The sequence below is a fragment of the Leptodactylus fuscus genome, chromosome 5 (genome assembly GCF_031893055.1).
Source record: "Leptodactylus fuscus isolate aLepFus1 chromosome 5, aLepFus1.hap2, whole genome shotgun sequence".
Taxonomy (NCBI): Eukaryota; Metazoa; Chordata; class Amphibia; order Anura; family Leptodactylidae; genus Leptodactylus; species Leptodactylus fuscus.
The window spans coordinates 63,866,321-63,938,409 of NC_134269.1; the positions used below are offsets into that span (position 1 = coordinate 63,866,321).

General features: G+C 43.1%; 1 protein-coding gene across 1 annotated transcript; it reads right to left on the reverse strand.

Annotated features, from left to right (window-relative positions):
* Positions 1 to 26,646: 26,646 nt before the first annotated feature.
* Positions 26,647 to 50,883, reverse strand: TICRR (TOPBP1 interacting checkpoint and replication regulator). Its single transcript, XM_075273294.1, has 22 exons — positions 50,163 to 50,883; positions 48,355 to 48,604; positions 46,779 to 47,017; positions 43,507 to 43,738; positions 42,291 to 42,420; positions 39,784 to 39,917; positions 38,841 to 39,026; positions 38,031 to 38,182; positions 37,852 to 37,949; positions 37,670 to 37,763; positions 37,033 to 37,112; positions 35,571 to 35,804; positions 35,393 to 35,480; positions 34,982 to 35,063; positions 34,066 to 34,206; positions 33,654 to 33,744; positions 31,624 to 31,685; positions 30,462 to 30,596; positions 30,246 to 30,373; positions 27,947 to 30,017; positions 27,740 to 27,859; positions 26,647 to 26,862 (listed from the first exon to the last, which is right to left on the reverse strand). Exons 1-22 carry the CDS (start codon positions 50,817 to 50,819, stop codon positions 26,723 to 26,725), a joined length of 5,544 nt encoding a protein of 1,847 aa, XP_075129395.1. The 5' UTR covers positions 50,820 to 50,883; the 3' UTR covers positions 26,647 to 26,722.
* Between the last annotated feature and the right edge of the window lie 21,206 nt (positions 50,884 to 72,089).

A 72,089-nucleotide genomic window follows, 5' to 3' on the forward strand; every position in this document is an offset into this window, starting at 1 on the left:
CGACGATTGTCCTGTGTTTGCTCTCTCCCACTGAACCCAGTGCTTGGATTCCAAATGATGGCACAAGGAAGTGGTCAAAACATTGTTCTTCTCAGAGCCCCTACTCAGTTTCGAGTGGCAAATTGTGAAAACCGCACTATATTTGTCCTCCGCGCATTACTTGAAAAATCTCCACACCGTCAAGGAACGTGCCTTCAATGGGGGAGTTTTCTGGGTTGGCTATAATAGGGAACATCTTGGGCCATTCTGGATGTGGCCTGGCTTCGGCAAAGCAGCTGACCTCTGCCTCTGGACATGCCTCTGCCTCTAGCTACCCTCTTTGGTGCTGCACCTCCCTCAACGTCGACACTGCTTTCCCCGCTTGACATTCCCCCTGTCCAGGTTGGGTCAGTGTCCTCTTCGTCCACCACATCCTCTGCCAATTCCTGTCTCGCCTCCTCCTCCTGCACACCGCACATGGCAACAGGCTGCCCTGATGGCAACTGTGTCTCGTCATCGTCACTGAGGGTGGGTTGCTGGTCAACCACCACAAAATCAACAGGAGATGGAGGAGACTCCAGTGCTTGGGCATCTGGGCACAGAAAGTCGTCTGGTAGCTCTGTGGAATCGGGAAAGGGAGGGACAGGAAGAGGGACAGTTAAAGGACCAGAGAACAGCTCCTGGGAGCAGGGAAAGTTGGGATTACTCTGCTGGGAAGATTGGGCATTTTGGGAGGATGGCTGACCAGAATGTTGTGTAGGAGGAGGAGATGAGGTAGAGGCTGACTGGCTGGTGGATAATGTGGTGGAAGCATTATCTGCCAGCCATTGTAACACATGTTCCTACTTAATGTGGCCAGCAAGCTGGGGACTGTGGAGAAGCGCAATGCTTGTTGCCCCTGAGGAGTAGGCACGGAATGCGCTGTGGCTTCACCACGACCTTGCTCCCCAGCAGCATTCCCACGCCCCCGGCCTCGTCCACGTCCCTTACCGGTAGCCTTGCACATTTTTAGATGGTTTTGATGGTTTGGTGGGTACACACTATGACAACCTGGATAAAGCGTATATAGCCTGATAATTAGAATGTATATCCCACAGATTTTTTGTGGGCACACACTATGACAACCTGGATGAAGCGTATATAGCCTGATACTTAGAATGTATATCCCACTGATTTTTTGTGGGCACACACTATGACAACTGGATGAAGCATATATAGCTTGAGAATTAGAATGTATATCCCACTGATTTTTTGTGGGTACACACCGTGACAACCTGGATGAAGCAAATATAGCCTGATAATTAGAATGTATATCCCAATGATTTTTTTGTGGGCACACACTATGACAACCTGGATGAAGCGTCTATAACCATGAGAATTAGAATGTACAGTATATCCCACTGAATTTTTGTGGGTATACACTATGACAACCTGGATGAAGCGTATATAGCAGGGGAATTAGAATTTATATCCCACTGATTTTTTGTGGGTACACACCGTTACAACCTGGATGAAGCGAATATAGCCTGAGAATTAGAATGTATATCCCACAGATTTTTTGTGGGTACACACTATGACAACCTGGATGAAGCGTATATAGCCTGAGAATTAGAATGTACATCCTACTGATTTTTTGGGGGTACACACCGTGACAACCTGGATGAAGTGTATATAGTGTATATGGGCTGAGAATTTCAGTGCATACCCCTTAGCTTCAGGGGGGAACACACTGTTGAACCCTGGATTAAGCGTATATAGAGTATATGGGCCAACAATTTCTGTGTATCCCACTTAGCTTAATCCCCAAATAATTGACAATGTGTAATATTTTTGACTCATGTTTGATTTGGTTCTCTAACTACTTTTAAAAATGATAAAGGACTGCTGTATTATACTCTCAATTTGCATTTAGACCAGTGGTGAGAGAACAGCAAGAAAGGAGCCACAAAATGTTCTGGGAGAATATACAAAACTCATAATATGAATAAATACACTAGGGATTGGTGGGAAAAGTGGGGGCAGGGACAATTAAATGAAGGGGGATGAGCACATTCTGAAACCCCTGACTTGTGTTCCAAAAGAGCTTGTCCCACACTTGGCTCCCACCAAAATAATATCACAAGGGAGATGGAAAATCACATTCTTAGCTGTTATCCTTAGATCCCATTAATAGGTTTTACTCTATTACAGCAGCCTGCTTTCCACAGCACCATGGATGTAAATGGTGCCATAAAATGAGTAGTAAAAATATTATCCATTGTCTTCTGATGGCACCAGGAGCAACTGTGCTGACTTTTAGCTTCTGCATCTGTCAGTGACTCCAGCTTTCTCTTGCATACCAACCTGCAAAGCTTTATACAACTCAGAGAAGGATTAGAAATTCTTCTGCCCATGGCACAAATCTAGAGAAGCCCAAACCTTTTTTGTATGAATGAATTGTAGACAGGATGGATCTTACTAAGAGTATTAAGGAAAAAAGATAATGAGCAGACCACTTGTCCAGAATTCCAATGCAGTTGTCATCTGGTCTTAAAGGGGTTGTGCAGGCATACTTTATAGAGATGCAGCTGCGTGCTCAGTAGGACAGTTGTTGGAACCCTCAACATCCATTGAGTACTGTGCATGGCTCCTATTCTACGACATTTGCTGGCAACTGTCCCACCTAGGGTACAGCTGTATCTCCATGTTGAATGTGAAATTCAGTGGGAGAGTATAACATTTGCACAATATCTAAGTCAGTGTTTGATGTGGACCCATATGTACTGCAGGTCCAAGGGGTCCCACTGTCTAGACCCCAAGAATAGTGCAAAAAATGTGGACCTATATGTGCTTCAGGTCCAAGGGGTCCCACTGTCTAGACCCCAAGAATAGTGCAAAAAATGTGGACCCATATGTGCTTCAGGTCCAAGGGGTCCCACTGTCTAGACCCCAAGAATAGTGCAAAAAAAGCAAGAAAAAAGAAAGAGCCTGATTAGAGATGTGTGAACTGATCAAGATTAATTTCATTTCAGGTTTGGGTGGCCCAGGTCTCAGATCACATGCGCCATACAGAGACAATGTGTTATTTAATCTAACTGCAGCGCAACAACAATATTGGTGCCATTTTCGTAAGCAACGCTATCCAGTTGTCCTTGTCCGTAATTGTTGCTTTATGTATCAACAGTGGGTGCACCTTTACCCAGACTGACATATCTAAGCAAAGGCCCAAATTCTCCGACACATGGCAATATAAAGTAGGGGCATCTTTCCTAGAGAAATGACAATGTCTGTGTGAATAGGTGTGCAGCTAATGTCTATACAGTCTTTACAATTCTAATGCTTTTATTGATGGCGCTCATCTGTGTGTACTGGGGGTCATGTCTTGTGTGTTACTGTGACGTTCTAGCACCTCCTGACATCAGCTAACAACCTCTCAGCCAATAGGCAGTTATAGGTGGACACCTTACTGTGCTGATGTCATATACACTATATAAAGTGCTGTAAGCATGATTATGAGGCATTTGCAGTAATGGTGGAGATAGCAAAGAGTCACCTCAATGAATTATACAGAGCATTCAGTTCTGCCAGGAACAGAGTTAGAAAATCTTAGAATTAGAAGAGTTTAGTGAGATTTAATTAATTTCAGGCAGATTAGTGATAGGAACATAGATATTAGGGGTAGGGAGAATATCTGTGCTGCTGTTGGGAGCCTGACAGCAACATTGCTGCACAAAAGGACAAGGGCATTTAACCCTTTCATTGCCAATAATTAATAAGTATGTTGTGCATTACAGCAGTTTCATCTGTGTACAGTTCTATTAGGGAGAAGTCTTTTGTTAAAGGGTTTTTTTTTTCCCACAAGAGTTTTTTATTTTGAATCAAATACATAGAAACTGCTTTTACAATGCTGATTTTGCCTGCGCTAATCTGAAAAATATGTCAGTTATTTAAGAGGTTTTTGTTAACCCAATAAAAAAGTCTTGCAGTGTACACTAATCTGGGGAAAAAACTCTATTATTTAAGGTTTTTTTTTCTGCTCTACTCACCCAACACACAGTGTTGCAGAGTGTGCTATTCTGAAAAATATTCATTTCTTAAGTGTTTTGCACTAAACTAGGTTATTTAAAGCTGACACAGTTGTAGTCTAATAGTGAGTGTTTAGGTCGGCCTTGTAGTGCTTTGCTAATTTTCTTTGAAATAGTTGTCACCTTGATATCACTATTATAATTAAGCAGTGTGCAGTAAAAAAAAATGACTAGAAAAAAAACAGCAGAAGAAAGACAAAAGGAGGTAGCAAGAGAAAACACACATGCAAGTACTAACATTGAGAATGTGGGTGGCAACACTACTTCTGAATGTGGTGGCAATGCCAGTAGACGCATGATTGTTGTACTTCCTGAGAATGAGGATGAAGTGATGTCATCTTGAGTCAGGCTTCAGTGTGTTCCTCCTCCTTCTCCATAACACGTATACTATGTACTACAGGGCCTTTCTGGACTGTTAACCATATCTCCTTCATCTTCTTCACTGACACAGATCCCTGATAGTAATGTGGCACCTGTAGAGAAATCTATTTCTTCTAAACAGTGCAGTCTTCCTGAGCCAGACAAGGCTTTGGCTTCGATTAGCCTATTCCTGTATTCAAACTCCCAAAAGGCAGGGGAACATCGAATTTAGAGAGTCTTCTCACCCCAGTGTGATGGTAATGTCATGGGACAAAGCACAAGTTATAGGCACAGCAATGTTCTATGTTGTGCAGAACATGCTAGAATAGGAAGTGACACGATGACAAGACAGTGACACCAGCACAATATAATAATACAGTATTACAGTGTCATCAGCATTAGTGAACCAACAATACATACAATGCAGAGAATAAATGCATGAAACACACAGTGTTAGTGTCAATATCACACTAAGTTGTCCACTTAAGACACAACTATAGAAGTGGCTTCCATTATCTTACATTATACATTATATTGGAAAAATATGCCATAGTTTATTTTATGTATGTGAACATTTGGGTGTCTTCCACTAAAATGTGTTCACTACATACACAAGTAGACATTACAGTGTTATAGTCCTACCGTGTTACCATAAAGAGTCATCATTACAAATATTCTAACATCTCTTACACAACCTATCTGAGCCGGCTTTCCTGTGAGGAACAAAGCTTGTATTGTGCCTGCTGTGTAGAAAGTAGGGTAGTCTGGGACTGACTGGCTCTTTTGTTTTTGGGCTTGCTAGTGTGATTCATTTACAAACAAGACTTGAAATTCGGATGTACCAGAAATCCATTGTTCTGACTCATTTGCAGGCACGATGATGAAAGGAAAATTGACAGGATGAGCTCAGATCTCACCTCTGAGAAATGGAGGCATTGGACCGTTATTTCCATGCATTCCTGAGAAAAATCTACAAAAACTATGTGTGTTACTGTGTGAATGATGGGAAATAGAACAGCTCTGGAAGATGTATGTGGTGGGTATGCATACAAGAGGGTTTCTGGTTCACATCTATTTATAGGTTGTACTATGACAATCCATTTTTAACTTTTAATGAGTCAGACAGTTATAAAAGAAACATAGGTGGAGACGGCCCTTGGGGGTCCCAACTGTTCAGAGAAAGTAGGGCCCCTAAATCCTTATTCTTGGCAGGTGAGAAGAATGGGTAGATGAGCATTCGAAACAGGCAAGGTCAACTGCAGGTCCCAAAGGTCAGACAGTCGCCTCACCTAGTTTTATACCCGGTCTGTTTACAAATTCTAATGGTAAAAGTGGGGTTAATATGGGACAACCCATTTGAAGGAGTTTTGCAATTTTATATCAATAAAGCTTATAGGGGTTGTCTTATCAGAGGCAAATCCTTGCAGAATGTGGTCTTGGAAACAATCAGCTGGTGACACCAGTGACAAAGAGCTAGTGTCAGCCAGGCATGCCACTGAAGGGAAATGTAGTATTACTTGGTCCTTGCATAGATGAATGGCCATCCATTTAATACAAGGATAGGCTGCACTGCGATTCAGTAGTCAGTGGCTGTAGGGCTGGAGTCCTAGGTTTGGGATGGGCTGCACGGTGGCTCCATAGTCAGTGGCTGCAGGGCTGGAGTCCTAGGTTTGGGATGGGCTGCAGGGTGGCTCCATAGTGGCTGTAGGGCTGGAGTCCTAGGTTTGGGATGGGCTACACGGTGGCTCCATAGTCAGTGGCTGCAGGGCTGGAATCCTAGGTTTGGGATGGGCTGCACGGTGGCTCCATAGTCAGTGCTGCAGGGCTGGAGTTCTAGGTTTGGGATGGGCTACACGGTGGCTCCATAGTCAGTGGCTGCAGGGATGGAGTCCTAGGTTTGGGATGGGCTGCACGGTGGCTCCATAGTCAGTGCTGCAGGGCTGGAGTTCTAGGTTTGGGATGGGCTGCACGGTGGCTCCATAGTCAGTGGCTGCAGGGCTGGAGTCCTATTTTTGGGGTGGGCTGCACGGTGGCTCCATAGTCAGTGGCTGCAGGGATGGAGTCCTAGGTTTGGGATGGGCTGCATGGTGGCTCCATAGTCAGTGGCTGCAGGGCTGGAGTCCTAGGTTTGGGATGGGCTGCAGGGTGGCTCCATAGTCAATGGCTGCAGGGATGGAGTCCTAGGTTTGAGATGGGCTGCATGGTGGCTCCATAGTCAATGGCTGCAGGGCTGGAGTCCTAGGTTTGGGATGGGCTGCACGGTGGCTCCATAGTCAGTGGCTGCAGGGCTGGAGTCCTAGGTTTGGGATGGGCTGCACGGTGGCTCCATAGTCAGAGGCTGCAGGGATGGAGTCCTAGGTTTGGGATGGGCTGCACGGTGGCTCCATAGTCAGTGGCTGCAGGGCTGGAGTCCTAGGTTTGGGATGGGCTGCACGGTGGCTCCATAGTCAGTGGCTGCAGGGCTGGAGTCCTAGGTTTGGCATGGGCTGCACTGTGGTTCAGTAGTCAGTGGCTGCAGGGCTAGAGTCCTAGGTTTGCATCGAACCAAGGATAACATCTGTATGGAGTTTGTATGTTCCCCCTGTGTCTGTGTGGGTTTCCTCCCAATACTCCAGTTTCGTCCCACACTCCAGAGACATACTGATAGGGATTTTAGATTGTGAGCCCTATATGGGACAATGATTGACAATGTCTGTAAAGCGCTGCAGAATATGTTGGTGCTATACAAGTAGAAGAAAAAGATAAATAAGGATGTCTTAAGTACATTGAATCATAGATCAGTTATGCAGAGTCCTCATGTACTTAATGATGTTTATATCCCAGTTACAATGAAGATCTGTTCTGATATCTTAGAGATTTCTCTTACAACGAGCAATGCGCATTCATGTCTGCTGAGAAGTAGCAGAAGCTAATATGCTCATAAGTAGAATATCCAAGATCATGTTTTCTGTGCCTTCCTATGTATGCTCTATGAGTGGAAGCTATAGCTCCCCAAATATATAAAATAATGTATATAATTTTAATATTTCAGCTTAATTATTTAAATAATAATTAAAATAATGTAATAATTTAATATTATCATGTTGGAGCTTTAAAAAGAGTAGTCATAATAGGGAGAGTTAGTACTACTGCAGGACTTAAAGCACAGGTAATGTGGGGAGGGGGCAGTTGAAATAGTTAATAGGTAAATCTGCACTGCAGGTCCATTTTCACATCTATAAGCTTGTGGAGGAGGTTTGATGAAGTTAGTTGTAATATATTTAGCAGAAATATTTGCTATGTATAAATGTAAAGCATGTCTGCAATGTATTTCTTCACTACTGAGGTTCAGTTTAGGACTGAACCTACAGTTCCCCATGCAAAAAATGGGTTGCATAACATTAAAAAATAGGTCTTTCTTCAGGTAATCTGGGTGTCTATGGGTATTGTGAAGTATCTCAGTTTTATTCAATTGGAATGGGACAATCCTGCAATATTAAGAATAGTTTCTATGAAAAATCTGAGCATTGCAGCCCCCGGCATATAAACACTGTCAAGAACCGTGGCCCCTTTCCAATATTTGGTCAGTGAGGGTCCTGACAGTTGGATCCCCACCAATCTAAAATTGATGACCTGTCTTAAGGATAGGCCAGCAAGTAAAAAAAAGGGATAAGCTCTTTAAGATTTTGCCTTCACGTGTTACTGACAAGAGATATACACGGTTTAGCTCCAGAATGGAGCTGGATATACAATGATCTCCCAGCTTAGCACCTCTAATATAATAGGTGGACAATAGTCGAAGCCTCACTATTACTAGACCTCTATTCAGATGGTAGAAACAAGTCCCAAGCTCCTTAGGCACACTCTAGGTTAAAGCAGCTCTGTTAATAAAAGGTCCCTCTTGTTCATAAGAATTAACCTTTGTTTCTTTCCATATAAGTAGTTTATGGAAAACTGTTACCCAAGAGACATGTGAGCGTTAAATCAGAGGCAAGTAAATGCTCAGTGCTGTACTTAACCCTGTATTGGAGGTGATGGAGCTGTAATACCGCAATACACCACACGGCTGTCCTCAGGGATCCCTGCTGTATTTCATTGCTGTGTTTTATTCTACTGTCCTGCTCCTTGTCTGCTCACACTAGAAGTCTGGAATATAGAAAAATGTCCTGTCGGGCATAACTTCAAGCTCCTGTGCTCACATACCAAATCTGTAACAGGACTCCAAGGGTGAAGAACATTTGGCACCCTTTCAAGATACAAGATGTAATATGACTACGAACTTTATACCCTTTATAGTTATTTCTTGAAATGGATAGTTGTCTACAAAGAGAGGGGTATTCCCATTTTGGACACTTTGATCAGCTATTTTTTTGGGTATGTTCAGAAGGCCAAAATGAAAGAGGAGTTTCTGCTCCTCCAGCATCCTGCAGTGGAGCTTAGGCTTTCCCCCGCAGTCCGCCTGCTCTTTAGGCTCAGATGAATCAGTTAAAGGGGTTATATGGGATAAACTACGAATTAACCCCTAAACCAGGGGTAGGGAATGTATGGCTCTCCAGCTGTTGCAAAACTACAACTCCCAGCATGCATACTTGCTCTGCTGTTCTTGAAACTCCCATGGAAGTGAAGGGAGCTCATTGGGAATTGTAGTTTCACAGCAGCTGGAGAGCCGAAGATTCCCTCCCCCTGCCCTAAACTAAACCATCTCCCCCTACCTAACTTCTAATTTATTTCTATTAAGAAAAAATTTACCTATACCCCTGTGGCGGTCATGTGACACTTTCTGATAATTCAGTGACGTTCCATTTCACCGCTTCCGAAACGGAACATCACCAGTACTCTCCCCCCAACACCATCACTACTTACATGTCTTCCTGTGTCCGGGAACAGCTCCTCCTCACTAGAAGCACCTGCGCAGTTTGGAGGTGACGGCAAGACATGTGCAGTAGAGATGACAAACCATCTCTACTGTGCGGGGCTCACAGGTACTTTTGGTCTGTGCGCAGCAAGTCATAAATACAGCCAGTGCACAGACGCATCTACCTTGTGTCAGTCAATATATTGGTTGCCCATCTATCACAGAATACAATATAAAAATCATCACATTCACCCACAAATTCATCCATAACACTGAGCCCCCCCCCCAGACACACACATATCTCTGCTCTCGTCACTGTATACCATCTTAACCATTCTCTTCGGTCTACCAATGACCTTAGACTTGCATCTGTTCACTGAACATCCCATCCCCAAGGCTTTTCTTGAACTGAATTGGTGCTCTAGAACGCTTTACCCTGGACAATCCAATTAATCCCCAACTACAGCAGCTTCAAAAAAAAGCCCTAAAATCACATTTGTTTGGTCAGGCTAATCATGTGACCTGATCATAGTATAGAGTGCGAAAATGTAGAAAAATAACGATTTTAGCACAAGCAGCTTAATAAATGTGCCACAAATGTGTCTTAAAATGATCCTCCACAAAATGAACAGAATAGAGCATGCCTCTATTCAATTCACCATCCGTCCATAGAATCAATCAAAATCAAATCAAGAATCAAACAAACTTTATTGGCACGTCTGAATAGATATTTGGCATTGCCAAAGCTAGTAAAGGGGGGGGGGGTTAGGGGGAGAGGGGTGGGTATGGGAGGGTGATTTGGGGTATAAACAGTCCGTGGGGTCTCATCTTCCTCTTAGTTGGTGACAGCTGTATGGGGGGTGGGGGGTTGATTTGGGGTATAACAGTCCGTGGGGTCTCATCTTCCTCTTAGTTGGTGACAGCTGGACACGTATTGGGCAGCGATCTCCACAGTGGCCTCTTCTTCTCCCAGTAGGATGTAGAGTTTCCTCTTCTCATCTGCAGATGTGAATTCTGGGATTTGAACAGAGAGTCTTTGGAAGTAGACAGCCCTCACAGCTGAGTATTTGGTGCAGTGTAGCAGGAAGTGGGCCTCGTCTTCTAGGGCCCCCTGGTCACAGTGTTGGCACAGTCTGTTCTCCCGTGGCTTGTACGTCTGCCTGTGTCTGTGTTTGGGGTGGCGTATTCTCTCCAGGTAGGTGGCCATGGTGTAGTCTCTTTGCAGTGACTGGTACACAGTGAGTTTCTTGGAGTTATTTATTGCGCTTCTCCATTCCTCGATGTACCGCTCTTTGTCTCTCTCAATGGCCCCTTTTATATGAGACTTGTTCAGGATATGTTGGGGGTTTTGGCTTGGGAGATGGCTGATGCTTGGTTGTGGGTGTCGGGTTTGCTCAGGGCTCTGTGGCTCAGCCAAGCTTGGTGGTGGTATGTGTGTCCAGAATGATAGCACCCTCTTCTGCATGGTGAGCCATAGGGGGGAGTCTGCCTAGCTCTGCCCGGTATCCCATGTTTGAGGTGCTGCGATGGACATGGAGGAGGTACTTGCAGAACTCCAGGTGGAAGGTCTCTGTTGGGCTGCATTCCCACTTTGACTGGTCTGGGTAGGTGGCTGGGCCCCAAACCTCACTGCCATAAAGAAGAATCGCAGCGATGACTGCGTCAAATATCTTCAGCCAAACCCTCACTGGTGGTTTGAGGTGGTACAGTTGTCTTCTGATGACGTAGAAGGTTCTGCAGGCTTTTACTTTCAGGGTTTCTATTGCTGCTTTGAAGCTTCCTGATTGGCTGAGCTCCATCCCCAGGTAGGTGTAGCGGTTGGTTTTCTCTAGTGTGGAGCCAGTGTGAATTGTGGGGTGGGGGCTTTAATGGTGCCCTTCTTCTGAAATACCGTGTCTGACCTCTCCATAAGCAATACTGCCCCTGCTACCTCTTGTGTCACCCCCTCTACCTCATAGATTGTAAGCTCTTGCGAGCAGGGCCCTCAGTCCCATTGTGTAAAATGACTTTCTTTGTAATGTATCTTTCTGTCTGTATTTGAACCCTACAAATTGTACAGCACTGCGGAATATGTTGGCGCTATATAAATAAAATTTATTATTATTATTATCATCATACCATGACTTTGGTCTTCTTGTGGTTGATGGTTAGAGCCCATGTGGTGATGAATTTTTCCAGCACTGACAGGCTTTCTTGGAGCGTCAGCCAGACGCTTTTTTCTCCTTTTTGCCATCATGAGCATTGTTTAATTGTTTTGTACCATATTCCGGACGTTCATGCATTAAATGTTAAGATTTAATTCGTTGGAGTTTGCTGGAATCATCTCTTGAAAATAAGGCTTTCTTGGAGGTCTTTCTCGGTGGGGCCAGGAGTAGGAGGTCATCGGCGTATAGCAGGAACTTCACCTCTCGATTGTTCAGGGTGAGGCCTGGGGTTGGTGAGGCCTCTAGGGCTGTAGCCAGTTCATTGATGTAGATGTTGAAGAGCGTTGGGCTCAGGCTACAGCCCTGTCTGACCCCTTGGGCCTGTTGGAAGTATGCTGTCCTTTTCCCGTTCACCTTCACACTGCACTGGTTTCTGGTGTAGGAGCTCTTGATGACGTTGTACGTTCTTCCTCCTATTCCATTCTCTAAGAGTTTCAGGAGCAAACCCGGGTGCCATACTGAGTCAAACACCTTCTTAAAGTCTACGAAGCAGGCAAATATTTTGCCTCTTCTGGTGTTGTGGACGTGGGTCTTGATGAGGCTGTGCAGGGTGTAGATATGGTCTGTGGTGCGGTGGTTTGGCATGAACCCTGCTTGGCTCTTGCTGAGGACCCCGTGTTGTATGAGGAAGGTGAGGATTCTGTTATTGATGATGCTATTGAACAGTTTCCCCAGCGTGCTGCTGACGCAGATCCCTCTGTAGTTGTTGGGGTCATATTGGTCTCCATTCTTGTAGATGGGGGTTATGAGGCCTTTGTTCCAGTCTTGGGGGAAGTGTCCGGTATTGAGGACGAGGGTGAACAGTTTTGCCAGTGCCGTATGTATGTCTGGAGAGCTGTATTTGATCATCTCTGGTAGGATGCCGTCAGGGCCACTGGCCTTTTTGCCTTGCAGCAGGGTGATTCTTTCCTGTATAACAGAACATAAGGGACATCTGCAATGCCTATTAAAAAATCCATGCGACTGTATGCTATTCATGATTAACATGAAAGCAGACGTCCATTAAAAGCAGACATGTGAATAAGCCCTTACATGAGTGTATAAGATCTGTACTGTTTGCTATAAGGTCTGATAAACAGAATGGCCCATCAAATATGAATTTAAACATGTCATAAATCATGTTTTGTTTTTACAAAGCCATCTCGCTGTAGACATTGAAATTAAAAATGGAAATGCTCCACTCAGGCACACAATGCTGAGCAGGCAGGCGTCCAGATTTCCCACAAAATGATCTGCTTATTCTGGGACAAGAGCAGCAGCTTCATGTAATTAAAGGGCAACGTCAGGAATCTTGTTCTGTAATTTCACAGAGATCTGAAAACAAACTAGACCATTCAGTAGCACAGAGCAGCTTTGTTTCTTGTCTGCTCCTCTGGGATTTGTCTGCTTTTGTTCAAGCCTTGCTTGTCTATTTGCTTAACCTCTGAAGGTGTGACACAGATCAGCGGCTCCAGCAGGAATATGACGATTGGACATTGCAAATCTAGAGGAGATATCAAGAAGTACAGAAGCTCTGGGACTGGGCAGAACATGACGTGACACAGATGGCAACACGCTGTCTACATGTGTGTAATAATCATGAAATACAACTTTGTCATGTGTAAAATATAGCTATAAGGTTGATAGGGAAACTACTTCCTTTTACAGACCCTTCAAAGTAGATGGGATTCTAGTGACTCCCATCCACCCACTGCGGAAAAATATGTGCAGCAGACAAGTTGCGATTACCAACAATGTTGTGGTTTTGGAAATTACAACATGTCAGTTCTACAGAAACTCCGGCGGTATACAGGAAACCTCTGCGGACTTTGTGTATAGCACTGTGGGAAAAACCATGATGTGTTGCCGTCACAATTTTTCCCACAGGGCTTTCTCCTGTGGCCCGCTATACGGGGCCTTAGCCTAATGGACGAAAGTATTAGAGAATACCTCTTATCCCTGATTTCATGTTTTATTCAGCCTCACTGACACAGGTGTATAAAATCCAGCACCTAGTCATGTAGTCTAGTTTACAAGCATTTGTGAAAGAATGAGCTCACTGAATTCCAGCATAGTACTGTAATAAGATGTCACTGCTGGAACAAGTCGGTCCGTGAAATTACTTCCTTCCTATACATTTCACCATCAACTATGAGTGGTATTATTGAAAAGTGGGAGTGTATAGGAACCACAACAACTCAGCCATGAAATTCAGGCAGGCTACATAAAGTTACAGAGCAGGAACGAGACGTACTGAGGAGCCTAGTGCGTGAAAGTCACCACACTGCCATTGGACTCCAGAGCAGTACATATGTGTTTTGTGGAGTGGTGAAGCACGCTACTATATCTGGCAGCCTGATGGATAGGTCTGGGTTTGGCACATGCCAGGAGAATGTCACTTACCTGAATGCATTGAGCCAACTGTATAGTTTGGTGAAGGAGTGGCGATGCTAAGGGGTTTTCAGGGGTTGGCCTAATGATAATATTAATTCTACAGCATACCAAGACATTTTGGACAACTGTATACTTCCAATTTTGTGGGAAGAGTTTGGGCTTGCCCTTTTCTTGTCCAACTTGACTGAACCCCAGAACACAAAGTGAGGTTCATAAAGTGACTAGTCTGCACAGAGCCCTGACCTCAACCCCACTGAACACCTTTAGGATGAACTAGGATACTTTGATCCAGGGTTTTTATACTGACTGCCAGATTGGAGTCAGGAAGTAATTTTTCCCCTGAAATAGGGCAATTGGCATGAGCCTCATGGGTTTTGTTTTGCCTTCCCCTGGAACAACACTGTAGGGATTGTAGGGTTATAGGTTGGACTTGATGGACTAATGTCTTTATCCAACCTCATCAACTATGTAACTATGATATTGATTGTGAGACATGTCCTGTTGTCCACCATCAGTGCCTGATCCCACAAATCTTCTAGGCAAATATTCCCACAGATACACTAAATGTTGTAGAAAGCCTTTGCAGAACAATGTAGTGTGTTAGCTGCAAAGGATGGACCAGCTCCATATTAATGCCTCCATAGTACTTTAGTCCATATAGTGTATGTAGCGTATGCCTATTGCTACATTCCACTTTGGCTGTGACACCCCTTGTTCATGTTATGTGTCACAAGTTACTGTTACCACCAAAACTAAATTAAATTTCCTTGGCTGCAGGATTCACCCAAACTTGTCCTGCAGTCCAAGCATTAATTCTTCATAAGTATGTAGTCCTAATATGTATGTACCCCACACCATAAACATTTCACTATCACCAACATGTATCTGATGTGTATAGAAATGACATAATGAAAGATATCTATTAAACTAAATTCACCAGAATTCGGTCTCAATTTGTACAAAAAAACTGAGCTATATTCCTTGTGCCAGATTTATTGGCCCAAATTGATAGTTTCTGCGACCTTAGACTAGATAGTCAGAAAATGTATCACAGTGGCTGAGGCTAGATGATAAATCTTTAGACTGAATAGTGTAATTCAATATTATATATTAGTTATCTTACTAGCATACTTTGGCAAATTTGGGGCAAACACGGTTTCATCTCAAGCTACCCATGTACCCACTTGTCAAACTAGTAAGAGAAAATGGTATTAAATTAGATGCATCATTGTAGGCTCACAGTGCATCAAAAATGTGCTTATTTTAGGCCACAATCCAGGCATATCACCCATAATAAATTCCCCCTATTATGTGTTTTAGACTCCTTTTCTGGTACACTAGATGTGTTGGATATGATACTCAAACAGCGTGACACGATATGGCCTATGGTGCTAGTGTCATCAGGATATCCGAGCAGTCTGATGCAGACAGGTGTCTCGTGAACATGGCAGCACGTCGGGAGTTAAGTGACTTTGAACAGGGGATGATAGTATAAGATGCATGGGACATAGCATTTTTGAGATTACCCAGGAATTTGGGTTTCCAAGGTCAACAGTGTCTCGGGTGGACCTGCAATATTGCAGAGACAATGTTGACAGCTGCGTAAACCGGTTCACCAGTCAACCACGAGTGTTCGATGAACAGATGTCACGTCTGCAGAGTCGTACGGGGCTCTCAAGGATCTATTGTGGGTCAAATTGCCACTGATTTGAATATGGTGTGCTAGGACCCATTTCCACCAGGACTGTATGCCAAGAACTGCACCGCATAGTGTTCAACAGTGAAGCCCGACCCGTGTCCCTTTGCTGATGCCGCAACGCAGAGCTTGAAGACTGACAACGGCCCGCGACCATCGTCATTGGACCACGGAACAGTGGCGGCATGTGGCATGGTCTGATGAATCACAGTTCCAGTTGTACAGAGCCGATGGGCATGAGAGTGTGGCGTATGCCCCATGAAGCCATGGATCCTGCATGCCAACAGGGATGTGTCCAAGCGGGAGGTGGCTCCGTCATGGTCTGGGCCATGTTCACATGGTTGCAATTGGGCCCCATTCTCCGGGTGTAGTGATCAATGACTGGTTCTCATAACGTACGTTATGCCGGACCATCTGCACCCCTTTCTGGTATTGGAGTTCCCTGATGGGGATGCTGTGTACCAACAGGACAATGCAACATGTCATCGCTCGTTGGTGGCACGAGACTGGCTTAATGAACACACCAGTGAAAAACCAGCCTGCTGTCTGAAGAGCTTGCATGACTTGGGCGATCTTCAATTCCTCTTCTCATACCAGTGAAGTCATGTCCATTGATAGATGAGTCCTATTGAAATGATTTGGGCTTTGCAATACCAAACTCATCCAGTCCACAAAGTAAGGCACTGGTCCAGATGCCATAGACCCTTCAATCAGCTGTTCTTGGGGGGTTTCTTGCATGAGACCGCCACCAACCTGACATTGATGACTTATCCTATAAGATCACTGTCCAGGAAATCCCCTAATGAGCGAAGGTTATAAAAGGGTTGATATCTGAAGATGATCGCAGAGATTTATGCCAAGATTGGATTCTGAAATGCTTTGTATATCATTGTGCTGAATTTTACAACAAATTCACTAGTACCTAGATAATTTGGGGAAGGAGTTGGGGATTTTTTCTTTTTTTAAAGAGAGACCATGGTTTGGGGCACTTGCTGACAGAGAATGCAATTCTAAAATAAGTGATCAGGCAAAATCCGATGTAACAATTCTAAGAGACGGTCACTAAAGCCTTTCTGTCAGTAAGAGAAAGATAGAGATTTGTGGGATTTATTCTGTCAAGCGTATGGATCTTTAGAATAAGTTGTCCGTGCCTGTCTTTTTTAGGGGGAAAAAAAGAAGAAAATAAAGTAAGCCTCCTAAGAAGAATCCACACTGCCCTCTAATGGCATACAAAAGATCTACAGTTTTCAAGTAACAAGACGGCGATTCATGATACCTACAGTGGTTAATCTCGGAAAAATGTATGTAATATATCCCCAAAAAATGCATGCATTAAGAACAGAAAAATCTTTCAGAAGGGAATACAGAGGTGTTTTCAGGACTGCCAGGCTGGCTCCAAAAGGAAACCCCAACTATGTCGACAATCCTACAGTTTCAAGTTGCCTGGCATCTCGGACCTGGAATAGTCATAGCAAATTCTGGATATCAGAAATGAACACACAACGTCCATCTGTAACACTGCTTCACAATGTATACAAAGAGAAAAGTGTGATAGATGGAGTCCTTCCAGTCCACAAACATGAATTCATACCTGGACTAGACCTCAGAGCACTTCAAGCCTCCTATAAAATACTTGGCCAACTTATGAATGTGCTTTACAAGGCCTGACTTACTCACATTACCATAGACTCAGACATGACCTGTACATTTATATCCAGCTGGCAACGGACCTGCTCGGCTTAAACATCATACAAAAGTGCTAAACTAGCCATGAATGCAAATACTACACATGGTTATGTCTCTCGTGCGATTTGACAGGGCACAGTGAAGACAAAATAAACCAAAATCTAAACACTTCAATGCCAGACCATGTCGTCCTATAGGTTACAGCTGTACAAACAGCAACATCCCTTTACAGCGCATTGGGGTCACATAAAATATATGGACACTTCCAGTTAAACAGCCATAAAAAGATTACTAAATTATTTTAAAACAGATCCCTTTCCATACATTTATTTGCCAAAAGGGGGATGTCTGGGATTAGGGGAAAAAATATATAAAAAATTAAACCCCTTCTGGCCCATAGCCCTTTTTCGATTCTCGTTTTTTACTACCTACTTAGTTATACGATTTTGGGGAACGTCTGACGTTTTGATCGCTATTATTTAAATTTTTATAGGGGATGATTTGGCTGAGAAACATTTCTTGATTTATTACCGCAACGGTGTTTACCATATGGGCAAAGTATTTTTTATAGGTTTGTAAATCAGGCATTTACAGATGCAGAGATACCGAATATCTAAGTATTTAACATTGTTTAGTTATTTTTATATATGTATTTATCTTGAGGAAAGGGTTTTGATTTGAACGTTTAATAATTTTTTTTATACTTTAGTTTTTAGCTCCTCTAGAGGTATTATCACTAACTCAATACACTGCAATGCTAATGCATTGAGAAATACCTATACTTCTATTACTTACCTCTCTCCCTTCCTCCTCCTTCTGTGACGTCTGCCCGTACGTGTGAATAAGAGCCGCAGTCCCAGCTTTGCAGTGTAGCCAATACTCTCTATCATGCAAGTGCGCCCAATGAGCTGCCCACGCATGTGCAGTAGAGATGGAGTGAAGGCTACAGCACAGTGCCAGGACTGCTGCAGCAGTGCTGGCAGAATCAAAGAAGAGGAGGAGTCGTTTCCCGCAAAAGGAAGGACAGGAAGAAGACAGGTAAGTATAATGGGTGGGTTGGGGGACTAAGTTATTTGGAAGGGCTAGTAGTGGACAAAATAGCTAGGGAGACAGGGAGGGGTTGTTAGTAGAGATGAGCGCGTACCCATAGAAATGAATGGAAGCACCTGTGATGCTGACTTTGCCGGTGGCCGGCTGGCGTCACAGGTGCTTCCATTCAATTCTATGGGAGCGTGCTGTTCGGATCGGCTGATCCGAACAGTGTTCGCTCATCTCTAGTTGTTAGAGAGGGAGGAGGGGTAGTGGAAGAGCCTACAAATACTATAATGCATTGCATTACCAAAGACAGCAGGAAGCTACACTCTGTAAACAAATGCAGAAGATGCTAAGCACTCCTAGAGAAACTCAGAAATCACTCAAAACACTGCTAAAGGTATTTGGGTGCACTTATTAATCCATTAATAACACTAACAGACCTTTTTTTTTTTTTTAATAAAAATTTGCCTGGAAAACCCCTTTAAGGTCAGCTGCACATGGGTCAGAAAATTACAGTCCATATATTGTAGTCACAAGAAAAGGAACTGTAAAAGATAACTTTTAGGCCTTATTCACATTACCGTTTCTCACCTATGAAAACAGACAATTAGTCCATTTTTTTTTTTTATGAAAAAAAGAGGGTGACTTTCATTGGACTTTTTTTTATTGTCCCACTGATCTGTTAATAGACTTACCTTGAACATCAATCTGTTACTCTGTCTATTAAAAACAGATCAGGCCTGTTTTTTTGTCATCACGGATAAATATGCAACATGACCATTTTTTCTGCCATTACTCTATGCAAGGGGTCTCAAACTCGCGGCCCAACTATGGCCCTTGGGACAATAGTTTGCGGCCCTCACCTCATAGCTCCCAATCGTCCTGCATTTAGCGGTAAAGTCCTGCTTTTATACTCCTGTCTCACAGTACCGCACAGCTCCCTGAATGTCCCTTTAGTGTTGTACTTAAACTTTTCTCCGATCACCCCTCCGCTCTTATAACAGAGATAAAAGCGATGGGTGATCAGTGGAAAGCTTGTACTACTGTAAACTTTATTTATTTATTATTATTTATTTATATACACCATTAATTCCATGGTGCTTTACATTTGGGGGTTACATACAATACACAGAATATACAGATAGATATAATGCTAACAATGACTGACTGGCACAGTGGGGTAGAGGGCCCTGCCCGCGAGGGCTTACAATCTATGAGGGAAGGTGGGTAGAGACAGAAGGAGAGGGGGAGACTGTTCAGATGGCGGTGCGGTGATAGTGTTATTGGAGGTTGTAGGCCTTCCTAAATAGGTGAGTCTTCAGGGCCTTCTTGAAGCCTGTGATTGTGGGGGTCAGTCTTATGTGTCTTGGTAAGGAGTTCCAGAGTATGGAGGATGCACGAGAGAAATCTTGGAGACGGTTGTGTGAGGAGCGGATGAGAGCAGAGCGGAGTAGGAGGCCATTGGAAGATCTGAGGTTACGTGTGGGCAGGTAGTGGGAGATTAGTTCAGAGATATATGGAGGGGACAGGTTGTGGATGGCTTTGTATGTTAGTAGCTTGAACTCAATTCGCTGGGCTATAGGTAGCCAGTGGAGGGACTGGCAGAGGGGAGCAGCCGATGAAGATCGGGGGATGAGGTGGATTAAGCGAGCAGCGCAGTTTAAGGAGGACTGGAGGGGGGCGAGGGTGTTTGCTGGGAGTCCATGGAGAAGGGTGTTGCAGTAGTCTAGGCGGGAGATTATGAGGGCCTGGACAAGCATCTTGGTAGTTTCCTGGGTGAGAAAGGGGCGAATTCGGTGGATGTTCTTGAGCTGGAGGCGGCAGGAGGTGTTGTGGGCTTGAATATGTGGCTTGAAGGATAGGTCAGAGTCCAGGGTTACCCCAAGGCATCGGGCCTGTGGGACAGGGGTAATTGTGGTTCCATTAACTTTGATAGATGGGTCAGGTGGAGGGGGCATTCAGGATGGGCTGAAGATGATAAGCTCTGTTTTCTCCATGTTGAGTTTGAGAAAGCGGGAGGAGAGGAAGGAGGCTACGGCCGCTAAACAATCTGGAATTCTGGCCAGTAGGGAAGTAAAGTCAGGTCCAGAGATGTACAGTGGGGCAAAAAGGTATTTAGTCAGTCACCAATAGTGCAAGTTCCACCACTTAAAAAGATGAGAGGCGTCTGTAATTTACATCATAGGTAGACCTCAACTATGAGAGACAAAATGAGAAAACAAATCCAGAAAATCACATTGTCTGATTTTGTAAGAATTTATTTGCAAATTATGGTGGAAAATAAGTATTTGGTCAGTAACAAAATTTCATCTCAATACTTTGTTATATATCCTTTGTTGGCAATGACAGAGGTCAAACATTTTCTGTAAGTCTTCACAAGGTTGGCACACACTGTTGTTGGTATGTTGGCCCATTCCTCCATGCAGATCTCCTCTAGAGCAGTGATGTTTTGGGGCTGTCGCTTGGCAACACGGACTTTCAACTCCCTCCAAAGGTTTTCTATAGGGTTGAGATCTGGAGACTGGCTAGGCCACTCCAGGACCTTGAAATGCTTCTTACAAAGCCACTCCTTCGTTGCCCTGGCGGTGTGCTTTGGATCATTGTCATGTTGAAAGACCCAGCCACGTTTCATCTTCAATGCCCTTGCTGATGGAAGGAGGTTTGCACTCAAAATCTCACAATACATGGCCCCATTCATTCTTTCATGTACCCGGATCAGTCGCCCTGGCCCCTTTGCAGAGAAACAGCCCCAAAGCATGATGTTTCCACCCCCATGCTTTACAGTAGGTATGGTGTTTGATGGATGCAACTCAGTATTCTTTTTCCTCCAAACACGTAAAGTGGTGTTTCTACCAAACAGTTCCAGTTTGGTTTCATCAGACCATAGGACATTCTCCCAATACTCTTCTGGATCATCCAAATGCTCTCTAGCAAACTTCAGACGGGCCCGGACATGTACTGGCTTAAGCAGTGGGACACGTCTGGCACTGCAGGATCTGAGTCCCTGGCGGCGTAGTGTGTTACTGATGGTAGGCTTTGTTACATTGGTCCCAGCTCTCTGCAGTTCATTCACTAGGTCCCCCCGCATGGTTCTGGGATTTTTGCTCACCGTTCTTGTGATCATTTTGACCCCACGGGGTGAGATTTTGTGTGGAGCCCCAGATCAAGGGAGATTATCAGTGGTCTTGTATGTCTTCCATTTTCTAATTATTGCTCCCACAGTTGATTTATTCAATCCAAGCTGGTTGCCTATTGCAGATTCAGTCTTCCCAGCCTGGTGCAGGGCTACAATTTTGTTTCTGGTGTCCTTTGACAGCTCTTTGGTCTTCACCATAGTGGAGTTTGGAGTCTGACTGTTTGAGGGTGTGCACAGGTGTCTTTTTATACTGATAACAAGTTTAAACAGGAGACATTACTACAGGTAATGAGTGGAGGAAAGAGGAGACTCTTAAAGAAGAAGTTACAGGTCTGTGAGAGCCAGAAATCTTGATTGTTTGTAGGTGACCAAATACTTATTTTCCACCATAATTTGCAAATAAATTCTTACAAAATCAGACAATGTGATTTTCTGGATTTGTTTTCTCATTTTGTCTCTCATAGTTGAGGTCTACCTATGATGTAAATTACAGACGCCTCTCATCTTTTTAAGTGGTGGAACTTGAACTATTGGTGACTGACTAAATACTTTTTTGCCCCACTGTATATTTGGGTGTCATCGGCATAGCAGTGGTACTGAAAGCCATGAGATTCTATGAGTTGGCCCAGGCCAAGGGTGTAGATGGAGAACAGGAGGGGTCCTAGGACGGAGCCCTGGGGGACACCTACAGAGAGAGGGCGTGGTGAGGAGGTGGTGTGCGAGTGGGAGACGCTGAATGTGTGGTCGGTGAGGTATGAGGAGATCCAGGAATGGGCCAGGTCTGAGATACCAAGGGATGAGAGAATTTCTAACAGGAGGGAGTGGTCAACTGTGTCAAAGGCAGAGGAGAGGTCGAGGAGGAGGAGGACAGAGTAATGGCGCTTGGTTTTGGCGGTTAGCAGGTCGTTAGTGACTTTTGTTAGGGCAGTTTCAGTGGAGTGCCGGGGTCTGAAGCCTGACTGTAGTCTGTCAAAGAGCAGGTTGGATGAGAAATAGGAGGAGAGTTTGGAGTGGACATGCTGCTCAAGAAGTTTTGAGGCGTACGGGAGCAGAGAGATGGGACGATAGTTGGCAGGAGAGAACGGGTCGAAGGACGGTTTCTTAAGTATAGGAGTGACAGTGGCGTGTTTGAAGGCTGAGGGGAAGGATCCATTGGTTAGGGATAGATTGAAAAGATGGGTTAGGGTTGGAGTAATGACTTCAGCGAGTTTGGGGATGAGGTGTGACTGGATCGGGTCGAGCACGCAGGAGGTGAGGTGGGATTTGGAGATTAGGGAGGAGAGTTTTTCGTCAGTTATGGAGGAGAAACAGGTCAGGGATGAGGAACAGTAAGTAGTTGGGTAGAGGGGTTGTCGGGGGAGTAGGGTGAGACTGTCTCTGATGGTGTCAATTTTAGTTTTAAAGTAAGCGGCAAAGTCGTCAGCTGAGATAAGTGATGTCGGAGGGGGGGCGGGAGGACGGAGAAGGGAGTTGAAGGGTGTTGAAAGTGGAGAAGAGCTGAAGGGCCTGTGTGGGACATCAGACATCACGTGACTAGGGAGGCGTGTCTTAGTGTGCCGTCCGAAGATGAAGGGATATGCCGTCTAAAGGTACTGAGAGGGGAATGTGAGATGCAGGGTGGACAGTGTGTGCCTCTCAGTAATCTAGAGCCACAGATGGGAGGGGAACATGAAACTGGGGGACAGAGATGAGGGGGGACATGAAACTGGGGGCAGATGAAGGGGGGGCATGAAAATGGAGGGGGACATGAAACTGGGGGTACATAAAACTGGAGGCAGATGAAGGGACGACATGAAACTGGAGGCACGACATGAAACTGGGGGCAGAGGGGGGACAAAAAATGGGGCAGATGAAGGGTGATATGAAACTGGGGGAGATGAAACTGGGGGGTAGATGAAGGGGGGCACTTAAGCTGGGGACAATTGGAGGGGGCATTAAACTGTGGGACTAGGGGTAGCTGTAGGGGTACCTGTCTGCCTCTAGTTGCCCCCAGTTTAATGTCACCGCACAGCTACTCCTACAGTTTAATGTCTGCTTCTAGCTGCCCATCCCCTAATACAGTTTTCCCAGGGAATAGGACTGAGACCCGGCAGGCGGACACGTGTGCAAGTGTAAGTGCCCTCTAAATCACAAACAATATAGAAAATAAATAGACCAAGAAACATGCACCCAATAAACTCCCAATACACCAAACATTGGCAGTGTAGAAATGTGTGTAATATAGTGTGCAGGATAATAAAAACTGGATCTGATACAACTCACAGCTCAAGCACATCAGAGGTGAACAAAGAAGAACAGGATAGGCATTTGATCACTGAGTTTATGATAGCTGTTGCACAGCAGCCGATAGTACAGCATACCTCCGGGTCTGATGGTTACTTCCTGTGGAGGTGTCATTCATAGGACGTACCAGTCAGCCCTGTAGGCACAATGTAACATCGGCTGCCAGAAAGCTTATTCTGTCCTAATCTTAGCAACTCCAAATGGAACTGCAAACCCCCACTATATTCAACAATCAAAATAGAAAGCAACGTAAAATGTTACAGATATAGAAAAATCCCACAAAAAAAAAACTTGACAAAATAATATTCAGGAACAGCAATATGACACAGTGTAGCTTTCACATAGAGAAAAATCTAACCCCAGCCCCAAAACCAGGCAGGGTGACCCATCAAAAGTATGTCAGGGATGTGAAAGCAGAAAGACACAAAAAGGAAGAAAATATGGTGGGAGGAGGAAAGGGGAAAACAAAAAGGATGGGGGGGAGGGGGCGATCATATTAAGGACAAGAGGATTGGACCACCAGACCACCCAGGACACACTGCTCTACCACACAGAGCTTCCTGATAAAAATGGATTCCATCTAGCATGCGTGAATAAGCTCAGCCACAGATTTGCTTATAGGCAGTGTGGTAGTATTTCTCCAAGACTGAATTACTGCACAGGTAAAACAAAACAAAACAAAAAAACAAACAAACACATCTTGCCAGACCATTTCAATAGGAGAAACAGAACACCAGAAAAAAAAAGTCCTAAGATAAGAAAAAATAATCAGTGCAACATATGTTAAAATATGATAAAAGTAAGCCTGGTAGGAGAGATAGCAGATCAATCTGCAGAGTAAGTGGAGTCAGCAGTGACTTGTATAACAATCCTAAAACTGTGCCAGAAGGGTTGTAGCGCCTGTCACAGTCACCACACGAGGTATCCTGCAAGCCAGGTACTGTCACTATTCAACCATATAAGCAGATACAGAAAACTTTAATATATCTTGTTAGAGCAAAATGCCTCTCTGAACTTTCCAGGCTCCATTTCCTCCTACCTCCTCAGTCACTTAGGCTGAGGCCAATCGCTGTGAAAACGCAGTTTTTTGGTTTTTTTTGCTGTAGATTTTGTTGCGGTTTTTTGAGCCAAAGTCAGAAGTATAAGAGATTCCTATATATAGCTCAATCCTTTTGTAGACATTCTTGGCTTTGGCTCAAAAGAAACAAAAAAAAAAGATGCTGCGTTTCTGCAACATGGGGCCTCAGCCTTACTCTGAATTCACTTATAAATTCATCTTGAGAAACATTGCTGGACTATAGTAAGTTTTCTATCTCTCAGTGCTAGATACATGATAACACTGCTCAGTACAGAAAGATGGGGCAGCAGCAAGGATTTACCCACTGGGGGTCACTTTCACCAGTTTTCTCCTTTGCAGTTTTTAATGGTTACATACAAGTCATAGAATTGCGAACTGTTCTCCTCAAAGTGAATAAATATATCAAGTCATTTGTTAGTCAGTGTCTCCGGTATCTGAGCATCTGGTTGGATGAAGATAACCATCTACAAAAGGATATCTGTAGGTGTGAGTAGAGTTTGAAGGATATGCTACCAGAATGTGATAGAGTAACCGTGCTGAGCTACCTGCACCTATCCAGTAACACAGGAATGGCATTACCCATACATCAGGCTACTAGGAATAGAGAAATTGACTTGAAGGGGTTCTCCCATGAGGAAAATTACCTCTTACCATAGGATAGAGGAGAACTTGCATATTAGTCGGTAGTCTAACTGCTCAGACCTCCATCACTATAACTTATGAATGGAGCAGTGCTTGGGCAGCGTGGGCATCACTCCTTCCATTTCAATTGAAGCACAAGGAGGTAGCTGAAGTGCCATACCCAACCACCCTTCCATTCAGAAAGGGGACCAAAGTCCACAGTACACTTGATCAGGGGTGGGTCTATACAGTCAGACCCCCACTGAGCTGCAAGTTGTCATCTTTTGGGCATAAAACAAATTAAATGTTACTCACCTCTCCTGCATCGGAGGAACACCCTGCTGTCTTCGGCACTTCTGCCTGAAGTAATAGACCGCTAGGCCTCCGGGATCACGCCGATGTCTTTACGCATAATGACGCTGACATGACCTTTGAGACCCAATCAGCGGTCGTGGCGGTCAGGCAGAAGCGCCGAAGAGAGCAGAGCAGCTCTGGGGCGCAGGAGAGGCAAGTAACATGGTTTTTAATGTTTGCTTCTCTGGGCCTTTGCTTATTAGACTCTGCGATCTGAAGATACCGCACAGTATAAGAATAGCTAGTGAGTGGTGAAATTAGTTGATTATACAGTGTTCAGGGGCCACCATGGAACATTATACCACATGAAGGGTCCACTATGGGCAATTACACTGTGTGAAGGGGCCACTATGGGACCTTATTCTGGTATGCTTTTGCACAAAACACACAGGGATTTTATTACCTATCGGGAACAATTTTGACTTAGAGAAAAGCTGTGAGTACTTCTAAGTATAATACATAGGAAGTATAACAGAGGCCAATCTCCCCATCAGCAGTAACTGCTCACGCAGCATTAAAAATATCCGTAAAAATTCCCTGTCCCTGAAGATACAAGGCAGACGACAAAATTCTTGAAATGATAGTTTATTATAACAAAAGTACCTTATTAAAAGTATTTTCATCTCAAATATGGTATTTACACATATTAACACTGCTTTATACAAAACTACATATTTACCACAGAACACACGTAGAAATTACACACATTTACATGCATCCATCCCCTCTAGATATTTACACATGCCCTAAAAGTTATACAGAAGATAAACAAACCTCTGCAAAAAGGAGGGTGTTATCCCCCGTGTATTAGAGTCACAATCTTACCTATGTAATCCTAGCTATAGACATTACATTCTCCTCTAGGAATCCAACAATCTATGTGATCATTTGGTCAGCAGCCATTGCATATCCATAGCTGCCCTAACATTCTACTGCCCTCTGATGTGGCGCTTTAATGGGATCACCAATTGTTATATATGGAAAAATTCTGTAATCAGTAAAACCCAAATCTACACCTGTTACGGTATGAGCCTTTTCCGTGTATATGTTCGGCTTATAGTACGCTTTGCAGGTGCTTGGCTGAATGGAGAGTCTTCCATGCCAACAGCTTCATGGGCTGGTCTTTTCATTTCTGGGGTGCTATTTTGGGACTCACAATCTGCAACAAAAAAAAAACACACAAGTTAACGTATTTAATACTCTGTAGTCCTGGCAACTTAAAAGTTTACAAAACATATACAGTATATGTATTAGATATCTGTCTTACATTACTATTGTACCCATTTCTTGTATAGGTCTTAGATTAGGACCAAGATTCTACTTTGTACATTTTAGACAGTAATTTATAGGGTCAATAAGTAGCTAAAGCGAGCTTTTATATTTATATTGAGTGAATATATTTTTCAAGTAGTTTGGATATACAAAGGTGTAATGATATAGGACAGTAATTGAATATAGCTTGGAGTTAGAGGTTTTAATTTTCCCCTTATTAGATGTGTTTCAAAGAAGCCGTGGACCAGGATGGATAACGGAAGATTGACATGTAACAAATTGCACGCAACAGATGCAGCACAAAATTTTCATGTCTTACATGTTGTTTTACTACTTAATTCCCCCCTGCATTAAGCATAGTCACTACATGCAGAAAATGCACTCCATTTTCTTTTGTGCTTCGTGAATCAATTTCTCACTACATTAGGGAAACCCTAAAAAAGTTGGTGCAGTTTTTGATGTGTTTTTTTTCAACACCATAAATCACAAGTGAATCCTAAAAGACAAGAACAGTTTTCATTTGAATCTCATGGAACAGACTTAGCATAAGGCCCCACATTGCGGAAACACAGCTTTTTTGTTGCAGATTTTGCTGTGGTTTTTGTAGTCAATAAATATATCAGAAGCTCTTATAGGTCTACCTTCTGCTCAATCTAGTTCCAACTTTGGCTCAAAAAACCCGCAACAAACAAACAAAAAATGCTGCTTTTCTGCAATGTAGGGCCTCATCCTAAAGATGTCCTGGTAAATCCTTAGGTGATCACCTTGCTTCTTTCTCTTGGATGAAGGCGTTTTCCCCTTAAACAGCATTGGTGACTGTGTAAGAGCCAAAAGACCAGTTGCTGACAAAGAACTTTTCAGTACTTTATGTGGTGGGGTGAAGGCTGAAAAAAAAAAAGCACAAATGTTCAAACCAATTGTAATAATCGAAATCAACATGTACAGCAAACCCTAAAAGAGCAATGGCTTACCTGAAATATTGAAGACTTCATCCTCACAAGAACTTTGCTGGGAGCTGCTCATCTCAGAAGTCAGTGTTTGACTTGAGGAGACAACACGTTCTTCCATATCCTCAGAGGCACCAGATAATGTGCAGGATCTTTTAGGATTTGGTTCATCTTTTGTGGGGGACAAGAACTCAAAGCATCGCTTTTGAGATTTAAAGGACATAAGCCCAATTTCAGATTGCGCTTTCCATTCTAAGACTGGTGACTGGTGAAGTTTAGAAACCCCTTCTACCATGAGGTCCCTTAAAGGGGAGGGCTTATTGCCTTCAACTTCCAGACTACCTTCATCTCCTGCACTGTCCTGATTCTTCTCTTGTCTAACGCCACAAACAGGTTTCACAGGAAATGCTTTTTTCTTCCGAGGCCAATTATTAATGACATCGCTGCCATTTTTATCCTTGTATTTTGGTGATGGAGTACAAGGACTTACGGCCTCTAGCTGTGATGGAGAAGCATTACAGGAAGAGCTCCTTTTGGGTGTATAAGTCTGACAGATAAAGGTCTGCAGTCCACTTTTTCCTGGTGTATTATGTGAAGATCTTAGGCAAGGAGAAGCACAAGTTGATTCCAGCTTCAAAGCATGCTTATTACACCAAGTCTCCCCGAAAGGGCTTTCATTTCCTTTTTTACTTCGAGATACACTTGGAGACTGTGTTTTTGGTAAGGTACGCAAATCAATAGTAGAATTAGAGTCTGTTCTCTTAAACCGAAGCTTGGGTAACCCAGACGCTTGCATTTCAAGTTCAACTTCATAAACAGGAGGAGGGTTGGGTTTTTTCTGGCTTTTTGGAGTTGAGACTTTTGCAAGATTTTGTGGTGTACCAAGACGTGCCGCAGCTTCTCTCTGTCTTCTGTCAATCGTGCATCGAAGTCCATAGGGTGAAGTGCAAACTGCATCCCCATCACTTTTAGGTGTGGATGGCAAGTGGTTCAATGACCCTGCATCGGAAGACTTCCTCTTGAATAACACTTTCATCTTCAGATCACAGTTTTCTGTGGACACGACTTTGGCTTCAGTTATGTCAATACTTTCATCTGTCTGCGATGTATTGACAAGAGACTCGCTCCCTTCCGAACTCTCCTGAGAGGACATATCTAACCTTTCACACAAAACAATAGGGTCCAGATTGGCACCGGGTGACAGACCTTTGTATAAATTTGGTGACAAGATTTTAGCAGCTTCACAAGTGGTTTGCAAAATGGATGCAGAAGGCGAACCAAGTTTCATAGGACCTGGTTTCATGTTAAGTTTGCATGTGTCTGTACTGTCTTGAGCACCAAGTTTAACATCTTTAAGGATAGATTTTCTAGGAGTGTTTAGTGTAGGCTGACAAGGTGTCAAGGAAAGGAGATCCAAATGAGAGGTTTCAATAGAAGGAGACTGTAAAATGTCTGCAGTCTTCCTAGGAGATAAGAAAGTTACTTTCTCAGGAGTACGTTCTACTATATACGGTAACATAGATACACTATTTGTAGTTGGTTTCTTTGGCGTTCCAGACACTTTCTGTGGTGTTTGAAGGGAATGCCTCGATGGTGTAACACACTGTGCACTTGAACTCTGTACCCTAGGCGATTTTCTGGGTGTGCTGAAGGTTTGTGTTATCTTTGCAGGGGTGTTAGCGTTGGCAAGCTTCTGAGGGGTTTTCTGAGGAGTTTTCAGAACTGGATCCTGAAATCTGTCCACTACCTCCTTTCTAGGTGTAAATGGCTGCCTTATAGTTTTCAAAGGTGAAAGTAAGCAAATACTAGGTGAGAAACTATTGCTAGGTGTCGTCTGAGCTAAACGTTCGCTTCTCCGCTCAGTAGATTTAGAGGGGGTCTTCTCCTCTATTTTACATGGTGAGAAAAGCATCCCCAAGTTTTTAGCAGCTCTTTTTCTCTCTATTGGAGTCTTAGGAGGAGTAGTCAATCTTTTTGGCGTTTGCCTTGGTGTGCATGGTGATCTTCGTAGCAATCTATTTTCAGTTGCTTGCTCACAACTTGGAAGTGACTTCTGCATTTTCCTTGGTGTAAACTTCAAAGACTTTCCCAATACCTGTAAAACAATGCAAATCTAAGCAAACTGTGTAAAGTAATAACTTAACCATCTCCATCTTCTAACTATTAAGTCAATCCATGAAATCTAATCACGTCTGACTCGTGACCAGGATGGTCTGATATTTACATATCTATATTAAATTCTTCCTTTATCTTTTAACATTTTTTTGCAAACAATGATAAATCAGTAAATCTAAAATTAAGACAAAACCTGAAAACACACTACCTCACTGTTAGCAGGATCCATATCAGCCAACAGTTTTCTTCTTGCGCGCCGTGTTGGAGGACTGAACCCCAAAACTTCTCCAAACAGCAAATGTTTAGGGGTTTTAGCCTCATGTTGAGATTTGCTGCCTGCAAATGAAATGTTGTACACATTAATTTTTTTAAAAACAAAGTTAAGCACGAAAAGTTTCTCAACAAACTGCAATTTTATTCTGACCTCCACCAAGTGTCTGCTGGGCGGCATTGTGGACTCTCTCCAGGTTACGGGATTTTGGCTGTGATGCATAAAAAGAAGAGTTCCTTCTTGTGATTGCCAGATGCTTAAGGCGAGGGCTTCTCCGTACATCAAGTTCTGAAGGAAGAAAAAAGGTCATATAAATCAGTAAGATGCATCTTCTATTAATTTTATCTAAAATGTATCTTCAGCTCTCTGATCCAAGACTCTGCAAAGAGAAACAACTGCATGCTAGGCGATACAGTTGTTGTGCCTGGGAGTACTCTTATTAAAAGTGTGCTGATCACGAATTGAGGGACCCTTATAGCAACTGCTCAAAAGTACAGGAAAAGAGAGCAAGATATTCTTTTAACAAATGTGTTACTGACTGCTATAAGGAAGTCTTTTATTCTTAGGTCTCACACCATCAATATGGGAGACTTAGGGCTAGCTCACACGGGGGCAATGAGGCAGATTTTGACAGCAGATTTCACCTCAAAATCTGCCTCCATACAATGGTGGTCTATGGAGACTGCTAGATTTTTATTTTCTGGTAGCAATTTTTTTTCAGAAAAAAAGAAGAGCGACATGACTTTTCTTCGGGCGGATTCCGCCTGAGGAAAGCAATAGATGTAAATGAGGAGCCACGACTGAAAACGCCTAGCGTTTTTTTTTTTTTTTTTTTTTTTTACAGTCCACTCACTTTAGGGGAGGGGAAAACCTGCCGGCGTTTTCTGAAGCAGTTTTTTTTTAACCAAAAACTGCTCCAGAAAACAGTCCAAAAAAAAACGCCTCAAGGTCAAAAAACTGCTTCCTAATTAGGAAGCATTTTCTTTTCCAGGACCAAAATAAGCCAGGCGGTTTTTACGTGTGAACTAGCCCTTGGGTCCATTCACAGGAGGAAAATAGCGCTTTACTTGGCGCTGAATTTCCCACGCTGTAAAAAAAGCCCCCTCATTGATTTCAATGGATTCTGCTAGCTTTTTTTTTCCCCTAAAGGAAAATTCCACTAGTGGGAAAAAAAAGCTAGCAGAACCCATTGAAATCAACAGGAGGCTTTTCTTCAGCGTGGAAAAGTCAGTGCCAAATAAAGCGTAATTTTCCTCCGTGTGATTGGACCCTTAGATGCACTAAGATGACGTTCTATGGTGGCAGCAGAAGTTACCTATTAAATCTTTTTCTGGAGATTCTTCAACAATACTTATGTCACCTGTAGGTTCACTGCGCCTGAAAAGAAAAGCATGGATGATATAGTTTAAAAAAATGTAATGTTTATTATCTAAAAGTACAGTGAAAACTCTTACACAATGTTCACACTAGCACTGGATGTCTGTTCTTCTGATCCAGAGCAGACAAATGGACCACTAAAGTAGCGGACATCAACAGAAACCGAAGGATCTCACTGACTATAATGGGTTCTTCAGGTGTTTGTTAACTTTTTCACTGAAATTGCTTTTTAACTGTAGTTGGGCTTGAAGGACTTTTTTGTCCAATGATTTTAGATGGATCTGTGCCTGACAAACATTCAGTGCAGATGTGAACCCAGCCTAAGGGATGAAAACGGCAATGGAAATACAAAAAGATGGCTAGTGGAACCAGAAACATGTCAAGAAAACTTGAGAAGATCTGGATTTTGAGAAGATTCACTGTAATACCAGGATAGAGTTGTGTTCATGTTGCTTTTGTGCAAGTAATTCACAGTTCACACTTCTTGTCAAATAAGCTAAAGAGAGCTTCTACAATGCCTGGAACAATGACAATGTAGAAATAGACCTATACATGTTTAAAGCCAAATTCTGACTGCATGCACCATTTAAAAAAAAACAAAACCCAAAACACCTTTAATTTTAGACCCATTTAGATTAAAACATTAAAAATCAATACAATTGGTAAATAATAAACACATTACCCCATAAACATTTATCACCTACAGACTGTGAAAGGAAAATGAGCAATAGGAGTGAAATGGATTGATATATATACCATGTTTCCCCGAAAATAAGATAGTGTCTTATATTAATTTTTGCTTCTAAAGAAGAGCTGGGTCTTATTTTCAGGGGATGTATTATTTTTCATGAACAAGAATTCACATTTACTGTTGAATAAAATGATGGGTACATGATGCTGCCGCTGTCTCCATTGTCCCTGCTGCTCTGAAATGAGCTAAGAGAGGCACACTGCTGCCACAGTTGTTGGTACTGATACAGTAGGGACAGTGGTGGCGGCGGGGCCCCTCCCAGCTCATCCCAGAGCAGAAGGGACAATGGATACAGCACAGCAGCAGGTACCAATACAGTAGGGACAGTGGTGGCGGCTGGGCCCCTCCCAGCTCATCCCAGAGCAGCAGGGACAATGGAGACAGTGCAGCAGCAGTAGCAGGTACAGTTACATTAGAGACAACAGTGGCGGCAGCAGGCTTCTCTTAGCTCATCCCAGAGCAAGAGAACAGTGGAGAGAGCTCAGCGGCGGTAATAGGTACTGATACAGTAGGTAGAGCAGTGGCGACAGCGAGCCTTTCCAAGCTCATCCCAAAGCAGCATATGGATATTGGACAATGGATACAGTGCAGTAGTGGCAGCAGGCTCTCCTGTGCATACACAGTATGCGGAGGGGGTGAGCCTCTTCCAGTTCACCTGTGCACAACGGTCCCTGGAGGCACCATGCTTTGTGCAGCAAATACAATGTAAGAACTTCCTTATTTGACCAGATAATGTCAAATAAGGCCTTCCCAGCATATTTTCAGGGAAGGCCTTATATTTCTAAGCTTGTAAAAAATTGCACTAGATCTTCTATTTGATGGTTGTCTTGCTTTTGGGGACACAGGGTATCTGTGGGAAATGATTCGGAATAACTTAACATTATATAGCAGAATGTTAAGTGAATAAATGACAAGGAGGCGGTCCTATCAGTGACTGACAGCTATCTTTGTATGCAGAGGGAGAGGGAAAGCTGTCACCGATAGGGTCGGCTCCTTCACGTGTACCAAATCTTTCCTCACAAACCTTCACATCAATCTGCTCCTGCTCTACTACGTGATGTCTCCAGAATAGAATACATTTTGAATGTGACAAGTTCCCTTTAAAGTTAATGTTGTCATCAGTGCAAGATCATTTTCGAGGAAAAAATACCAACTACTGTCTGATTTATTTAAAGCAAGAATACTAGAAACAGAGGAAGATGTAAGAAAATACTCACCGGCCTTTAATCTGCCTATAAAGGAGCCTCTTGGATGTTTGTTTGTGAACTGGCGTTTCTGTCACTTTCTTTGTTAATAGCTTGTAATGATCTTAAAAATAAATAAATACATTGAAGACAACAAATATGAGGTGAAAAAAATCCCAGAAGCCTCACCTACTAAGCATTATGCTGCCTACTACAGCCATATCAAGGATCTAAAGTATCCAAAACATTGCAATTCATTTGTGCATCTAATGCTACCTGGAACAAAAATCATAAAGACCATAGTACTAAGTCTATAGTAGTAATGTTTTTTTTTTTTTTTGTTAGAAGAAGTGGCTATGATAGTTCTGCCATTGGTGTACTGTACATTTAACATTAAAGAAGCCAAATCCCCAAAAAAGTAATTAAAACACTTCTAATAAATTACCTTTAGTGCCATTGTGACTCTTGCTGCGCTTATGCTTCAGGCCATCCACTGCTGATACAGACTGGCTTCGTGGCATCTTACTGCTTCTCCTTGTGGGGGAGCGATTCTCTTGGACAAATAGATTTCTTCTAGCTTTTCTTGCTAAAGTAGTTAAAAATAAAATTAGAAAGGTTTTTAAATTTGTGAGGTAAAGGACTTGTGAACCAAAAACCACATCCTTGCCACCAAGTGCATCATGTGCAGCAGAAAAATGTATAAAGAGTTAAAGACGTAGATTAGTGTTTGCTACAGTCAGAGATCTGGAGTCTATGAATTGCAGAGTTTTTAAACAGTTTTGCACATATGATCAAGAACTGGTTTATCTAACCTTGACAGGTTTCTACAGACCAGTTCACTACTTAGTGTGCACAGCAACACAGAAGAGCAAATCTTTGTAGTGAAAAGCAGAAGTGAAAAGCTAGATTCACACAACTAATGCACATCATGGATATCACACAGCAGCTACTCGATTGAGGTGAATGGGGATATTCACACAATCGTTATTTTGATGATCTGTCCTAGGTCACGTCCTATTTTTGTCAGTTTTCATAGAACCACTCCATATGCTCAAATGGGGTTGGGGGTGGATATCCATCAAAACGCTGACCCTTGGGTGTTTCGCACTGTGGTCAGCTGAACGCAGCTTTAGGCCCTATGCCCACAAGTGTATCTTATTCCTGCCCATGTTTGTTGATCAGCCTTGTCCTTACAAATGTCATACAAGTCTTTATATGGATCCTTAAATGTAAATGACATACTGATACCATTCAAACTTATTTTTTTTGTTTTTGTGGACAGTAAAAACCGTTATGGTTGTCTGCATGTAGCCTGCGTTTCCTGTTGAGGAGGATATAAAAAGTAATGCACGTTTTTTTACCTTCGCCATCTTTCTGGGTTTGCGTTGCTAGAGGCATCTTCAATTTTTCAATCATTACAACAGGATTAGTGCTTGAGCTCTCCTAAAATATATATATACACATGAAACTGAATATAAATCTCACACTTTGAACATACAGCTACTAAATCAAGCTTAGTTTTGATCATTTTCATAACTAAAAAAAAAAAAAAAAAGCCAGCGTGTATCCTGAAAAAGACATAGAAGGCATTTACAGTTGGGCAAAATAGGGCTAGTTTTACTGTAAAATAATTAATTCTCTAATATTATTATTATTGACAGGAAATCCTATGATTTCCCATTTCCCCAACATTTACCACTAGAACAATATGCAAGTTTCAGGATGAAGCCTGTAACCCTTGAACAAAAGGTGTTCTCTAATCCAGCACTTACCTTATGAAGAGGCTTCTTTGGAAGTTCAATCTGCCTCAAGCTCTGTGAAGACTCTGCAATACTTCTGTGTCTTGCCATAGTGCTTATTCTTCAGAAACAAACATGAAAAATAAGTATCCAGATTTTAAGATGTTAAAGGAAATATTTCCAGCCGTACTTGATTCAAACAGAACCCTACCTCCTTTTCTTAGCGGATCTGGTTCGAAGCTCTTCAAGCTGATCCTCTTCATTTATGGCCATGGGCACACTGGGAACCCTCGAGATAGAGGGCTGAGAACAGATAGGAGTTTGACCATCTAATATAAAAGAATCATCTCCATCTTTAGGAAGAACCAATTTCAACTCCTCTGGAATCTGTGTCCCAAGACTAAAATATAGCTCTGCCAAGATTTTGGGAATGCTTCCAATGTACCTGCAAGTAAAACAGAAATTGAATTAGAATTTAATAGCTAAATCTGGTATGCAATTTAACGTGTATACCACTGAAACCGATTTTAACAGAAATGATGTAACAAGGAGAGATACCATACATATATTACTTATATTTTCACCTAGACCTGCATTTACAATACTGGAGGCTTCCTACCCAAATTCTGCCAGCATTTCTCTAGTGAACTGTATTCTGGGAAGTGTTGCCTTTAGTTCTGACACTGTACAGTGTTCTAATGTGCTGCTTTTTAGGAACTAAGCTGCCAATAATGTAAGCTTGTCAACTATTTATAATGATGGCCAAAATAACTCAAAGCAGGATTTCAGTTCAGACAATGCAGAATAAGTAATGTCAGAAGTGGAAATTACTTTACAAAAAGGCCTATAAACATAAAGAAAGTGGGCAACACGGTGGCTCAGTGGTTAGCACTGCAGCCTTGCAGCGCTGGAGTCCTGGGTTCGAATCCTGCCAGAAACAACATCTGCAAGGAGTTTTTATGTTCTCCGTGTTTGCGTGGATTTCCACCCATTCTACAAAGACGTACTGACAGGGGAAAAGAATGTACATTGTGATCCCTATATGGGGCTCACAATCTACATAAAAAAAAAAAAAAAAAAAAAAACAACCAGCAAGTGTTATGAATATGGACAAGTGTGGAAAAGCTAGTGAAAGTATGTAAAATGCTAACCAATACGGGACATCATTTCTCGCATTTATGTCATATTTTACTATATGTTAGAAAAGAACAAATCTATATATAGTTGCATCATAGGTGGCATGCCTCAGTAATGCTAGGTTCACACCTGCGTTCTTCTTTCCGTTCTGTGCTTTCCGTCTTCTGCATGCCAGAAGACGCAATGCACAGACCGGGTCCGGCGGTGAGCGTTTTATGCTCTCCGCCGCAAAACCGGATTTTTTAATCCGGACACAGAGTACTGCATGTCCGACTCTGTGTCCGGATTATAAAACCCAGTTTCGCGGCGGAGAGCGCAAAACGCTCACTGCCGCGCACGGCCGGACATCTCTCTCACCCATTCAAATGAATGGGTGAGAGAGACTCCTGCAGGTTTCCGTCTCCTGCTCTGTTTTATGCAGGAAACGGAAACCTGAAGTACGGAGTGCCGGGCGCAGATGTGAACGAGCCCTAAGGAGTACGTTGAAATGCCATTGTCAAAATGAACCAAACCCACAAACCAACATAAGCACGTACTCTGTCAAGACTCCTGTCAAAAATTTGGTCAAATATGAGGGATCTTCAGTCAGTGAAATAATTCGGAGCATATCTGTAACCTGAAACAAAGCAGACGGTTTAATGAATTTTCACAGAAAATAGAAGTACTATGGAGAAAGGGTCAAACAGGGGATCCCTTCAATGACTTGCATATGGTCAAATAGGGATACGATAAGGGTGGGTTCACACTAGTATTTAATGTATGTTGCTTTGATCCATCACAGGATGACAGGAATAGGCAACAGATGCAGAAAGAGCTCTCTCCACTGGGTGTCTATCTACATTCACCCAACATGTAAAAAAAGACACATGAAGGATGATTTCTTCTGTTGTGTATTTTTTTACTTTGCTGACAGAAGAAAAAATCCTGCATAGAGGAATTTTTCTTTCCTTACAAAAATAAACAAAATGAAAGAAAGTGTCCATGTTTTTTGTCATACATTATAATCAACGGGAACAGACCCAGATGCAGAGGACTGTCTTTATTGGTCACTCTATTACCGTTAATGTGTGTGGCTCTCGTCCCATGATGGCAGCAATGTATGTGAATAATGATAGTGTGAACCTACCCTAATACACACAAACAAGCACATTCCTTTATCTATAGACCAGTTACCTCTTCAACAATTTGTTCCAGTTCATCTTCATTACTCTGTACGTAAGGACATTGTACACAGAGTTCCAGCCTGAGCAAAGCCTGAATCTGACATCTGAAAAGGAAAAAAATAAAAAAAAAATATAATAATAATAATAATAATAAAAAATGCTGAAGGGTGGAGATGCAGGATAAGTACTTACTCTCTAAGTTTTGCCACTTTGTTAGGATTTTGCCCATACAGTTGTCTTATCATTTTACTTGTCTTCAGAAGGAGTTTGATTTTGTCTCTGCAGTCAGTCTGTAAAATACAAGAAACACGCTGCAGACAACCACATCTCATCCCGCATTCACATCGGATAAAGGAAAATCTTATACTCACCTCTACATGTTTGACGTTAGATGATTTCAAGAAGGACTTAATGGCGGTGAAAGCATTCCTGACAAAAGACAGCACTGAATCTTCTTCTAAAGACACTACTTTATCATAGTCTTCAGTCAAGAAGGAATTCAACTCCTCTTCAGACTTGAAATCTATATAAAAAAAAAAAGCGCTTGTCAAGATGTTTGATAGCTTATACAAGTAGTATGGCCTTATTCTATGTCACTTCCTCGACAAGCTTTTTCAGGGTTCGTAATTATGACCCCGAGGCAATAAGGAATGCCCCCTCCCCTGATAGTACTCTTCCATAGCACTGCGCTGTCTGAGAGGGTGTTCCTTACTACCTAACAAAGATGCAGAGCATGAACACCTGTCCTTCTGACGGTGAAGGGATATTAGTGTCGAAAGTAACGGCACAGATATCTCCAGCACCGGGGGCGTACTCAGCACACGGTTAGCTTTCCAGCGGTATATAAAACCACGGGTACCAGGGGACGTCAAAGGTCCTCTTTAAGCCAATGAGGATTGCTGATACGTAAATAACCATGGTAGCATGGTATTTAAATAAGGGTGTAGCATGTGCATACTACTATTTAATATGAGGGGTCCTAAAATAATCGTTCATTAACTGTAATGTAAGTAAACTGTTCAGTGTATTGTGATTTTGATTTAGGTCTCAATTGCCTGGCCCTACTCACAACAAATGCATACTTGCCCTTAAAAATTGTCACAACACATTACAAGCTTGAGAACTATCCAAAGTAACAAATACTGTATTGTTTCTGAATAAAACCCTAAAGTGTTGGTCACCTATTAGCTTCTTTGCCTTTCCTTCGGGCTTCTCTGAAGATCTTCTCTTGGCCTGTGAGCTCTTTTCGACAGGGGCTCCTTCTGGTTGGAACTTCTGAGCCTTTGAATTTAATCGAGCTGCGTTTAACATTTGAAGAGCACGAGGCATAGTTTTCATCTTCTGTCTCACAGGAGTGCGAGGAAGACCTAAACATAGAAGTAAAAGTGGATTAAACACCAATCAGTCATGGGCACAGAGAAGCAACTTAAAAGAGACACACTGGCAATTTTGTTTTTTCACTCATCATATTGTCTGAAAGCCCATCCCCTCAATAGTAATGTATTTCTTATCCTGCTTTCACCTTCTTCAATAGGTCACATGATCAAAGCTTGGCCTTTTTTCTAGAATGGGTTGCTGTACAAACCAGAGATTGGTCTCTGCTGCCTGCAGATAATATCATGTGACCTCAGATTCATCGTATCCCCCCCCCCTAATTTCTTCAGTAAAAAAAAAATGACTTTCTTCTACTCATCTGACTCTCACATAATCTGCTCCTTATCTCTCTCAAATACCGCCCATAGTTTCCCCTTCTCATACAATCAGGTCACCAGCACCCAGTAATTTTTTTTACAGTTTAGGGTCATGGAAGGTCCACTGTAGCATTACTTCTGCAGTGCTTTGCAGAAACAGGCGACAGCATCAGCACATGACATCCTTGCAGAGCTAATAAACACACATTAGTGCCAATTTTTATACCAGGCATCATAATAAGTACTATAGGGCATCTCTAATGAAAATGACGTCTTTCGCAAATATCTCAGCCATTGCCGCTGGTCAGGCTTCTCAAGCCACTAGAGACTCAACAGCTGCTTGATAAAGTCATGGCTGCTGCTGGGGAAAACTAGCAGTACATGGATGGCAGCGGTCATTCAAAAGGGTGTATATCGAGCGTGACAAACATACGCTTCTTTTGGTTCTCTCCCTGTAGTGTTGTGCCAGACTCATCGGTTTTCTTTTGGTAGAGCTCAGATAGGTAATGTGTAACTTCATAATCACACTTCTGATCATCCTCATCAGAATATGCCGCATTTATTAACCTGAAGTGAGAAGAAAAAAAAAAAAAAGTTTCATTTTACATTAAATATAACCAATATCTAACTCAAAGCTAACTTTTCTACTTTGGACACAATCAAAATCTCTTCTAAACCATTAGTCTGTTAGAGGAATTATCAAGTGCTTTTATTTTAATCTGTACACAAACCAGACGTCCAGTTTACCAGGGGCATGGTCACACCTGCCATTGTACCCAACTTATCCTGTGAAAGGTCCGGACATAAGGAGACCGCAGGCAAAGACTGGAGCTCCAGCAGAAGTGGCCATGTCCCTGGTGCACAGAACAGCCAGGGAGCAGAACTGTCTTAATTATCACATCAACAAGTCACAATAGATCTTTCATTTTTCAAGAGAAGAATACAAAATAAAAGCTGTGCTGTGATTGGTTGCAATAAGTAACCAAGACCATTTTACATATAGATTGCTTTAATAAATCTGCCAGCCAAAACTGCAGAAAAAATGTCTTCTAGAAGAGAGGTTCTTCAGAAGACAAAGCTCAGCATCCATAACAGTAACATGATGAAGTACATTTGCCCTGATAAGTTAGATTACATTCATAGTTACATAGTAGATGAGGTTGGATGAAGACATCAGTCCATCAAGTCCAACCTATAACCCTACAGTCCCTTCCAGTGTACATATGATAAGACAACTTACCGTACATAGAACACTGCTATTACAGCTATTTTTTGTCAAGCTTGTATTCTTAAAGCATATGCTTATTTCATCTAACTAGTGACTACTATCAATGCTTCACCCACATGTGCTCCTCTGAAAACCTTATTACACTGGACGCTGAGCATCTGTAAGGGCCCTTTTGCACAGCAATTAGTAGTCCAAAACAAATGCCAGCTGACAACATAAGTTGATCTGCGCTCATTTAAGGGGCCTTTTACACTGTCCAATACGAACAGAAGGACAAATACTTATCGACCGGCTCATTCATCCCATACAGCTTCCCTTCTGCCCACATCGTAATCCATGCTTACAAATAGTGATGTGCTACTGACCATTATCTTTTGCCCAGCATAATCTGCGTGTTGGTTGGCTTACCACAACTTTCCCACTCAGGGTATGTTCACACAGAATTCTTTTGCAGGCTGCTTTTGATCCCCAACCCACCTCAAATGCTGCCTCCCATTCATTTCAATGGAGTCAGTAGCAGGTTGTCACTATTGACATTACCCACCTTCAAGTGGATTCTGCCTCGAAAAACCCATTCAATTCAATGGAAGGCATAAAAAAAATATAACGTGATTTTTTTTAAAAGCAGTTTTTCATCTGCTTTTTGCAAAAACCACATTTTTTTTTTTTTTTAAAGGGAAGTTTCCAGGTCCATACAGCGTGCTAGAGCAAAAATATGTGGCAAAAACCGCATCATGTAAACAAAGGTTTCGTAATTCCTGAAGCAGATTTTATTTTAGCCCTTTAAAAAAAAACTAAGTGTGAGTATACCCTAACTAAGGAAGTGAGCACCTGATGCAAAGTATCCCTAAAGGGGTTAACTAGTTCCAAAAATTATCTGCAAATAAATTCACAGCAGTGCTAAATACACAGTGGTGGTCACAGTGGTCCCTCCACGTACAGTATAAAGTCTCACAGTGGCCTCTATACGGTATAAATGTCCCATAGTGGCCCCTCCACAAAGAGTACAATGTCTTACAGTGGCCTCCATACACTATTATGTCTCAGAGTAACCCCACAACATAGTACGATATTCCAGTCTTCCAAATTTTTGGGGTTCGCCACCCACCAACCATCATCATACTCTAGGGTCTCTTCAGATCCTTAGAGTATAATAAGCAGAGGCTCCAGGGATGTGCGTACACATTATAAACAGTGTTATCTCTCCTGGGTCCTGATGCAGGTTTCTAGGCCTCTTTTGTTCACAGAGGCGTCCTGAATGACGTCAGAGACCCCAGAGTATGATGATACGTAATGGTTCATGGGAGTTTATTTTGCAATAGCACCAGTTTTTGACACCTTTACTTTTTAAGACACATTGACCCCTCCACTTTGCATAGATAGAGAGAGAGTCAGTCTTATACAGTAATAAATACCATATATTTAGAAATGTTTTGTATTGATTCATCATACTATTTGGCTCAAATTTTTACAAAGCGAATTAACCCCATTAAGTCTTAACCAGAAACAAAACACTCATACCCTATAAAAAGCTGTGTATTACTTAACCAATGTCTAAATATGTCTCCTAGTGTCAAAGCTAAAATTAACAAATGGCCAGTTCCTGGTAAGCACAAAAGAAGATTTAGAAATCCCTAAAGCTGTACTTAATAGATGGACCAATGCTCTTGGATGAATAAATAAGACTGAGTAAGGTAGTTTGGTTTGCTTACCTAAATGATTCCATCAGGTTACTGCTGGCTCCAGTTATTCCAGATAATGGGTACCATCTTTCAGTAACAGAAGATCCCCAGTGACTACTTTGAGACAGTTCTTGTTTGATCCACTCTGGCATTAAGTCTTCTGAAAAAAAAAAAAAGTGGCAAAAGTATGAATTTATGGTGGTTAAAATTCTTAGGTCTCATGCACACGACTGTGCCTCTTCCATGAAGGTGGGGGTTCCACTCTGTGACTTCAGAATGGAACCCCCCATTGAAGACAATGGTTGACGAACGGCATTTGCTAAGAAATCGGCCCGCCCCCTCTATGTGCACTCTGTTGTATGCATGTAGCCTTACTAAGGCATTGGCAGAGAATTTTTCCCAATCAATGTAAACATATGGCAACTTTATAACATGCCAACAAGAAATACTTGTAATGCGTTTTTCTCAATGCAGGGGGCATTGAGGCGTAGGAGGGTTAGTGGCTGCCATAGGCACTCATCTCCAACACCTACAAGGGTCAGTTGTTTGTACAAGGAGTCAATTTAATGTTTATTTTTGGCATGTGGGAGGAAATCGGAGCACCTGTAAAGAGTATACAAACACCATGCAGATGTTGCCCTTGGTCGGATTTGAACCCAGAGCCCGATCACTGCAAAGTAACAGTGCTGAAACACCGTGGTACTGTACCAATGAAGAATTTATTAAGTGGGACAAAACACTGTAGACTTTTTAGTGGGCAGGAAATAACAATGAAACAGATTTACTACTGAGGTTGCAGCTCAATTGGAGCAATTTGGCACATCTGGAGTTAGATTAAAAATTTCTAACTCATTCCAAAGGGGAACATGGCATCAAAGCAACAAAAGAACAGCCTCATTGGAAAAAAGCATGGTTCAAATGTGTCAAATTTTAAAGTTCTGGCTCAAAACCAGTCATACAGGTGGCATAAACTTACAGTAGACAGCCTAAAGATGTACCAAGTTTATCATCCAACATCAGCCACAAATTACACTGTTTAACTATTAGTATATGTGAGCCAATGTTATTGAAACAACCCAAACATTAGAAGCCAATGGGCATTTTTGTATGTGAATTAGCCACCAGGCTCCTGAGATGTCTCAGGCTAAGACACGAGAAACATTGGCTTATGAGTCCTACATGAATATACACAAACTAACCAAACCAGGATTTCTGAACATAAGAATTATTTAATACACATATTTACCAGGTGATGTAGTGTTTTCCTTGGCGCTAAAAACATGACTAACAACAGCATTTACAATATCAGGGAGATCAGAAGAGGCTTCATCAAGTTCTTCAATAGCTTCATCCTGGAGTCTGACAAACTCCGTTGCCTGGTCATTGCTGATCACAGTAAGAACAGCAGCGGTTTCAGATATGGGGGAGATGATGCCTGTTCTGGGCAGCAATTCATCAGCCAGTGATACGTCAGCAACCTAGTGGATTAAGAAGAGTATAGAGATAAAGACAATGTTTAACTCTGGTTAATGTTTATGTAAGGTCGAAAATGCATCTCCTTCTCCCCAACACCAGGCCAAGAGAGGAATGATCACTAACTGTTCACACAACTTTGTCTCATTTCTTAGAACATGTGATTCTTGACGAAGATGTAATGCACTTTAAAGAGGATCTTTCATTAACCCCAACAAATCCAGTTCTTCACATCACTTAATAGTTGCTGTTCCACTGATTCTGGTGCAGCAGGATTTTCCCTCACACAGTCACTGCTGTTCGCTTTAGTGTCTGATATACTTATTATAGGCTCTGTACTATCATGAGGGCGATGTCAGGCAGGAGCAGACAAGGGGTGCGATTCTGAGCTCTGACACTGGCTGCTTCTGACTGGAGCTCTGAATCACATCCCCCTGCCTGACACTACAGAGCTTAAAGCGTAACTAAACTTTCGGAAAACTTAATTTTCTGGTAGTATTTGCGTCATTAATACATTTTGTAATATACTTTGTTAGCATATTTTATCTTCTTTCTGTGAAATCCCTAATCTTTTTAGTCTTCCCCTTGTTTCTGAATGTTACTGTGTATGGATTACATGACTGTGTAACATGTAGATAAAATGAGGGTGGGAGGGTCATTTCAGTTATATCTCGGACATTACAAAATGTACAAACTTGCTTTTGGTGTCACATGAAAGGAGATTTACTTTCAGATGACACAAAGGTTGCAGTGCTTTTTATATTATTTCCAGAGATATCACTGGTGGAAACAGTCGGGATTAGGATATTTATATGCATCTGCATAATATAATATACTAGCTGGTACCCGCGACTTCGTCTGCGGTGATTGTAGAAGTGTGTAAATACAGGCGTGGGTAAGGTTTTCGTACTGTGTATAAGGTATGGGATATGAAATGTAACTTTGTATCTTGTTTTTGCTGTAATTCAGAGAATACGTGAGACTTTTGTGTTGAAGCTAATTTGTATTTGAGCTGCTGTACGGTGTTGTGAGAAACTGTACATAGTGTCTTTGGGACAGAAGTATTTGAAGTTAATATACTTCGATATACGACATTGTATGATTTGGTATTTTCTGCCAGTAGTGTGTTGACATTTTGTTGTTAGTTGCCATATTCTGACAGCAGTCACTTTTTTATTTGTCTGTGTCGGGGGATGTGTTTTTTTGCGGGGCCGGGTGTAGTTTGTAGTTGTTGCATTTTTGGGAAATGCTATTGGTTTGATCACTTTTGATTGATATTTGTATGATAATGAAAATAGTGAAAAAAACAGCGGTTTTGGAGTTTTCAGTATGTTTTCCGCTACGGCGTTAAGCGTCCAGGCAAAATATTTGTATAGCTTTGTAGAGCGGGCTATTTCGGACACAGGGATACCTAACATGTATGTGTTTCACAGTATTTAACTACTTTTATATGTGTTCTATATTCTGTATTTTTTTCCCCTTTTTTTTGTTTTTGTATTTATTAGACTGCCTAGGGGTATTGACATGGATGGGCGTTGTCGCAGATTGTCAGAGCGATGGGGGTCGGCAAACATGGCTGCTCCGGAGCGTTAAAGAGAGCCTCCTGGAGTATCATTAAGGTGAGGGGCAAAGTGGTAAAGTATATGTATATGAGATTGTGTGGGGTTAGGGGCTAGACTGTAGAGGGTAATATGAATTTTGTGGCTTGCTATGGTCCAAAGTGTGTGAGATTGCAGAGATGGTGGTGTGAGTTTGGGTTTTGTGGGGGTCCTGGCACAAACGTATGTGTGCTATTGTGGGTTTTACTCACAAACTTTCACATTTATAATATTAATAGGATATGAAATAAATATCCCAATCCTGACTGTGTTTTTAACCACGTTTCTGCATTTTATAATACCAGAGAAATAACACCATTAAGTAATCCCTCCACTAACCTTATTATCCTTGCATTATATACAGGACCCTACAATACAGTAAGAAGCAGGATACAGCATTCAATGGAGAATCAATGGAAAGAATAATGTATTGTAGGATTTCACAGAAAAGAGCCAACATTTGTTAAAGTATATTACAAAATTGATTAACACAAATGCAGCCAGAAAAATCAAAAGTTGTTTGAAAGTTTAGTTACAAGTTAAGGTTTTGTACAACATAACGTAACTTTGTGCAACGAACCATTTTCACTGAATAAATCTCACTGAGTTTTGATGATACATAACCTCAATTATGGCAATGCATCAGTAATTCCAAAACAAATGTATCAACGTACCTGTATGTCTATTACATCTAATACGTAAGAAATTAGGTATGTATAAGTCCTGGTATTTATAACTGCAAATGTAATAATTAGATGGAGAATTGATGCATGTAACAGGCTACATCCTCTTCCCACACAAACAGACCAGATGCTTGGGGATGTATCACAGTCTTTTTACTACACATTGCATGGAGCCAAAAGAAGGCAGCTCTGCGCCATTTTTACTGGCAAGATGATGTTGCAGAAGCTCATCTCCCAAAGACATCAAGCTGAGCTGCAGTAACGGTGCAGAGCCGCTATACAGGGCACAGAGCTCTCCAATTCTGGTTACATAAAGTGTATAGTACACAGAGCAGATACACCCAACCATTGACCCGTGTGGGGTGCCATTTGTCAGCTCCCCACTAATCAGATAATCCCAGACAATTCTTTTAACATTTCCTTACTACGGGGCCATTGTGAGGAGGAGATTGGATGTAGCAGTGGTCAAGCTCCAATGCAAAAGCTACAGGACTGACTAAGAAAACCTGGCATATGACAATACTGACCATTTATGAAAAATTGGATCAGCTAACACAAATATAAATTCAGATCAGAACACATTCAGATCATTTGAATTGAATTCTATATTCTTGGATTTAATGCAAATGTATTGAGCCATTGTCATAGCATTTGTACAGTTTAACCTGCAAGCACAGAGGCAAAGATGCTAATTTCTTATCCCTAAAAAAAGTCTTAATTTATTTTATTTTTTATGGTGACTTAAGGAGTTTTACCAAGCTTACCAAATGCCATTGCGCAGATAATGTTGTGTTCAGGAGCTGTATAAAGTGCAGGCATGAAGACTCGCAGCTGTTGGGCACATTATGCAGTAGCCAGCTTTCCAGTGTTAGCTTGCCAAGTTGATTTTGGTTCCAGTTTTGCAGGCTGCCTTTTACACAGATGCTCATTATATTTTTAATCCGCTTCTGAGTTGTTGAAAGTGGTTCTAAGATGACTGCACATTCCCATTGTTCTGCCACATCTGAAAAATATCAAAAAGCTAATATGTTAATAAGAATTCTGTTGTCAAAAACCAGCATTTGCCAACTATATGTAAAAGATTAAGCTCCGTACATATACCCCATTAGGACATACGGATGTGAAAGAGATGTCAGTACAGGATCATCTCTATTGGTAGGGGAGAATCCTCAGTAACAATCTACATATTTGAATGGGTATTGTGTAGTATGTTTTCTATGCAGAAATGTGTGATTGTCATTAATGGGAAGATACCTTTAAGATTGGTTTATGAAATGCTAGTACTTATAAATTTCCTCAAATGTCTATATAATAGGGATAGTCTGTACACACATTTGTGAGGCTATTTCTTGAGACAACATGACCGCCCATAGAGATATTAGACTGCATAGTACAGTTTATGTATCACTAATAAATGGGAGGCAAAAGGGATCACGCACAGTGCTCGGGAAGTGGCACTGCAGCTTACAGGTCAAGTTCGGGTAACAATAGGAGCTTCTTAACAAACCCAGATCAGCTGGAGAGTGAGAAAAGAGGCTGCATTCCCGCTCTGTCTGTCCCCCCAAAAAAATAATGTGAAGTGCCAATGTTACAGTGAAAACAGATGTGCCACAGTTTTTTTTTTTTTTTAAAAAAAGATCTATTTCTTAATGATAGTGGTGTAATTGGGGCCTGTGCCAAAGACTAGAACCCAAGGCATGGCTTACTGTGACCCTTCCCTTACAATATTTCTCCAAAACTGCACGGGAAATGGCAAATTGTAAAAGTAAAATCTGTGTGCGCCAAGAATTTCACCCATTAACAGAATTTTGCCATATGACCAGTGTTAAGTCTACCCCAATGTGTTAAAAACAAAACATAAAAAACAACAATGTAATGTAATAGGAAATAAAAAAAAAAAAGTTTGTTGCTTTAGTCGGAGGTATACATTGGAAAAATACCCTGATGCATACCGTTGAAGCAGCAAATAATGAGGTGCTTTGGCAACTGATGTCCATTGTTTAAGAGTATACCCAGAAACATCTCTTTATATAGAAGAGCACATGAATACAGATATTGTCATAGTGTTTATAAGCGACTTTATTGCTTGGCTCCCTAAACATCCAGCTGGATTCTTAGGCTATGTTCACATGGAGTGATGAAGATTTGGAAACAAAGCATGTCTAAATCGGGGTGAAAAACTCTAGAAATCTGCCTCGCCAATAACTGTGGTGGTGCTTGGTGGGAAGAAGCAAGCAGCACGTTTCATCAATATTTCTGATATATTACTGCCATGTGAAAATACCCCAAGATGTATAATAATCTTTCCATCCTGATACCTACACATTGTTTCTCTCTTACCAGGCATCATGAAGATCACCAATCCATTCTGCTGTGGGAACCAAGTTGTGTACTCCAGCTCACTGCTTAGAAGTGAACATAGCACAGAGTCACAGGGAATATTCAGAGACGCTCTGGAGAGGAGAGTTTGGCCTGCTGCTTCCTGGCGAGAAGACTCCAGTAAACATTCAGATGGTATTATCCTGCCGCCCACCTGCTGCATCACTTCAACCATTGTCCAGTATCCAAAATGATCACAGGTTTGCCACACCTAGAGATAAAGGTAACAATTAATTTCAATTCAATGAGGACATTTTGGAAATTTATCTTTACATCTGCTGAGCAATTGATATTTGCCAGCAGTCTATCCGGCACAATATTATTAGATTAGACTGTATTGTTATATCGGCTATCCAGCACAATATTATTAGATTAGATTTTATTGTCATATCGAATGTGTTTTCAGCAAGGGATTATTCCCATTCATCTCCCACAACCTATGTATCAGTCTATGGAGTGGTATCTGCAGCAGTCATATCCACCATTACCCAGCAAAAATCTGAGGAGATTCTGAGCCGGCCAGTCCCTGACTGAGAAAGCTGCAAAACTGAGTACTTGGTCACGTGTAGACAGATTTGTACATGTGGCACCGTGTTTGTTTGTTTTTTTTCCCCATACGAACATAACCTCAAGCTGATCAACAAGATTAGAAATATGTCAGCTAAATGTCATACTAAAGTTTTAATGTACAAAAAAACCCCAAAAAACTATAGAAAAGGTATGTAACTCTGGTGTTGTATCCATCGTAACTGTAAACAGATGCTAAAACATGTTGTGAAAGTATTGCAAGACTGAATAAAAGCACTTCTACAGAACAGAGCCGTCACCCCCAGGATCCATGCACACAGATATATGTTTTGTTAGGCCTTGTTCACATCTGTGTTCGAGCTTCGATTCGGGAATCCGCTTGGGAACCCCCCGAACGGAAACCTAATTCGCATAAAAAGTAGTTACCTTAGGAAACACGCGGACCCCATAGACTATAATGGGTTCTGTATGAAAAATGCAGAGAGAATAGTTCTGCTTGCAGGGCTTTTCTCTCCATATTTTTCATGGAGAGGCCATAGTCTGATATCTGGGGTCTTCATGGCACACTGACCCATTAGATTCTTATGGCCCTCACACACAAATATTAAACCAGGTCCTATGCCTCTCCATTATGTGGTCGGGCTCATTAATGAAATCTGTAAGTCTGTGGAAGTCAAAGATGGTACAAAGAGATCATCCCATGTGCCTTTAGTGCGGCTTTCTCACAGACCTGCAGATGCATATGTAGCTATAAAGTTATACAGTACAAGTCATGTGGTACATGTATGGTAACATCACACGGTACCAGTCATCAACTACGTCTTATCATCTAGAACACGTATGGTAAGATTACATGGCGCCAGTCATCTACTACATGTATGGTAAGATTATCTAATGCCAGTCTAGTACATGTATGGTAACATTATCTAATGCCAGTCATCTAGTACACGTGGTAAGATTACATGGCGCCAGTCATCTACTACATGTATGGTAAGATTATCTAATGCCAGTCTAGTACATGTATGGTAACATTATCTAAATGCCAGTCATCTAGTACACGTGGTAAGATTACATGGCGCCAGTCATCCAGTACACGTATGGTAACATTATCTGATGCCAGTCACCCAGTACACGTATGGTAACATTATCTAATGCCAGTCACCCAGTACACATATGGTAACATTACATGCTGCCAGTCACCCAGTACACGTATAGTAACATTGCATGCTGCCAGTCATCACCTGTGCCCAGTCGGAGGTGTCCAGCCAGTACAGGGTGATCCTCTTATTGCTGACCATGTTGTGCAGCCCCCTGGACAGCAGCTTGTCCATCACTTGCTGTAGCCCGGCATCAGTGCCAGGGCCGGTGAAGTCTCCGAGCTGTGCCCGAGAGTGTGGGCAAGGAGACAGGATGAACACGGCGTTCCTGCAGCCAGGACTGGTCATCTCTGAGGGGGAGTCCGCATTCATGGGCTCCTCTGCGGCAGTCAGGCGTCCTCCCCGGCGCCCCCTCAGCACAGCCGGTTTGGTTGGAGAAGTGATGTCCGGTCGGTCCCACTGGAAGTCAGACAGGGTCTCCACGAGGGCAGTGTGTGTGAGGGCGGCCCGGGAGCTTTGGGTACTAGAGCTCCGGCTACTCTGTGCCCGCTGCCAGCAGGCCTCCAGTTCCTCCTCAAACTCATCCCAGCTGCGCGGGCCCAGTCCCCGGAGGTCGGAGCGTCGCGGCGGTCTACAGCGCCCCCCTAGAGAGTTTAAGAAGCGGTAACTCCAGCGGACCTGGCCCAGGCCCACACGGCACGTCAAGAAGTTCAGAAGCCGTAACGACACCAATTTGATCCGGTCTTTCAATGCCAAGTCCGCTGCGTCTACCAGTAACACCACATTGTGAGACGACGCCATATCTGACCCGCAGCGCCCCCTTCTCACACCGGGTCAGACCACCTCAGCCACCGCTTCCGCCATTTTCTCCGATCTCAGTCACCGAGATCAAACCGGCCGCGCGTTAAGCTCACGTAAGCGCTGATTGGCTGGGCGCATGTTATGGTCGCACCTGATTGGTCAATCTGGACGCGAAGTTAAAACGCGAGAACAAGAAATATGACGCATAACTGACGTGCCAACTGGACTGTGCTGATTGGTCGGAATGTTCGGCGCTCGTCGCACAACTGCTCTGTGATTGGCTGATGTTGATATTTAAAGGGTTTACGCTTCCGCATCGGGTTTTGAAGGGGCGGTGCTAAATTTGTGAGGCAATACGTGTGCTGGGTGGTTGCGTGGGTTCGTCATGGAGGAGAAAGGGGGTGATACCCGAGCTTGGACGAGAAGTGATCCTCAAAATGTCGGGGGCAAATCGTTATTGCACGGTCTACGTGCGACTGTGCCCATATAGGCAGCCTATAAAGTATTTTAGGCTGCGTTTGTTTTTGCTTTTCATCCAAAGCCTGATGTGGCATTGAAATGACTGGAACATAAGAGCTTTTACTTTTTGATAAGGGGGTGTTCACATTACCTTTATTAGTGTGCGTTACAAAGTGAGGAACACTCACAGATCTGTGACAAATCCATTAGATCTCCCACTCATTTCAATGGGATTTTAGCTGGTGTCCATTTTCACTGAACTGTCCAATGTCCATTAATTCAGCGGATAGAATAACATGGGTGCCTTATGACTGACATTAAGCATCTATAGTTTAACATTAATGCCTGTTATCGCAACCCAAGCAGTTCCAGTCTCATTGTCAGGAGATGTCCAAATAAAATAACAAGCTTGAGAAGAAAAACCATCAGGACACAATGTGTGTTCTCTATGATAATTGACTCTCTGGTTTGAGGCTGCACATAGGATTATAAATAAAATTGCTTTATGCCAACTTAAGTATCACACAATACATCCCAAAAAATGCAAATTCTAATTGGTTAAAGAATAAAATGGGTGTTTACACATGACAAGCACGTGGTTAACACATGAATATCCGTGCCTGCCATCTTGAGCACCTGGCAACACTGGTTCATTGTTGCGAGTAGACTTTGGAGATATTTCACAATAAGGCCGAGCTCTTGTATCATGTTTCCCAAATAAAGGGAGGCTGGGCCATCTTATCAGGAGACCTTGATAATAAACTGTGAGAAGAACTTGCTGTACAATAAGACAGCTTCTTATACTGAATATATTCTCTTAAAGTGATAGACACAATTACTGTTGATTATTGATTCTCAAGCCATTTTCTAATATTTTCCCACCACAATGCCTAAGGCTAGCAGAGAATAATGGACGGTCATCCCTTTTACTGCCCATTATTACGGTCCATTGTTTTCCTGTGCATGCTCCGAAAGCAGAACAAAAAAAATGGACAGTATGAAAACTGACACTAATTGATGTTAATTCATCTGAATCAGTTAAAAAGGGGACACAAAAACATGTTAATGTCTGATAGGAGTCTGTTTTTGTTTTTAACAGACCCTTTCAGAATGGACATCCAATGGTAGTGAGAAGGTGGTCGCCTAAATGTACTCCTAGCTTTGGCTCACATTCTGTAGAATCAGCAAAAAAAAAACCCTTAGACCTACTGCATTCTGTGACCTCTTCCTCAAGTAGTTTTCTCTTTTTTTCATGAAGATCACTTTTCCTGTATCCACAGTATAGGGAAGAAGTGTCTAATTTCTGGGATAGGGACTGATCATGTGAAAGAGGGATACCTTGTAACTCCAGTAGACTGGGGCAAGAAAAGGTGACCTGCCTAATTGCTTATGAATCTGTGCGCTTTGATATATAGGAATGAAAAATTACACTACAGCAGCAAAATGTCTTAAAAACAGGAGGTCAAAATGGAAAACATGTTAAACTTTTACATGTGATGCACATCCACCAAGTAACTTGACTCATACACAGCAGTTTTTGCAGCTTTTTGCACTCGTGTTCAAACATGCAGTATACATCATTGATTCTTATTATGCTGGCTATATTGCGTACAGTTAATATGGCTGTTGTGTGGCCATCTCATCAGGGATGACAAAGTATGATGTGCCACAAAATCAAAAGACTTTATCTTTCTTAACCCCTTAGTGACATGTGCTATACCACTACGGCGCATGCTGGGTGTTTAATAAACATGATGGCTGCTCAGGAATTAAGTGGGCACCATAACTGAGGTTTCTGCTGTTTTAAATAGCAGGGACTTGGTGGCAGCATTATCAGAGGTGGCTCTCTCACAGTGCAGTTGTGGCAGTCATCCTGTTACCATTGCAGCTCTGGAGCCATGTTAAGGATTTCAGACCTGCTATAGTAATGTAGCAGGCTTCAGTAGTTATAATCAATCTTCCACAGATTTCAATACAATAGTTCGACATCTAACATTTTAAAAACCGTAAAAGTTTGACTCACTCCCTTTTATTCCTTAGATCAGTGGTCCCCAACCTTTTTTTCCACCAGGGTCCAGTTTCAGCAAGACAATTTTTCTATGGCCTGGTGGGGGTGGGAAGAGGTGGGGTTGGGGTTGGGGTGAAGCTTGGGGGTGTAGATTAGAATCATGTACATATGAAAACACAAGAGAGAGTGCAAACTATATAATTTTTATTATATTTAATGTGACTCAAGTCACCATAAGGCAGAATCAGTGGGAGCAGCGAGATGGTCCCATCTAGGAGTGATGGGAGATAGTGACACACGAAGTGTGTTCCTTATATTCAGTCTACTCCGTAATCTCATTTTGGTTGCTGTCATTGCAGAAAACCCTGTTTCACAAAGATAGGATGTTGGAAATGGAAGCAGAGTTTTTGAGGCGATATCAGTATATTCTGCCTTGACTTCAATCCAGAATGTTGGGAGATTTGAAGTGTCAAACATACTTTTAAGGTTACCGTCATTTGCAATCTCAAGCAGTTGGTCTTCTTCCAGGACAGACAAGGCCGATTCACCTGGCTTGTTCACAAATGGGTTGCGGGTCCATTCCTTATTGGTTCGCGGGTCTTTTGTGGATGGAAAGTAACGCTCAAACTGTTCTAAAAGCTGAGATAGGTGGTCATGCAGCAGTTGAAAGAATGAAGGCCCAGGCTCAGTCTCTTCCAAAATCCCTGCTAATGTTTGAAACATTTTCACTCGCTGTCCCCACAATTCTAGTTTGGCTTTGAATGCAGCCACTTTATCTGCCAACTTAAAGGGATTCTACCACTAAAACACTTTTTTTTCTAGTTACCACGTCGGAATAGCCTTTAAAAAGGCTATTCGTCTCTTACCTGTAGAAGTGCTCTCCGCCGCGCCGTTCGTTCAAAATACCGGTTTCTACTGGTATGCTAATGAGTTCTCTCGCAGCGATGGGGGCATCCCCATCGCAGGAGCAGCGATGGGGGCGTCCCCATTGCAGCTCGAAAACTGACCGCAGCGCCGCCTCTCTGGTCTTCGGTGTCCTCCCCTTGCTTCTTCAGCGTACTGTCTGATGCCTGCGCAGTACGCTCCGTTCGACGAAGATTGCCGAACGTACTGCGCATGCGCGAAATTGCGATCCCAGCCATAGTGCGGGCACCGAACTTTCGCGCATGCGCAGTACGTTCGGCAATCTTCGCCGAACAGAGAGCATACTGCGCAGGCGTCCGACAGACGCTGAAGAGGCAAGGGGAGGACACCGAAGACCGGAGAGGCGGCGCTGCGGTGAGTTTTCGAGCTGCAACGGGGACGCCCCCATCGCTGCGAGAGAACTCATTAGCATACCGGTACAAACCGGTATTTTGAACGAACGGTGCGGCGGAGAGCACTTCCACAGGTAAGAGACGAATAGCCTTTTTAAAGGCTATTCCGACGTGGTAACTAGAAAAAAAAAGTGTTTTAGTGGTAGAATCCCTTTAAAGATGGTTGTTATTCTCCCCTGAAGTGACAGATTAAGTTCATTCAATAAGTTGAATATGTCACACAAGTAAGCAAGTTTTGTGACCAATTCTGTACTACTGAAATGTGCTGCAAGTGGCGATTCTTTTTCTAAAAGAAATCTATGAAGCGGCTCTCGTAACTCAAAAACTGGCCAGTGCTCTTCCTTTAGAAAGCCATCTCACTTCTGTGTTGAAGAGAAGACGTTTTTACTCCGCGTCCATCTCCTCACAGAACTGCTCGAAGAGACAAGAATTCATCTTGCAAAACGCTGTTAAGTTTAGGTGACATTTTTAGGCTAGCCAGCATTTCTCTGTGGATCACACAGTCTGTAGATTCACATTCAGTTGCTACCTGAATATATTTACTGTGTATTATCCTGTATCTGTATTACTATGCAGCTGAAACATACTGAAATTTCCCCACTGTGGGACTATTAAAGGATTATCTTATCTTACCTCTTTAACCTGACTAGTTAAACCAGAAAGCCGTCCAGTCATGGCAGCCGCCCCATCCATGCATACACCGACACAAAAAGACCAGTTTACTTTGCCTGATATGTAATCATCCAATGATTGGAATAGTTCTGCACCTGTGGTGTTGGTTGGCAACAATAATGCACATAAAATATCCTCATACACATCCTCCTGAAAAATATATCTAACATAAACAAGCATCATTGCATTGTTGTCAATGTCAGTGGACTTGTCAACCTGGATGGCGCACCATGGTGATGCCTTAATCCTCAATTGTTCAAGCTATCAATTGTTCCTCAATGTCCTCTGCTATTTCATCTATTCTTCTAGTAACAGTGCTAGCCAAAAGTGCAACTGCGCCACTTTAACAGCGGCCTCTCCTAGAAGTTCACAGCAAATGTCCTTAGCAGCAGGAAGGATCAAATCTTTACCAATAGTGAAGGGCTTCTTCGCCTTGGCAATGTGGTTAGCCACTAAGAATAATGCTCTCAGTGCAGATATATTTGTTGATGTGGAGGCCTTTAATGACTGCTTCTGTCCTTTTGTGTTCACATTTTTTTCTTTCAAAAAACTCCAAAGGCTTGTCTTTTAATGCAGGGTGCTTGGTCACTAAGTGTCTAACCAGTTTGGATAGCCAGTCGCCACATATTAGGCAGAGTGGGCTTGGGGCATGTGAATCACTTGTTGCAATAAATCTGTGATTTAAATAGGACTCTTGATATTTTCTTTTAAATGCAGTTTTTTTTTTTGTTTTTTTTTTGGTAGTCATGGAGTCTTTCTCTGTCTCATCATTGGTTTGTTTCCCCTTTTCAAAGAAGCTTTTCAGCAATGTTTGTTTTTTTTTTGCTCATTTGTAAGAGTTTTAGGCAGAGGTGTAACTAGGAGTTCAGCACAGGGAGGTGCTAAATGCCTCAGTGGGCCTAAGTGAGCCTAAGATGGCTACTGATGACGGACACTGCAGATTATAAAGCTGAAGATGGCTACTGATGACAGACACAGTTATGAAGATGGATACTGATGACGGATATCACTCCTAATGCTGCTATTAACTTCACTACAGCCTCACTACAGCTACATTACACGTCACAGGGACAAGTGACGTGTAATGTAGTTGCCCCCATACAGCGGTTCCCGGCTCAACCCCGCACTTTGTTCACCTTATCCCGATGAGCAACAACCAAGCGTCAGTGTTGTGGAGTGTTAGGGACATTAAAGTGTCCTCAAAAGTATGTTGCAGAGTTCCAAATTAGATAATTAATTAACAGGCCTAGATGGCCTGCAGCCATTTTCTTTAAGCCTGGAGAACTGATTAAACACAAGATGGTAGTGTATCAAAAGAGTTCTGCTTTATTATAAGAAAAAGGTAGTTTAAATACATTACAGACAAAGAGCTGGCTTGGCTATTCTAATCAGGTACAACATAATTGGTTATAGAGATATAAGACAAGCCTGGCACATGGCTATTGGCTGAGGCTCATTATAATTTTCCACACTGGGATGGACTTTCCCATGAAACAAAGAAGGATTTGAAATACTTATGTGTGAGCTAACATCCCAGACTGTCTATATGTGTATATCATGGCAAAAGAGATAAGATGACATGTTAAAACTTAATTAACAATTAGCTACATAGATTCTATCTATACAAACTCTAATTGACTTTCATAAACCATAAAATATGACAAAGTGCCCAGATACCATAAAATTAATACTTTTGTCGGTTATGTGTCCATACATCATGTAAAGGAGGTAAGAGATATACAAAGTTAGCTGCATCTTCTCAAAATGAGGCCCTTGAGAGATAAGGATTAGCAACCTCTGCATTAACGTTCATTATCACATTCCTTAAAGTCTAACAAAGGGCCTCCTTGACTTAAGCAGAAAAATCAGTTTATATGTGAAAGAGTATAAGATGGCTGCCAAAATACAAAGATGGAGGACTTAACTCTAACAGGAGTATTAATACAAAAAAAAAATCAACAATATAGAACATGGACAATGGAATCATCATATGTAAAAACAATGATTTATTTGAAAATGTTAAACATTGATACAACACAGTGCAGAGACATCAACATATACATATAAGGGGACCAATGCTACCTGTCAAAGAACATACGTTACATAGTTACAAAGTTGATGAGGTTGGATAAAGACATTAGTCCATCAAGTCCAACCTATAACCCTACAATCCCTACAATGTTGATCCAGTGGAAGGCAAAAAACCCCATGAGGCTCATGCCAATTGCCCTATTTCAGGGGAAAAAAATTCCTTCCCGACTCCAAATCTGGCAGTCAGTATAAAAACCCAGGATCAACGTGTCCTTCAAATCTAGAGTCCATAACCCGTTATATTTTTCTCTTCAAGAAAGGCATCCAGGCCCTCTTTGAACTTGTTTAATGAATCCGCCATCACCACTTCCTGGGGCAGAGAGTTCCAGAGCCTCGTTGTTCTTACTGTGAAGAATCCCCTTCTATGTTTCTGGTGAAATCTTCTCTCCTCCAGACATAGAGGATGTCCTCTTGTCACTGTCACTGGCCTAGGAGTAAAAATATCCTTAGAAAGTTCTTTGTATTGTCCCTTCATGTATTTGTACATTGTTATTAGATCTCCCCGTAGACGTCTTTTCTCTAAACTGAATAACCCCAAGTTTGTTAATCTCTCATTGTACTCCAGTCCACCCATTCCCCTAATCATTTTGGTTGCCCGTCTTTGCACTTTTTCAAGTTCACTTATGTCTTTCTTGTATATCGGGGCCCAAAATTGCGCACAATATTCTAAGTGTGGCCGAACCAGTGATTTGTATAGAGGAAAAACTATGTCCTTGCCATGAGAATCTAGACCTCTTTTGATGCATCCCATAATTTTATTTGCCTTGGCAGCAGCTGCCTGACGCTGGTCATTAAAGGTAAGCTTGCTGTCCACCAAAATCCCTAAGTCTTTTTCATTGGCAGTCTTACCCAGTAATTTACTATTAAGTACATAGTCATACATTTTATTACATTGACCAAAGTACATTACCTTACATTTGTCAACATTAAACTTCATTTGCCAAGTCTCCGCCCATGCTTCCAGTTTCCTTAGATCCCCTTGTAATATTCTACTATCCTCCTCATTATTAATTACCCTACAAAGTTTAGTATCATCTGCAAATATGGACACCCTGCTTTGTAAACCCTCTACGTGGTAGTTGAAAAAATGTAAATATGTAACAAAAATGTAATCCAGCAATGGAGTATGGTGATAAATAATATCCTTTAGCAGAGAGATCAGCATAAGTGAGTATTTATATGTAGTGAAGTCATAGTGACAGCTTTCATATGGGTGTTAATATAGTTAGCTCTGCATAAGGACAAGTGTAGAAAATACTGTGGATGCTGGAATGAAGTGAAGTAAATGAAGTCAAATCATAAAGGATAGTACATACCACGATAAGAACGCGCCCCAACGCGCGTTTCGCCATAAAGGCTTCGTCAGGGGACAAAGTATGGTTCACTTAGCAGAGAATATATATAGTGTATTGATGAGAAAAAAGGAAACACATGAGGGGATACGCCCAGCAGTGTGTGATGTCATAAGAAAAAGACTACAACAACGACAATGTATAAACATGCGTAATAATGGAATACGATGGAAAATCGCGGACAACAGATGGCGCATGCGAATTCGTTGTGAGAGCTGCTCATGCAAACTATCATTAAGAATGATGTATTTACGTACTGTGCGGTGGTACAAATGCACATATGAATGGATAACCCGCATTATTGGGCAGAGCAGCCTCATATAAATAGACACATAAGGAGAGGGACTATAAAAAATTGTAAAGATATGGACACAAATATTGGCATAACTAAAAAGGTAAGTGTAGAGTATGGACACACTACATAATAAAAGCGTGGATGCTAACATAAGTGAAATACAGTACTGAAAAACAGCAAACAGCGTGTAAAATGGCAATAAAAACATTGTGGACATGTAAAGTGCATATTTAGGATTTGCTGTGAAAAAACATCTAAAGTGTTGAAAAAACCGCATGAGTGTGAATTGGGGGAAAAAATTAATTTTTTTTTTACATTTTGCAAAAAAATTACATACACGATTGAATGAATAACTGTACACATGAATGTTGAATATAATACATAATATTCATTATACAAAAGAAAATAAAATGAAACAAGTGCCGGTGTGCAGTGAAAAGTGAAAAAAGTAAGTAGAATGAATTGATGATATGCAGGTAAAGTATGTGTCACGTTCGTGTCTATGTCCAGACCCAGAATCTGGACTGCAGACTGCACCGCTAAAGGAAACAGGGGAAGGAGACTTTCCCTAACGCTACGGCAGCTAGCTAGGCCCTGCCTGCGGGTGGTGGTCAGCTGTACCCAAGCTAGCCTTGGCCCCGACAACTCCTGGCTCTCTAATTTGAAGGTCTAGCAGACAGGGCAAGAACTACAGAAAAAGTTGTGTGACGGCAAAATGTAATAGATCATGTAGGAACTCACCCATAGGTTCTTCGATGTCTGACATGAGGAGAAATGCACGGGTAGCTTCTAAACCAGGGGTAGGGAACCTTTTTGGCTAGGAGAGCCATGAACGCAACATATTTCAAGATGTAATTGGGCGAGAGCCATACAAAATTCTGTTGCTAACCAATAATGAATAATGATGAATAAAGTACTTACCATTGACGTGACCTCTGGTATTGCATGGATTTGCTGATGGCTTTGTAGTCTGTTTTATAGGTGGTGAGGTTTAGCTTCATGCAGGCGTTGAGACTTCCATCTGTTAAACGTGATCGTAGGTTGGTCATAATGTTCCTTAGACGTGAGAGACTGCTCACAAGCATATGTAGAGCCAAACATTGTCAGTACAGCAATACTCACACGTTGCAGTGTATGGTATGTGAGAGGAATCGCGTTCCAAGTTTTGAGAATCATCTGGTCTGCGGCTTGAAGTTTTTTCATTTCTACCCACTTGTGTTTGCTCGCCAACTCTGCTTGCTGTCGTGCAAGTCTTTCTAAATCTTCATTCAGTAACTTGAACTTAGTCACCCACATGTCTGAGGCCTTCAGGTCAGCAGCTTGTAGCTCAAAATCTCTGACAGACACCGGGGATGTAACTCAAGTCAGTGCTGTCCACTGCACATTCATGTGGGTGGGTGATGAACTTAAAAAGACGAGTGTGCTGACGAAATTCTCCAAAGCGTGCTTTGAATGACTGCAGGAGATTAGATGTGAAGCCCGCTAGCTGCTGAAGATCAAGATGTTGAGCAGGGTCACTTGCTGTGCATGTATCTTTAAACTCTCCCAGTTTTTCAAAGTGTAGTAAACGACCTGTTTCAATGTCGGTGATGAAAAGTTCAAGTTTGTTTTCAAATGCAAACACTTCTTGTTGAAGGGATAAGACTGTATTTCCAACACCTTGCATTTTCACATTGACTTGGTTCAGATGTTCAGTTATGTCCACAAGATAGTAGAACTTCAGGAGCCACTCAGTGTTAGCTAACTCAGGATGTTCAACATTTTTCATTTCAAGAAAAGTCCGGATTTTGCTCAGACAAGCTGCAAAACGGCTGAGCACCTTTCCTCTTGACAACCAACGCACATGGCTGTGCAGAAGCAGACCAGGATAATTATTCCCAACTTCTTCCAACAGTGTTTTAAACTGGCGATCATGTAAAGCTCGGGCAACAATAAAGTTGACCACACGAATGACCAGCGACATCACCTCACCTAGTTGCTCGCCACACATCTGAGCACAAAGCGCCTCCTGATGTAGGATGCAGTGAAAACTTAGGATAGGTCTCTTTTCTTGTTCACAAAGAAGTGCTACGAATCCTCTATTTCTCCCCACCATGCACGGAGCACCATCAGTACACACAGAAATAAGTTTATCCATCGGTAGATTTTGTTCTTTAGCAAATTCAGTGAAAGATTTGAATAAATCCTCGCCTCTTGTTGTCCCTTTCAAAGGCAAAACAGCAAGACTTTCCTCACGTAGTGTGTCACCTGCAGCATACCTTGCAATAACACTGAACAGGGATAAGTGGCTTACGTCTGTCTCATCCAAAGCGAGAGAAAAAAATTGTGCTGAGGTTATGTCCTTCACTTGTGTTGCCTCAATTTGAGTTGCCATCATGATAGTACGATCGTGAACAGTTCTTGCCGACAGCGGCATTTCTTTTATTCGTTTGATTATCATCTTGTGTTTATTCGAAAAGTCGTCAAAAAGTTCATTGGCGACATCAACCATGAACGTTTTGGCATACTCACCATCTGTGAATGGCTTTCCATTTCTCACTATAGCTAAAGCACCAGCAAACCTAGCTGAATTTGAGTTTCCTTGTTGGGTCCAAACACGGAGTTGCTGCTGACTAGCTTGCACTCTGTTAAGTAGCTCTTGACATGCTTTCTTCCTGCTGTCCCCCTCAGGATGTTTGGATGCAAATGTAAAATGGCGCGTGTCAAAGTGCCGCTTTATATTTCAACGTTTCATCGATGCAATTTTATCATTGCATATTAGACATACTGCAGAACCTGCTCTCTCCACAAAAGCGAATTCCTCTGTCCATTCCGGCTGAAAAGTACGATACTCATCATCTTTTCTCCTTTTAGCCATCTTGTTCTTCTCTACAACTACCAGACGCTTACTTTCCGGGGTGGTGGATGTAGTGGGGATACCTATCCCTGCTCTTCTAGTTATTTCCATTAGTTCAGTCCTGTTGAGGAGGAAATGAGAGGGCTCAAGTAGAGACCAGGTTCACAATAAACTTCACTAAGATTGTAAGCTCTTGTGAGCAGGGCCCTCAGTCCCATAGTGTGAAATGACATTCTTTGTTATGTATCTGTCTGTATTTGAACCCTACAAATTGTACAGCGCTGCGGAATATGTTGGTGCTATATAAATGTATTATTATTATTACTAAGCAACAGATGGGGATGGGGGGAACTTGCCAGGGCCAGAGCACAACCAAAAGTGTGTGCCAGTCTTAGGAAATAGCAGGGAAGCAGGAGAGCCAGGAGGGGAGTTAGTAATGAAAGAGTAGTAGAATAGAGCGTTGTCAACTTACAGGCCCAAAGATGGCGTCAGCAACGTGACTCGGTTAGCAATCTGCGGCGGGGGTCTGTCCAGGACAAGAAGAATCTTCTCCAGGAGGTGAAGAATCCTCACCAGCCAACTCAGGCCCAGTTTCTGCTGCCCAACTGTTTCTGCAGCGATGTAGCTGTAGGAAGGCCCTCCGGCCTAGCAGAAGATGGCGGCGGGAACGGAGCGGAGACTCGCAGGACTCGGGTCTCTGGCAGTTCAGGGTGACCCCTAACAATACCTGGGGACCTGGGAAGGACCTGGGGAAAGTCTTGGGGTGCCCTCGGGTCGCAAGTACTTGTTAACGCTGGAGCTTGTCACCGCACTTCTGTGCATGTCTCAGCGGTTAGATGCGTGACCAACCTGGAGCGGCAGGATGCTGGCGACGCATGTTACGCATGTACGCACCGCCGAGACATGCACAGACGTGCGGTGACAAGCTCCAGGACCTCTCCCAGTAGTACTGTAGAAAACATTTAGATGTGTATGCGAGCCAGATGCGGCCTTCAAAAGAGCAACATCTGGCTCGCGAGCCATAGGTTCCCGACCCCTGTTCTAAACCATCTGTATGGCGAATTGATGTATAAACCGATTCTACGTCATATGTAACCAGCAACTTGTCAGGCTCTAAATGGATACCATCAATTTTGTTTAGAAAATCAGAGGTGTCTTTGATGTATGTGTTAGGCTTAGTTCACACGTGAAAAAAACCTAGCTGATTTTGTCACTGATTTTACAGCGTCGCTTTTTTTGGACACAGTTTTTGACGCTTTTTCAGTCGCTGTTTTTTTTAAGCTTTTTTTTTTTGCATTACAAAAAAGTACATGATAAAAAAAACGCTAGCGGTTTCAGGCGGTTTTTTCAGCGCCCCATAGACTCCTATTCATTTTTTCAGGCGTTAAACGCCTGAAGAAAGGTCATGTCGCTTCTTTTTCTGCTAGCAAAAAAAGCTAGCAATAAAAAAGCTAGCAATTCACATAGGGCTACATTTTATGGAGGCTGATTTGGCCGCGAAATCAGCTGTCAAAATCAGCGTCCATGTCCCCGTGTGAACTTTACGGTTCTGTGTGTTTATATAAAAAAAAATAATGTTTTTATTTACTACTACAGCACCGCTGGACTGCAGGACACTGCAGGGAGGTCCACAGACCCATATGGGCGGCCGTGTGCCAGTACCAGGGAGTAATGTAAATGCACCAGTTCACTTCACTGGATGAATGCGTCAGGGCTGCAGTAGTGTGAACGGGTTGCTGCAAGGTTGTACCAGTTGACTGCACTGGGCAACCGTTTTACACAATGGAGATTTACTCCAGTTATCCTCACTGGGTAAATAGCTTTTTGCAGCTTCAGTGTTTAACATGCTGCAATCAAGTTTTACACCAGTTCACTGCACTGGGTAAATAGTTTTGTGCAGCTTCAGGTGGACCGGCTGCAACAAGACTGCCAGGGGTTAACGTCACCCCTGTCAGCAACACAAATGGCTCCGCACAGCTTGGAGCTATAACACACACAGACAGTGACAGGTAGCCTAGCTAAAGAGACCAAGCCTGCTGCCAGTCCACCGGCTGGTACAGAGTCCACTGCACCGAGCCGTAGTGTGGAGCTGCCAGTTCATTCAGGACTTATAGGTCTTGCTAACAGTACTAGATGGAAGCTAAGATAACCCCACACAGGGGCCTAGCCTAGCTACCTGCCTAGCTACTGAAGCAGCCTGGAGCTCCTGTCATACCCTCCTGTCTTAAGTGTTTTTTAGATAAAGTGTGAGCACCGAGCGGGCGTCGCCTCACACCTTATAAAGGGAAGTCCCCACCCATCAGGGGCAGTGGCCATGATCTCTTCGGTCATGCTCAGTAGGGCCACGATGGGACTTAGTTTCTGAGCGACTTTGAAATGCCTGAGCATGCTCAGTAGGGCAAGATCTGGACTTATACTCCAGTCGTCTCACCGTCCGACGTCTCACCATCCTAACAGTATGACGGTAATGTTTTGACTAAAGGTTTAAAAAAATAATCTATATACCTGCAAATCGGTTCACATTAAGCTTCCATTACCGGAGACAATAGGTCTACCTGGTGGGCACACGGTATTTTTGTGGACTTTGGGAAGTAAGTAAAAGGTGGCATCAGATGGGTGTTCTGGTAAGAGAAATGCAGATTGTTTTTGTGAGAGAATGCCCTTGATGGCCATCTGTAAAAGGGTGGATAATTCATCGCTGAATTTAAGAGAAGGATAAAAGCTGAGTTTTTTGTAGCACTCACTGTTCCGTAATTGGCGCAGTGCTTATTTCTCATACGTTTGTTTGGGCCATAGAACCACATTACCCCCTTTGTCTGATTGTTTGATGATAATCTCAGACATATTTTTAAATTCCTGTTAAATATTATATATTTACAATATTCTCTAGCAGACATGGGGTTAACACTCTACTGACATCATAGTCTTATATTCTGGGGACATGGGTGCGGTTAGTGTACACCATTTTAGAAATCTCCTTACATAGCTACAAGATGGAAGGTAACACCCACTCATGAATATAAATGAGTAAGAAATACACATGTCTGGGTCTGTCTTTGGGGAAGACCAGGAGGTCGGTCTTTGGGAACACCAGGGTGGGTGGTCCAGGCAGATGGACATCCATGGACGTCGTAACCAGCCCAAGTCCACCAACCAGATGACAAGCATGAACCAAGCTGTAACTTCAAGATATCCAGATGATTTAACTTCTCTGAAGATGTAAGCTATTGACAATTGACTGATATTTGTGTTATTCGGACATTTTCCCTGTTCCTGTGTTTTCCTTCAAGATATTAATAAACCTCTACACTGTTTTATAACAAGCTGACTTCTTCCTATCGTGGATAAGGCCTACAACACGTGACATAAGTCTATCCCACAATTTCAAGGCCAGGTACGGATATTTAACAGTGGACACAAGTCTCACCGGCAAATACAAGATATTTAACAGTGGCGAGCCAAGCACGGTCGTTTTTTTTCCTGTTTTTCTCGTTCCGTTCACTTGCAATTAAGGGGGAAGAGAGGAGTATTTTGCAAGTTGTATGAATTGCAAGATTCAGGAAGACTTCGAAAAGAAACCTATATTGGTGAGATACAGATGACTGTTGTACGTGTTATATGATACGGAAGCCTGTGTGAGGAAAGCCTGTGAGGAAACACAGAAGGACCACAAGTGCCAGACGTACTGAGACGTTCTGATGACAGGGACCAACTGTTCCAAGGACAAGCTAAAAGTGAAGCTTTCTACAGTGGTGAGTAAAGATTTTACTTTTAAAGTATGGAAAAATTAGAGTCATTGTCTAAAAAGTGTAACTGAGTTTAAAATTGTGTCTAGTGACAATTTAGCGAGTATATGGCAAGATTTATATACACAATGTGAGCAGGCAAATTCTAGGATTGAAAATAGAATTTGTTCTACAAAAGAGAAGCAGGTATTTAGGAATATAGCTTCTTTGGTAAAGATTTTTAATGACGTGGTAACAGAGAAGAAATTAAGTAATAGTATGCATAAATCTGTTCAGACAGATGAGAAATCTCAATATGTTGACAAAGAGCACCACGTGGCAGTAATGGCCATAGATGGTGAGGAAGAAATAGAGTCTGTAGCAGAGGTCATCAGTCCCAATAGGCAAGGTGACCTTCGTAACGGCACAGACATAGATATATCATATTATATTTGATCTAAATATTGAACAGAGAAATAAACTGTTTAAATTATGGCTTCCTATTGATTTTACAGAACGTTTGTCTGCAAAAATGTCTTATGATGAGTCAAACGAATGGTTAAAAGACAGTGATGTGGAGAGATTAAAGAAATTAATCTGGTGCACGAGAGGTGACAGCATGCCAACACCTGACATACTGAATGAGATAAAGATTGGCAGGAAAGAATGTACTTTTGCATTCATGTCTAAATTTGAGAGAACATACAAAACTGTCATTCAAAAGGTGAACTCTTCATCTATGGTGAAAAGTTTTGTTAAAAAGTTCAAATTCTTGGATGCAGTCACCCTTGCCAGTGCCTCAGATAAGAAAACTTTATTTGAAGCTGCTAGTTTATTGGACATGGCCAGAACACATGAGAGACGAATGGCAAAAGTAAACCGAGTATGTCCAAAGCAAAAAGCAAAGCCTATTAATAGACATCTGTCAAATCAGGTTATAGTGTCCCCTATTTATAGGAGGCAAAGTGATAAAATCTATGAGAAACGTAGGAAATTACATGTTGCATACAAACCATATGCCATGCAAGGAAATCCACAAATTGGAATTCCATTATCAATTGGAAATACAGAGAAATTGGTTCAGCCAGCCAAACCTATTGCTATTGAAAGGAATCTATCTGGGAATGTACCAGTTGTCTCCAAAATGTCAGATCCTCCCAGTAACCAAGAGGAATTTGAGCTACCTAATATTTTTAGGAAAAGGGCAAGCTTGGCATTCTCTAATGACCTGGTGGAGTTATTGTGGGATGTGATTGACAGGAAGGTCAGGGGTCGAGTTTAAAAGTATCTCTGAAGGAATGACTGTCTATTGAGTATTTACTTATGTATTATTTGGCTATGTAAAGAGAAATCCCTTTTATATCAGGAGAAGTCCAATGATCAGGTATAAGCCACATGATTATGTGATGATGTTTATAATTAATCCTAATTATTAGAGATGAGCGAACACTAAAATGTTCGAGGTTCGAAATTCGATCCGAACAGCCGCTCAATGTTCGTGTGTTCGAACGGGTTTCGAACCCCATTATAGTCTATGGGGAACAGATACTCGTTAAGGGGGAAACCCAAATCCGTGTCTGGAGGGTCACCAAGTCCACTATGACACTCCAGGAAATGATGCCAACACCTCTGGAATGACACTGGGACAGCAGGAGAAGCATGTCTGGGGGCATCTAACACACCAAAGACCCTCTATTACCCCAACATCACAGCCTAACAACTACACACTTTCCACATTCAAAAAAACCTCTATCAAAGTGGGAAAATACCCGGAAACCTTCTTTACTCCCCAAATGGATGGACACAAACCCCAATTTAAGCTCAACAAACAGTAACAACCACCCCTTTAAATCACGTTCCCCATGACAACCACAAATGGAATAGGCAATGGGAATTCCAAAAGCCCTCACCCTTAACTGTCATTTTGAGTGTGTGTGTGTGTGTGTGTGTGTGTGTGTGTGTGTGTGAGATGTGGTAAGACCTTCCAAAATTCACTTTTCTAGCCCTTAACATGAGCCCTTCCAAACAAAGTTACAGGACCTTAAGCTGAGCTACCAGCAGAGGTTGAGGCCCTTGGCATGAGTAGAGCCTTGCACCAGCAGTGTTTTTGGCACTTAGGGTGAGTTGAGCCTTGTACCAGCGTGTGTCCCTTAACATCAGGCGGGCCCTAAGTTCTGCGCTTTGCACAAAAGTTCCACATTAACTAGGCTGAATGGTACAAAGATTAGTAGGCCCGAGAACCAGGAACAGGTCTTGCAATGGCTGTCGGATAACGCTTAAAGCACATTGTCCACCAGCCAGTCAGCCTCTACCTCCTCTTACCCAACAGTCTTGTCCTCCTTCCACCCAAAATTCCCAATCTTCCCAGAACAATAACCCCAACTGTCCCTGCTCCCCAGAGCTGTTCTCCCTTCCTTTGACTGTACCGCAACCTGCCCCTCCATTTCGCGATTCCACGGACCTAACAGACGAGTATCTGTGTCCAGATGCTCAAACACTAGAGTCTCCTCCATTCCATCTCCGGTCGATTTGGTGGCGGATGACCAGCAACCCACCCTCATCGACGACGATGAGACGCAGTTGCTGTCAGGGAAGCCAGTTGACATGCGCATTGTGCAGGAGGAGGAGGCGAGACAGGAGTTGGAAGAGGAGGTGGTGGACGACGAGGACACCGACCCCACCTGGACAAGGCGGATGTCAAGCTGGGAAAGTAGTGTGGATGTTGAGGCAGGTGCAGCACCAAAAAGGGTAGCTAGAGGCAGAGACATGTCCAGAGGCAGAGGTCAGCTGCTTTGCCGAAGCCAGGCCAGACCCGGAATGTCCGAAGATGTTCCTTTTTGTACCCAGCCCAGAAAAACTCCCCCATCGAGGGCACGTTTCTTGAAGGTGTAGAGTTTTTTCAAGGAATGCGCCGAGGACAGATATAGTGTCGTCTACACAATTTGCCTCTCGAAATCGAGTAGGGGCCCTGAGAAGAGCAACCTGTCCACCACTTCAATGCACCGTCATTTGGAATCCAAGCAATGGAATCAGTGGCAGGCAGCAACGGCAGGACAAACGTCGCCCGCCGTTCATGCCACTGCCTCTGCTCACAGTGCTGGCGATGCACTCCAGAGGACGAGCCAGGACATCACTTCATCTGCCTCCGCCACTTTGTTGACTTCTCCCTCATCCTCCCCTCTTTCTGTCTTATCTCCTTCTCCTGCACCATCAAAGGCACCATCAGGCGCTTCTTTACAAAAACCCACCATCTCTCAGACATTGGAGCGCCGGCAGAAATATACCGCTAACCACCCACCCACGCAAGCCTAGAACGCCAACATCGCTAAACTGCTGGCCCAGGAGAGGTTGGCGTTCCGGCTTGTTGAAACTCCCGCCTTCCCGGACCTGATGGCAACTGTGGCACCTCACTATGCCGTCCCTAGCCGTCTCAACTTCTCCCGGTGTGGCGTCCCCGCCTTGCACTAGCACGTGTCACTCAACATCAGGTGGGCCCTTAGTTCCGCGCTTTGCTGCAAGGTCCACTTGACCACCGACACTTGGACAAGCGCCTGTGGTCAGGGATGCTGCTTATCTTTAAGGACAGGCAGGGTGAATGTGGTGGAGTCTGGTCCCGGGGTGCAAACTGAGGTACCCTATCTCCTCTCCCAGGCCAAAATTCATGGCAGGAGTAGACTGAAACCCTACGACGCTGCAACCTCCACCACAGCTACTAGCGGCAAACGCTAAAACACTGGTGTGGCGAGACGTCAGCAGGCGGTGCTGAAGCTCATCAGCTTGGGGGACAGACAGCACAGTGCCTCCGAGGTCAGGGATGCCATCCTGGCTGAGATGGCATTTTTTTTTCCCTGCTACACCTGGGGCCTGGCATTTTTACGCCTGTGATAATGGCTGGAACCTGGTAGCGGCTCTGGAGCTTGCCAGCCTCCAACACGTTCCATGTTTGGCCCACGTCTAACCTAGTGGTGCAAAGTTTTTTGAAAACATACCCAAATGTACCGAAGCTACTGTTGAAAATGCGGCGCTTGTGCGCCCACTTTTGCAAGTGCACAGGAGTCGCTGCTAGCCTAAAAACACTCTAGCAAGGCCTACATCTGTCCAAACACAGGCTGTTGTCCGTCATTCACACACGCTGAAACCCTACAATACCATATCTTGAGCAGGGTGTGTGAGCTGCACAGACCTTTGATGGAGTTCCATCTACAAAACCCAAGGGTTCCTCAAAGTCAGCTCCCAAAGTTTCTGCACCATGAGTTTCCAGGGGTGGCAGAGTTATGGCTAGGGGCAGAGGCATGGATAGGGATGATGTCTAGGGGCAAAAGCAGTGTGGATGTGGAGGCAAGCTAAGCAGGAAAAACTGGGGGTACAAGCTAAGGCATGGACTGGGGTGATGTCTAGGGGCAAAAGCAGTGTGGATGTGGAGGCAAGCTAAGCAGGAAAAACTGGGGGTACAAGCTAAGGCATGGACTGGGGTGATGTCTAGGGGCAAAAGCAGTGTGGATGTGGAGGCAAGCTAAGCAGGAAAAACTGGGGGTACAAGCTAAGGCATGGACTGGGGTGATGTCTAGGGGCAAAAGCAGTGTGGATGTGGAGGCAAGCAAAGCAGGGAAAATGGTGGCTAGAGGCAAAGGGATGTCCATAGGCAGCAAGGGCAAAGATGCAAAACTCTCCCCTGTTTCAAGAATTTTCCTGACTTGTCTCCCCACAAAACATTCCTGGGAGGAGGGCTGAAACACCACCCTCCTCCTCCTCCGCTGTTAGATTGACCCCAGCTACGAGCTGAAAACGCTGCAACACTGGTGTGGGGAGACGTCAGCAGGCTGGGCTGAAGCTCATCAGCTTGGGAGACGGACAGCACACTGCCTCTGAGGTCAGGGATGCCATCCTGGATGAGATGGCAATTTGTTTATCCCCGCTGCCCCTGGGGCCAGGCTTTTTTGTCTTGTTGGAGGGCTCTGGAGCTTGCCAGCCTCCAACACGTTCCATGCCTGGCCCACGTGTTCAATGTAGTGGTGCAATGATTTTTAAAAACATACCCCAAATTAGCTGAGCTAAGGGTGAAAGTGCGGCACTTGGACACCCACTTTCCCAAGTCTACAGTACCTGGAGCTAGCCGCAATACACTCCAGCAAGGCCTACATCTGCCTGAAGCACCTACTGTTGTGCGAGGTCACCACACGCTCTAACCCTAGATACCGTATGTTCAGCAGGGTGTGTGAGCAGCAGAGACCTTTGATGGAGTACCAGCTACAAAACCCAAGGGTTCCTCAGAGTCAGCTCCCTCACTTTCTGCACCATGAGTTTCCATGGGTGGCAGACTTATGACTAGAGGCACAGGCATGGATAGGGGTGATGTGTAGGGGCAAAAGCAGTGTGGATGTGGAGGCAAGCTAAGCAGCAAAAACTGGGGGTACAAGCAGCCGGTGGCATAATCACTGACAAGCACAGCTGTCTGTCAGCTGACAGGCTGACTTTCACCAAAATGAACAGACAATGGATAGACTCATCATATACATGTCAGTTACATGACAAATTTAGTGCAATTTGCAAGTCCAAGATGGGTTGGAGATCTGCGGAGAGGAATCTCACCACCTCTTGCGGGTGCCATCATTTGGAAGGCAAGCCCTGGGCTCAGTGGGTGAGAGCAAGCGCAGGATAATCGTCGTTTGGCCTGGCGGCCACTGCCTCTCCCACTGTTGACAGGGCTGGCGCTGCAGTCCAGACCAGGAGCCAGGACACCTCCACATCTGCCTCTGACACTTTGGGGAGTTCACCCTTATCCTCACCTTTTCCTGCCATTTCTCCTTTTGCCCGCGCCATCATGCGCCTCTTCCCAGCAACTCCCCATCTCCCAAGCCTTTCATTTCATGCTAAAGTACAGCGCAACCCACCCACATGCCCAAGGCTTCAACGGCCTCATCTCAAGAAATCTGGCCCAGGAGATGTTGGAATCCCGGCTGGGGGACACTCTGCCCTTTTTGGGCAGAGTGTCTACTGCGCCACCGCACTGTGCCGTCCACACCAGCACTTTCCCCCAAACATGAGGCGGTCCCTAAATTCAGCGCTTAGCCCTAAAGTTCCATGTGACCAGTTACGAATGGACAAGTGCATGCGGACAGGGACGCTACCTTTCAATTTGGGCACAGTGGTTGAATGTAGTTGAGGCGTGGACCGGGTCGCAAAATGTGGTGGCCTGACTTGTCTCCCCACACAACATTCCTGGGAGGAGGGCTGAAACACCACCCTCCTCCGCTGTTAAATTGACCCCAGCTACGAGCTGGAAACGCTGCAACACTGGTGTGGGGAGACGTCAGCGGGCCGTGCTGAAGCTCATCAGCTTGGGGGCCAGACAGCACACTGCCTACAAAGTGAGTCATGCCATCCTCGATGAGACGGCAATGTGGTTTTTGCCACTGCACCTGGGCCCAGGCATGTTGTCATGTGTGATAATGGCCGTAACCTGGGATTGGCTCTGTAGCTTGGCAGCCTGCAACATATTCCATGCCTGGGCCACGT

What these genes read in the sequence shown, in the direction of transcription:
- TICRR (XM_075273294.1), bottom strand. Translation starts at nt 50,819, where the DNA reads ATGGCGTCGTCTCACAATGTGGTGTTACTGGTAGACGCAGCGGACTTG. An exon ending in GGAAAACACTACATCACCTG is followed by an intron (nt 42,421 to 43,506) that starts GTAAATATGTGT and finishes TTTTTTTTTCAG; the next exon opens with AAGACTTAATGCCAGAGTGG. An exon ending in TATAGGCAGATTAAAGGCCG is followed by an intron (nt 31,686 to 33,653) that starts GTGAGTATTTTC and finishes TTTTCTTTTCAG; the next exon opens with GCGCAGTGAACCTACAGGTG.